Below are 70098 nucleotides of genomic sequence, written 5' to 3'. Positions count from 1 at the left end.
AAGAATTGCATAGATTACCCTGTTAAGGTGTCCTAAATTATACATTGTAAAAAGACACAAACAGAAGACCTTGGTAAAAAATTACATCAAATAGATGCACCTGCTGGTTACATCATTTTTTATGATAAGCTTCGAACACCTAGGGTAGAGACATAATTCTTAATGCTACCAGCTGATCTAACTGTAAGAATAGCAGGGGTCAGCAGAAAAATGACTAGAGACAATTAGCTTACATCAGCAGAAAACTTCAAAGGAAATACCACTGCAAAAGGGTGTAAAAATTGAACTTTCAAATGGGATGATAGATTTGCTGTAAAGGGGCAAAGCGATTCTCAGACTTCAGAGGCAGGTGCTGCAAGTCTACAACTCTTTTCCACTGATGGGTGAGACTAGAACTAGGGGGCATAATCTAAGAATAAGGGGCTGCCCTTTCAAAACTGAGATGAGGAGAAACTTCTTCACTCAGAGGGTAGTAAATCTATGGAATTTGCTACCCCAGAGAGCTGCGGAAGCTGCAACATTAAATAAATTTAAAATGGAGATAGACAGTTTCCTAGCAGATAAGGGAATTAGGGGTTACGGGGAGAGGGCAGGGAAGTGGACGTGAGTCTAGATTCGGATCAGCCATGATCCTATTGAATGGCGGAGCAGGCCCAAGGGGCCGTATGGCCTACTCCTGCTCCTACTTCTTATGTTCTTATGTTCTTTGTATCTCGGGGATCAAGGTACTATACTGTATTTGATTTTGGTTGATATCCTGGAATAAGACTAAGAACTGTAAAAATGTAACAAAGTTAAGATTTGAGAATAAGGATCTCTGATAATAGAATTGTAAGATTTCTGTTTTTGGAACTGTTAATGTTGCGATTGAAGCACCTACTGTAATTACATGTCAGTTCTTTAATAAATCTATATATTTTTAGAATTGTCTCACATAATACTTTTGTATAAAACTCGCGAACTCAATCTCTGTACGCTTGGTGAGGAGTTGCAGAATTCTGAGGGAGTTTTCCGGACCCTCATAATATCCGGAAGGTTACAGTCTAGCTAAACTTATTAAAAGTGCTATCTGGAGGACGGTAACATCTTCAGGTTGTTCCTTTCCTTTAGGGAGAGATAGTCTGGACCTTTAGACCCAATTAAGCGTCTTTAGGATTCGGCTACCTCAAACTTTAGTTGAAAGTGAACGTCTGAGGAATACGCCTGATCCGGGGTAGCCCTAAAGGGGCTATGGCTAGTAATAATCCTTTCAAAGCAACGCCTCAATTCTAAAATTATCATCCTTGTTTTCTAATCCCTCCATGGACTCGCCCACTCCCTATCTCTGTAATCTCCTCCAGCCTCACAACCACCCCCCCAACCCCCGAGATATCTGCGCTCCTCTAATTCTGGCCTCTTGAGCATCCCTGATGTTAATCGCTCCACCATTGGTGCCGTGCCTTCAGCTGCCAAGGCCCTAAGCGCTGGAATTCCCTCCCTAAACCTCTCCACCTCTCTTTTCTCCTTTAAGATGCTCCTTAAAACCTACCTCTTTCTGCCATAATATCTGTGGCTCGGTGTCAAATTTAGTTTGATAACACTCCTGTGAAGCGCCTTGGGATGCTTTGCTATGTTAAAGGTGCTCGATAATGACAAGTTGTTGCTGTTGTTGTCTACCTTGCCCTCTTTCCCCTTCTCTCCAATGGAGATGTGCCTATCTTCTGCTGGTTGGTTGCCCAGAGCAACACGGCTGAGCTGAGGAACCTTCAAGGGGATTGTGGATATTAAACCATCTTCCGCTGATCAGTGGTACCATGCATTGGTATTTCAATTTGCTTGGTTGGCTTTTAACTCCAGCCTTTTCTGGTTGTAAGATATATTGCTAAAACTTCCCTTGAACTTTTTTAAAATTCATTGATGGGATGTGGGCGTCGCTGGCTAGGCCTGCATTTAGTGCCCATCCCTAATTGCCCTTGAGAAGATGGTGGTGAGCCGCCTTCTTGAACTGCTGCAGTCCATATGATGTAGGTACACCCACAATGCTGTTAGGAAGGGAGTTCCAGGATTTTGGCCCAGCGATAGTGAAGGAATGGCGATACAGGTCCAAGTCAGGATGGTGTGTGGCTTGGAGGGGAACTTGTAGGTGGTGATGTTCCCATGCGTCTGCTGCCCTTGTCCTTCTAAGTGGTAGAGGTCGCGGGTTTGGAAGGTGCTGTTGAAGGAGCTTTGGCGAGTTGCTGCAGTGCATCTTGTAGATGGTACACACTGCAGCCACAGTGCGCCGGTGGTGGAGGGAGTGAATGTTGAAGGTGGTGGATGGAGTGCCAATCAAGCGGGCTGCTTTATCCTGAATGGTGTCGAGCTTCTTGAGTGTTGTTGGAGCTGCACTCATCCAGGCAAGTGGAGAGTATTCCATCACACTCCTTACTTGTGCCTTGTAGATGGTGGAAAGGCTTTGGGGAGTCAGGAGGTGAGACACTCGCCGCAGAATTCCCAGCCTCTGGCCTGCTCTTGTAGCCACAGTATTTATATGGCTGGTCCAGTTCAGTTTCTGATCAATGGTAACTCCCAGGATGTTGATAGTGGGGGATTCAGCGATGGTAATGCCATTGAATGTCAAGGGGAGATGGTTAGAGTCTCGCTTGTTGGAGATGGTCATTGCCTGGCACTTGTGTGGTGCGAATGTTACTTGCCACTTGTCAGCCCAAGTCTGAATGTTGTCCAGGTCTTGCTGCATATGGACACGGACTGCGTCAGTATCTGACGAGTCTCGAATGGTGCTGAACAGTGTGCAATCATCAGCGAACGTCCCCACTTCTGACCTTATGATGGAGGGAAGGTCATTGATGAAACAGCTGAAGATGGTTGGGCCTAGGACACTGCCCTGAGGAACTCCTGCAGTGATGTCATGTGATTGAGATGAATGACCTCCAACAACCACAGCCAACTTCCTTTGTGCTAGGTATGATTCCAACCAATGGAGAGTTTTCCCCTTGATTCCCATTGACTTCAGTTTTGCTAGGGCTCCTTGATGCCACACTCGATCAAATGCTGCCTTGATGTCAGGGGCAGTCACTCTCACCTCACCTCTTGAGTTCAGCTCTTTTGTCCATGTTTGGACCAAGGCTGTAATGAGGTCAGGAGCTGAGTGGCCCTGGCGGAACCCAAACTGGGCGTCAGTTAGCAGGTTATTGCTGAGTAAGTGCCGCTTGATAGCACTGTCGACATGTAAATGCACAGGTTTAAGTATCTGATTATTTGGGGCCAGATTTTGCCTTGTAATATACGGAATCTTAAAATAATGATGTATAAATGGTGCTGCTCTGCCTTACACCTCTAAGCCGCCTTCTAAAGTATTGAAGGTTATAAATTTGGCATGTTTCCCTCATTTATAATACAAACCAGCTACAGCTGAATTCTCTGAGATCACACACTGTTTATTTTTAATGTGCGCGAAAGACCCAGAATTTGGGATCTCCAAAGATGTGAAGGATTTAATGATTCACCAGCAATTGTGATTGCCAAAGAGTGCAGTGTTCTTTTTACTTTGTGGGTGTTGCTGTAATTTGATCTTTTTGCAGAAGTGAAACATGCCCTACAGGCACTTAAACTATCCAATCAACTATCAAATCATGTTTTAATTTATAACTCCACCTCTCCCTGTTCTTCTGCGCTCTCAGTAAGGAAGGGAGGCAGGTGAGTCATTCAATTAGGCGTATGTGTTTCACAATAAAATGGATGCAGGAGTCCTGTCTCTGTCTGAGAATGGATGAGATTTATCATTCTTGTGGCCATGGAATTCAAGTTAAGAATTTCCTCACCCAACTCGGAGAGTGACTCAAAGCCAGGCTGTTGCTTGTTGTCTTGAGAAAGGTGTGTGAGTAGCTTTGCGATGAGAGTTAGGTGTGTGTGTGAGAAAGGAAGGAGCAAGGTGTTTAAAAAACAAATAGTGATGCAGCTTCAAGTGTTAGGATTTGGATTTGATTCCATGATTCCTCACATGGAGTTCTTGATCCCAGCTGTGGCATTAGGACAAGATACTGTGTGAAAATGGGCCTTCTCTTTCCCTTTCCTTTCCTCCCACCCCCACAGGCAAGGGGTGAGGAAGGATCCGTGCATTACCCTGGACTACTCTTGCATCTCTCCCAGCAAACCGAGTGATGCTGCCAGAAACCTGCAGGCCTTCAGTTATGTCCTCATAACCAGGAAATTGTGAATGAGGCTGGTGTGCCTGGTGATGCGGGTGTTGGGGCTGATTGTGGTGGGATTCTGAGGACCAAGTTGATCAAGTTTCAAGGGCACCGATGCTGATGGAATAGATGGCAGGTGAAGTAGAGATGACAGAAGCGATCTGTCAATGGTGGGAGAGGTAATGAGGCCAGACTGGATGGAGACTTGTGTAAAGACTTGCAGCATTCTGAATCTGTAGTGGAAATGCAGTTTAGAGAAGCTAAGGGAACATTTCTCAATCAGCTGGGAGCTCTGACTTGACATTTGAAGCTGTCAACTCATCAGCTGATTCAATGGCCACTGACCTCCCGCCTCAGCTTCACTGACGAGGTCTAGGCACAGTGGGAAACTGGTGGGCGACCTGTTAAATTCAAAAAGCTGGGAAATAACCATTGTTAAATGGCTGTAAACAAGCCACTAATGGCTTAAATTGCCTCCCCCGCCGCTGTGTGTCGGGTCTACTCAGCGCTGACAGACCCGACATTTGGTAAAGGCGCATGGCGGTGGGTTCGCAGCGGGGTCCTGACCCGCTGGGGGAAAAAAACACTTTCTCACCCGACCCGCACCCACTGAGCCCCTGCAAAATCCAGCCCAATGTCTTGAATGATTAGTGAATTTGATTGAAGAAGGAGCCACGCCACAAAAATCAAACTCAAACTTCCCTGGTGATCTGTCCAAATTTGAGTGTGATTGTTAAATTCAAACGGAGCTGCTAGGTATTTTTTAATTCAATGAAGCCCCGTTAAATGATTTGGGAATATTTATTGTTCTGGAAGGCTCAAATCAACGAGTATTGTCTGCAGCCTTCATACACAGTCTGTCTGGAACATCCAAAGAGTATTAGTTAAGGTAGATAGCTCCTGTAGTTGATGAGCAAAGGGAAATGATTCACAACACAAGATTAATTACAATTAGTTGTGAACTATTATTTTCTACTATGCAAGGAGTTTACCAATGACGGTAAAAATATTAAATTTTTGCTATTTGTCCACATGTTCATTTGCTGTTCAATACACTAGTTTGGCAGTGAAAACCTAAAACACATCTGTTTTGAGGAGTGCTCAATGCTGACAGCAGATCCCCAAGGTGGAAAATGTTCCAGCACTGAGATTTCATGCTTAGGTGAGCACTAAAAGTAGGTGACTGAGTTAATTCCTGTTGGGAAAAATATCTAGGTCCTGAAATGAGGCTCTGGGATTAGTATCTCAAAGCTTACCCGTAATTATTGCAGAAATAATTCTTTGGAGACACCTCTTACGGAATTATAGCTTTAACAAATCATACTGCTGTGTGACAGCCCTAAAGCATTTTATTTTAAATCAAGTAATAGGTTAGAAAAGAGTAGTAGATTTAAAAATTCTCATCCTTGATTTCAAATCCCTCCTTGGCCTCCAATCCCTCCATGGCCTTGCTCCCCTCTGAAACCTCCTCCAGCCCTACAACCCGCCGAGATATCTGTGCTCCAATGGTGGCCGCGTCTTCAGCTGCCTAGGCTCTAAGCTCTGGAAATCCCTCCCTAAACCTCTCTGCCTCTCTACCTCTCTCTCCTCCTTTAAAACCTACCTCTTTGACCAAGCTTTTCGTCATCCTGTCCTACTACAGTATCTCCTTATATGGCTCGGAGTCACATTTTGTTTGCTAACGCTCCTGTGAAGCACCTTGGGAGATTTTACTACGTTAAAGGAACTACGTAAAGGCAAGTTGTTGTTGTTGTAAATGTCACTGTTTTTACAGAATACAGTGACACAAATTTTAATACTGTGGAGAATCCTGCAATAGTTTTTCATTCAGTTAAAGATGATGAATTTCCTCAGGGCTTCTCTCGCTCCTCCGCCGTAACTTTGGTGGAAAATCTGTTTACGCGGGCAAGCGGGGTTTCTTCCGATCTTCTGCCGAAGTTACAGAGGCGGAACGGGAGAAGCCCTGCTGAAATTCTCGCCCCGGAGTGCTCTAGTGTAGAGAGGCAAATATTTCTGCAGTTTGGCACAGAGTCAAACATTACGTCAGTCTTCTGTGAAAAGCAAAACACGGACTGTACTTCCTCTCCAGCTGCACTGGTCTTGTTCCCTGTCCCTGGATCTTCTGATTTACACTGCCCCTTGCCACTTCGGGTCATTACACACAAACAGAGGCAATTACCTTGATTAGGTCCGCCATTCCATCATACACTAAACACACCATTGTCAATCTGTCAACTTGGCTTTTCTTCATTCTGTAGATACAGTTTGCATAAAATTATTAAGGTCTGTGCTTTTCCCCATCAACCCCGCCTGTCCTGAAAGCACTGACTCACCCTGGCACAGCGTTCCATGGACACCACCGTTCCTGTATCTATAATGATCAGTAATTAAAAGGGTGGATCAAAAATATTTAAAGTGTTTGTAGGGAGGTGTAGAGTTGTGCATTTTGAAGTCTGGGAAATAGTGAGTTGGATTAGGCCATATATATGGTGTATACAACAATGCTATGTAAAGTGACACAGATTATTTTTTTTTGCATTGATATATTTAATTACAAGTTCACACCAATGTAGTTTCACATGCCATTAATTTCCATACCATTGTGTAACTTATAATGGTTGCTGAAGGTAATCTTGTAATGTAAAGTATCGAAGCTATGCTGGAGTGAACGCTCAGGCCACATACCACGAGTTGTTGTGGTACCATGATTGAAACTGTAATAATATTTTCTATTCTCCAAGTTTATTATTGAGCAGTGATGTTTTTCAAAGACCTGTTTGGTACTTTCAGCATGCGCTTTAGTGATTTTCTTTCCTCCGCGAGATCAAACTCTCCAACCACCTGTTCTGTTTAAAAAGGTGCTGCTGGTTTCTGTAACTTGAAGAACCAGCCTTGAATAGGACACTGTTGCATTTATTTACACTTCTCACGCTTTTATTAGATCTGAGGCATTTCATAAGTATGAAAAACAAAGATTGCCAACTCTTCGGCTCTTTTGAAAGGTTCTTCCAGTAACCTGGATTTAATACTTTAATTACCAGACCTTCCTAGTGGCTGATTGGTCTTTGCTTCTCCCCATCAACCCCGCTTGTTCTGAAAGCACTGATTCACCCTGGCACAGAGTTCTATGGATTCACATTGCCCCTCATTACCTCAACCAAATAAACAGTCCATACTTCCTTAGTGAGCCTTGACAATGGGTGCTAACAGGCTATTCAAGGTTCACTAGATTGTTCCCTGGGATGAGAGGGTTGTCCTATGAGGAGATTTTGAGTAGAATGGGCCTATACTCTCTGGAGTTTAGAAGAATGAGAGGTGATCTCATTGAAACATATAAGATTCTGAGGGGGATTGACAGGGTAGAGGCCGAGAGGTTGTTTCTCCTGGCTAGAGTGTTTAGAACTAGGGGTTATAGTCTCAGGATAAGGGGTCTGCCATTTTGGACTGAGATGAGGAGGAATTTCTTCACTTTGATTTGTGAATCTTTGGAATTCTCTACCCCAGAGAGCTGTGGATGTTGAGTATGTTCAACAACAACAATAACGACAACCACGTATATTTATATAGCTCCCTTAATGGAATAAAACGTCCCAAGGCGCTTCACAGGAGTGTTATCAACAAAAAACAAAATTTGACACTGAGCCATATAAGGAGATGTTAGGGCAGATGACCAAAAGCTTGGTCGAAGAGGTAGGTTTTAAGGAGCGTCTTAAAGGAAGAAAGAGAAGTGGAGAGGCGGAGAGATTTAGGGAGGGAATTCCAGAGCTTAGGGCCTAGGCAGCTGAAGGCACGACCGCCAATGGTGGAGCATTTAAAATCAGAGATGTTCAACAGGCCAGAATAGGCGGAGCACAGAAGTCTAGGGGGATTATAAAGCTGGAGGAGATTACAGAGCTATGGAGGGGCGAGGCCTTGGATGGAAAACAAGGATGAAAATTTTGAAACCGAGGCATTGCTTAACTGGGAGCCAATGTAGGTTAGCGAGCACAGGGGAGATGGGTGAGCGGGACTTGATGTGAGCTAGTAGACGGGCGACAGAGTTTTGGATCACCTCAAGTTTATGGAGGCCAGCCAGGAGTGCGGTGGAATAGTCAAATCTAGAGGTGATAAAGGTATGGATGAGGGTTTCAGCAGCAGATAAGTTGAGGTAAAGATGGAGACGGGCGATATTACGAAGGTGGAAATGGGCAGTCTTAGCGAAAGAACGGATATGAGGCAGGAAGCTCAATTTGTGATCAAATATGACACCAAGGCTGCGAACAGACTTGGTCAGCCTTAGACAGTTACCGGGGAGAGAGATCAAATCAGTGGACAGGGAACGGAGTTTGTGGCGTGAACTGAAGACAATGGCTTTGGTCTTCCCGATATTTAATTGGAGGAAATTTCTACTCATGCAGTGCTGGATGTCAGACAAGCAGTCTGATAGTATGGAGACGGTGGGGGGTTCGAGAGCGGTGGTGGAGAGGTAGAGCTGGGTATCATTAGCATACATGTGAAAACTCATGTGTTGCTGGATGATGTCACCAAGGGGCAGCAGGTAGATGAGAAATAGGAGGGAGCCAAGGATAGATCCTTGGGGGACACCAGAGGTGACGGAGCGGGAGCGGGAAGAGAAGCCATTGCAGATGATTCTATGGTTACGGCTGGAAAGAAAGCAATGAAACCAGGAGAGTGCAGTCCCATCCAGCTGGGCGACGGTGGAGGGGCGTTGGGCAGAATTTTGTGGTCAACCATGTCAAAGGCTGCAGACAGGTTCAGAAGGATGAGAAGGGATAGACTACCTTTGTCCAATTAGGATGTCATTTGTGACCTTGGTAAGAGCCGTTTCAGTATTGTGGCAGGGCCGGAAGCCTGATTGGAGGGATTCAAACAAGGAGTTAGTCATAGAGTCATAGAGTTATACAGCACAGAAAGAGGCCCTTCGGCCCATCGTGTCTGCGCCGTCCATCAATCCCTGTCCAGTCTAATCCCATTTTCCAGCATTTGGTCCATAGCCTTGTATGCAGTGGCATTTCAAGTGCTCATCCAAATGCTTCTTGAATGTTGTGAGGGTTCCTGCCTCTACCACCCTTTCAGGCAGTGAGTTCCAGATTCCAACCACCCTCTGGGTGAAAAAGTTCCTCCTCAAATCCCCTCTAAATCTCCTGCCCCTTACCCTGAATCTATGCCCCCTTGTTATTGACCCCCCTACTAAGGGGAAAAGTTCCTCTTTATCTACCCTATCTATGCCCCTCATCATTTTGTACACCTCAATCAGGTCCCCCCTCAGCCTTTGCTCCAAGGAAAACAACCCCAGCCTGTTTAGTCTTTCTTCATAGCTGAGGCGCTCCATCCCAGGTAACATCCTGGTGAATCTTCTCTGCACCCTCTCCAAAGCAATCACATCCTTCCTATAGTGAGGCGACCAGAACTGCACACAGTACTCCAGCTGTGGCCTCACCAGCGTTTTGTACAGTTCCATCATAACCTCCCTGCTCTTATATTCTATGCCTCGGCTAATGAAGGCAAGTATCCCATATGCCTTTTTAACCACCTTATCTACCTGTTCCGCTGCCTTCAGGGATCTATGTACATGTACATCAAGGTCCCTCTGACCCTCTGTACTTTCTAGGGTCCTACCACTCATTGTGTATTCCCTTGCCTTATTTGTCCGTCCAAAATGCATCACCTCGCACTTTTCAGGGTTAAATTCCATTTGCCACTTTTCCGCCCATCTGACCAACCCGTTTATATCGTCCTGTAGCCTGAGGCTTTCCTCCTCGCAATTTACCACCCCACCAATTTTCGTGTCATCCGTGAACTTACTGATCATACCTTTTACATTCTCATCCAAATCATTTATGTAGATCACAAACAGCAAGGGACCCAGCACTGATCCCTGAGGTACCCCACTGGACACAGGCTTCCAGTCACAAAAGCAACCTTCGACCATCACCCTCTGCCTCCTGCCACTCAGCCAGTTTAGGATCCAATGCGCCAAGGCACCCTGGATCCCATGGGCTCTTACCTTCTTGACCAGTCTCCTATGCTGGACTTTGTCAATAGCTTTGCTGAAGTCCATGTAAACCACATCCACAGCATTTCCCTCATCCACACACCTAGTCACCCCCTCGAAAAATTCAATCAGATTTGTCAGACATGATTTACCCTTGACAAAGCCATGCTGACTATCCCCGATTAATCCTTGCCTCTCCAAGTGGAGACTAATTTTGTCCCTCAGAATTTTTTCCAATAATTTCCCTACCACAGATGTTAGGCTCACTGGCCTGTAATTCCCTGGTTTATCCCTGCTACCCTTCTTGTATAATGGTACTACGTTAGCTGTTCTCCAGTTCTCTGGTACATCCCCTGTGGCCAGAGAGGTTCTGAAAATTTGTGTCAGAGCCCCTGCAATCTCCTCCTTTGCCTCATACATCTTGTCCGGGCCTGGGGATTTATCCACTTTTTGGCCTGCTAAAACCGTTAGTACCTCCTCCCTCTCGATGCTAATATGTTCAAGGATGTCACAGTCCCCTTGCCCGATTTCTATGTCTACATCGTCTTTCTCCATAGTGAACACAGATGCAAAAAATTCATTTAAAACCCCGCCTACATCATCTGGCTCTACACACAGATTGCCACTTTGGTCCCTAATGGGCCCTACCCTTTCCCTGGTTATCCTCTTGCCCTTAATATACTTATAAAACATCTTAGGATTTTCCTTTATTTTGCTCGCCAGTGTTATTTCATGGCTCCTCCTCGCCCTCCTAATTTCTTTTTTAAGATACTCCTCTAGGGCTTCCTCCGTCATTAGTCTTTTGTAACTGCCAAAAGCCCCCCTTTTTTTCCTAATGCATTTTTGTATATCCCTTGTCATCCAAGGTTCCCTTTGCTTGTTGGTCCCACCCTTGACCTTTACAGGAACATGTTGGTGTTGTACTCTCTCTATTTCCCTTCTGAAAGTCTCCCACTGTTTTGATGTGGATTTTCCTATAAGTAGCTGCTCCCAGTCCACTTTGGCCAGATCCTGCCTTATCATATTAAAATCGGCCTTCCCCCAATTTAGAACCCTTATTTCCGGGCCGTCTTTGTCTTTTTCCATGACCACCTTAAATCTCACCGAATTATGGTCACTGTCGCCAAAATGCTCTCCTACTGACACTTCCACCACTTGCCCGGCTACATTCCCTAGAATTAGGTCCAGTACCGCCCCCTCTCTTGTAGGACTTTCTACATGTTGGCTCAAAAAGCTCTCCTGGATGCACTTTAAGAATTCTGCACCCTCTAAGCCTTTCACACTCTGACTATCCCAATTAATATTGGGGAAGTTGAAATCCCCCACTATTATTACCCTATTATTTTCGCACTTCTCTGAGATTTGCCTACATATCTGTTCCTCTATCTCCCCCTGACTGTTTGGGGGCCTATAGTACACTCCCAGCAAAGTGCTTGCCCCCTTTTTGTTTTTAAGTTCTACCCATATGGCTTCATTAGAGGAACCCGCTAATATATCATCCCTCCTTACAGCAGTAATTGACTCCTTAATTAATATTGCAACACCCGCTCCCCTTTTACACCCCCCTCTGTCTCGCCTGAAGATTCTATACCCCGGAATATTGAGCTGCCAGTCCTGACCCTCCCTCAACCATGTCTCCGTGATAGCAACAATATCGTACTCCCATGTGTTCAACAACAACTTCAGTTCATCCACCTTGTTTGCAAGACTCCTTGCATTAAAATAAATGCCTTCCAGCCTTGCCATATTCCCTTTTGCCTTCACATATTTGCTCTGCCTTCCCAGCTGACTTGTTTTTTCCTCCGTATTTGGCTGTAAATCACCCCCTACTATAGCTCCACTCTGTATCCCATCCCCCTGCCAAGTCAGTTTAAACACCCCCCAGCAGTGCTAGCAAACCTCCCCGCAAGGATATTGGTCCCCCTCTGGTTCAGGTGTAAACCGTCCGACTTGTACAAGTCCCACCTTTCCCAGAAGCAGACCCAGTGATCCAGGAAACTAAAGCCCTCCCTCCTACACCATCCCTTTAGCCACGCATTCATCTGTTCTATCTTCCTATTCCTATACTCACTAGCACGTGGCACCGGGAGTAATCCAGAGATTACAACCTTTGAGGTCCTGCTCTTTAATCTTCCACCTAGCTCCCTAAATTCTTGCTGCAGGACCTCATCCCTCTTTTTACCTATGTCGTTGGTACCAATGTGGACCACGACCTCTGGCTGTTCACCCTCCCCCTCCAGAATGCCCTGCAGCCGCTCAGTGACATCCTTGACCCTGGCACCAGGGAGGCAACAAACCATCCTGGATTCACGTCTACGGCCACAGAAACGCCTATCTGTTCCCCTTACTATAGAATCCCCTACCACTATTGCTCTCCCACTCTTTTTCCTCCCTTCCTGGGCAGCAGGAGCACCCCCAGTGCCAGGAAGTTGGCTGCTGCTGCCTTCCCCTGGTGAGTCATCCCCCTCAACAGTATCCAAATCGGTATACCTGTTTGAGAGGGGAATGGTTACAGGGGTCTCCTGCACTACCTGCCTGCTTCTATTGCTCCGCCTGGTGGTCACCCATTTCCTTTCTTCCTGTGCAGCCCTTACCTGCGGTGTGACCAACTCACTAAACGTGTTATCCACGTCCCTCTCAGCATCGTGAATGCTCCACAACCCATCCACCCGCAGCTCCAGCGCCTCAATGCAGTCTGCTAGTAGCTGCAGCTGGATGCATTTCCGGCACACGTGGTCATCAGGGGCACCGGCAGTGTCCCTGAATTCCCACATAGAGCAAGAGGAGCATAACACGGGGCTGGGCTCTCCTGGCATGACTTACCCTTTAATTAATTTAAATTAATTCACTATCACCAATTAAAGATATCTCTAAGGCGCTTGTATAGTCTACTAACAGTCCCTGCTACACCAGAAAAGACCCTAGTAACTATAAACTACAGAGTTAAAGTTTAAAAAAGAGAAATACTCACCAACCAATCACTTACCTGCTCCCTGGTGACGTCACACTCTGATTACTTTTTACCTCTCTCCCCGCTGCTGAGTTGGTGTGCCTCACTGCTCCCTGGAACTGGTCGGGCCTCGGTACTCGCGCCGGTTTTTATACCGGGCTCCTCCTCGCCTCACTGCTCCCTGGAACTGGTCGGGCCTCGGTGCTTGCGCCGGTTTTTATACCGGGCTCCTCCTCGCCTCACTGCTCCCTGGAACTGGTCGGGCCTCGGTACTCGCGCCGGTTTTTATACCGGGCTCCTCCTCGCCTCACTGCTCCCTGGAACTGGTCGGGCCTCGGTACTCGCGCCGGTTTTTATACCGGACTCCTCCTCGCCTCACTGCTCCCTGGAACTGGTTGGGCCTCGCTGCTTGCGCCGGTTTTTATACTGGGCTCCTCCTCGCCTCACTGCTCCCTGGAACTGGTCGGGCCTCGGTACTCGCGCCGGTTTTTATACCGGGCTCCTCCTCGCCTCACTGCTCCCTGGAACTGGTCGGGCCTCGGTACTTGCGCCGGTTTTTATACCGGGCTCCTCCTCGCCTCACCGCTCCCTGGAACTGGTCGGGCCTCAGTGCTCACGCCGGTTTTTATACCGGGCTCCTCCTCGCCTCACTGCTCCCTGGAACTGGGAAAGATGAGCACGGATTTGGGAGGCGACAACACATTCAAGAATTTTGGAGCGGAAAGGGAGGTTGGAGATGGGGCGATAGTTTGCAAGGACGGAGGGGTCAAGGGGGTGGTTTTTTTGAGGAGAGGGGTGATGACGGCAGATTGAAGGGAAGGGGGACAATACCAGAGGAGAGAGAATCGTTAACAAAATCCACTAACATGTGAGCCAGGAAGGAAAGTTGGGTTGTCAGCAATTTAGTAGGAATAGGATCGAGCGAGCAGGAGGTCAGTCTCATTGACAAGATGAGCTTTGAAAGGGCAAGAGGGGAGAGAGGAAAGAAATCAGAGAAATATCCAAATTTAGGGTTCGGGCAGGGAAAAAAACAGAGAGGAAAGCCAGGGGAAGAGAGGAATTGAAAGCAGAAGCAGTTGAACAGATGTTGTCAATCTTTTGAGTTCCTCATATTTATTGTTGGAAGTGAGGGAGGAGGAGGCAGGGGAGGGCGGTTCGAGAAGACTGTTAGTGGTGGAGAAGAGAAGCCTGGTGTTTTTGCTGTCCTGGATGATCTTAGAATAGTGGGCAGTTTTAGTGATGCAGAGCAGTACCCGGTAGTGCTTTATATGGTCTAGCCAAATCTGGTGATGGATGATGAGACCAGTTGTCCGCCAAAGACATTCAAGTCTGCTTCCCTTGGACTTAAGGGAGCGGAGAGGAGGGGTATACGAGGGGGAACAACTAGGGTGAGAGAGTGTAATGATTTTAGTGGGGACAAGGGCATCAAAGATGCTGGAGAGGGTGTGATTTAGTAAGTCAGGGCTGGATTCTCCAGGGGGTCAGTGGGCGCGATCAGTGACGGGTTGGGTGGGAAAGTGTTTTTTTCCCCCAGTGGGTCGGGGCCCCGCTGTCAACCCACCGCCACGTGCCTTTACCAAATGTCGGGTCTGTCAGCGCTGAGCAGACCTGACATGCAGTGGCGGGGGAGGCAATTCAGGTCATTATACCCTTGCTAACAGAGAATTAACAACAATTTTGAGCTCACTTTTAGAATTTATCAGCTCACCCATGGGGTCCACGCTACTCGAGGATCACGTCTGTTAAGCTGGGCGGGAGTTGAATGGCCATGGAATCATCTCATTAATTGACAGTTTGAAATGTGCTATAAAAGCTCCCATCTCACAGCTATTCACTTTCCAAGCTCAGAAGCTATTGTTTACTGCATTTGGAAGACAGATTGAGCTTTATGCAGGCTGGAAGTGTTTGGAGCAAACTCTCTATCCAGCGTCACCTCATTGGAACAACCTCTCTCACCACTGACAGATCGCTTCTGTCATCTCAACCTCACCTGCCATCTATTCCATCAGCATGGGTACCGTTTATTTTCTCTCACCGTGGTCCTCAGAATCTGACCATGATCAGCCCCAACACCAGCATCACTAGGCACACCAGCAGCACCAACAACCACATCAACCTTCTCCGCAATCACCTGATGCTGCACAGGACACAGGGCATCAGCACCCGACCACTTTGCTGCCCGGGACTCCAGGGATGGCCTCACCATAGCCAGATTTACTTCACTTGATGCTGTACACCCTGGCTGCCACGTGATGCACCAGGTTGGCACCACCCCACACCAACAACATAAAGCATCCCTACAATGCCCAAGCCATTCCTTTCACCTCAATGCTGTAGAGCACTGACAGCACAAATGTCAAAGTAAATTTACGCATGGTCCCTTTAAGGGAACCGGCTGATGACGCATCATCAAAGGACGTCATCAGACCCACTTCCTTCAATTGGCTGGGAAACTCACTGGGCAGGCTTAACAAGCCCAATCAGGGAAAAGTCACATTGGAGGCCGGGATGGAGCCAGCAACAAGGCCGCAACCCGCCACGGGCCTGCCGAGGTAGGGAGAATAGCGGCCAAAGTGTCTGGCAAACCTTTATTCAGTGTTTGCTGAACTGACAATGGCAACAATGCATTGTGAAAATGTCATTATGTGGACCACATTCATTACATGTCAGCTGTGGCTCAGTGGGTAGCACTCTTGCCTCTGAGTCAGAAGGTTGTGGGTTCAAGTCCCACTCCACGATTTTCAGCACAAAATTCTAGGCTGACACTCTAGTGCAGTGCTGGAGCTGCAGACTTCTGGATGAGTTGTTAAACCATGTCTGTCCTCTCAGGTGGACGTAAAAGATCCCATGGCACTATTTTGAAGAAGAGCAAGGGAGTTTCCCCTGGTACCCTGGCCAATACTTATTTCTCAACCAACGCCTAAAAATAGACTGTCTGGTCATTATAACATTGCTGATTGTGCTATGCGCAAATGAGTGGCTGCGTTTCCTACATTTCAACAATGACTATGCTTTGAAAAAGTACTTAATTGACTGTAAAACAACTTGGAATGTTGTGAGGTGGTGCAAGGCGCTATATAAATGCAAGTTCTTTCTTTCATTTATATTTAATGTCACTGTGCTGAAAATGATGTGTGGCCATCCTCTCTTCCAGGCATAAAGACAGTGGGCTAGAAAATCGTGCCCTCAGCGCCACTCCATAGCACCATTAATCTTTCGCCAGCTGGTGGCGGGCCCCGCAGCTGCCATTTCCGCGCTTACCTTTGTGCTGCCAGTAACTGGCAGCGCCGTGCTGTAAAAAATGGCAGCGTGGTGACGTCAATCGCCGTGCAACGCCGACTTAACGTCACCAGCGCGAACTTTGACCCGAGCGTTTAGCGCTGGGTCCTAAGCACGTTAACCTGGCGTGCAAGCAAGCTGACAGTGGCGATTTCACACCTCTTAAAGGGACACACACATCTTTCAGGTAAGTTTGTATTTAAGGTTTTGGATTTTTAATTTTTTTTTTATTGAAGTAGTGGCTTGCTGCAATAGATGTTAAAAGTTTTTTTAAGTGTGCAGGGAGTGCTGCTGGACGCTTGCAAAGGTTCGGATGGTGAATGAAGGTCTTTGAGATGACAGAAAATGCTGCAAATACTCAGCAGGTCAGGTAACATCCATGGAGAGAGAAACAGAATTCACGTCTCAGATCGAGATGCTGCCTAACCAGTTGAGTATTTCCAGCATTTTATGGCATATTTCAGATTTACCGCATCTGCTTGCAGAGGAAAGAGGAAGACACAGAAGAGGAAGACACAGAAGAGGAGGAAGCAGACTGAAGGATGCATCCCAGACATCCCCTTTGTGGCCAGGAATCATCCACCTGCGGTACCAGTGACCACAACCCCAATTCCCCTTTCAACATTAGTCCCACACCTTACCTTCCCTTCCCCCTGTTACTGACCATCACAGCGTCCTCTTGGCCACGATGCTGAACTAAAAGCCACCACAAAGCAAACTTTCCAATCCAACTCTATACATGTATCCATCCAATATGACATCGAGAAATCAACTCATCACCCGTATGCATGCTCTTAGTGACTGTCTTATGTGTGCCTTTGCCTATACTACTGATGTCACACAGTGCTACCCCAGTGGCTGCAGCATGGCTGGTGGAAGGCTGCTGAATTTCAGTGGGGGACACTGCAAAAGGCCTTGCGGAGTTGGTGGTTGGGCGTGTCAAATCAACCTTCTTCTTCTTGTTCTTCTTCACTCTCCTCTCCCTCTTCTTGGTCACCCACTGGTTGGGCAGGCTGCATTTCTTGGGTGTGTGAAATGGGGAAGGCACAAGGGTCTTCTTCTTATCGTGTCTACACACTGTTCCCTTTGGGGAACAGTATGAAGTAGTGGAAGGATTTCTGGCCGCGTTAAACGCTCCTTCCGTGACCGTAACCATCTTCATACCAGCCATTAGGGTGGCTAGTCCTATGGCGGGAGGGTTTTATGGGCTCCCACAACCCATACAAGGGGGGGGGGGGCCACCCACACCCACGGACGCAAGGATCCCACTGGATGTCAACCCAGAATTTAGAGCCGGAGCTCCGACTCTACTTGCCGGGACTGTCTGGAGTGGGGTTCGAAACCCTACACCTTCTGGCCCAGCGGCGGGGATGCTTACCGCTACGCCAAAGGCCCACTCCTGGCACAAGGGTGGAGTTGTGGTGACAGGAGGGCTGGAAAGTATGAGGTGCATGCCAGAAGGAGGATAACGTACGAGGATACCAGCATCTTGTATCCTTTCAGCCCTGCCGCTGGCCAAGGGCTCAGCCATGCACCTGCCAAGAATGGCCTGCATCATCTCCTCCAAGGAGGTGAGGTGAGGTGAGGCTAGGAATGGGAGATGTGCCTCGTGATTGGTGCAGAATGTTGGTAGGTGAGTGATTGGGGGTGGGGGTCGTGCATTGAGCAGTGTGTGGGGCTAATGGTGCAGGTGGTAGGAGACGGCTTTTGAAGATGCATTTACTGAGTTTGACCAGTGGTCTGAGGTTATGAAGCTTCTTTGGGCACAGGAGCCAGGTGGTGGGGGCAACACTGCTGGCAGTGACGGCCACAGTGATGTAGTCCCGCATCCTTCTTTCTGCAGGGCCTCCTGGCCCCTGTGGATAGAGGACCTGTCTTGCAGTGTTGACGCCTGCACAAAGCTGGCATGCTGCGTGCGAGACCCTGGGTGCCTCTTCCCTGGTTTGCTGAGTCAATTATGTTAGTGCTGAAGCAGTTTTCCCATTTTTGGAGGTTAGGAAGGGAATTCAGCTTTAAGAGCTGAATATTCACATTTGGGACTTCTTTATAACGTTAAATTTTTATTTGAAAGGCAGAAAGAGCAGGAAACTGCAATGTCTCACTGCATTTTAATTTGTATTCGTTCTGAGTACTGACGTGAATCTTGTCATTCATGTGAAAATGACTTATGTAGTAATACTGGGCGGCCTGCTGGTGGCGCTGCCCAGGGAGAGTATAAATACTCGGGCATGGGCCCAGCTTGCTCAGGATATTCTTTAACAGGAACTAGTGAAGGACACAACTAGATCTCCATGTTGAAAAACAGTTGATTAAAGCCTTGTTTAATACTCAGACCAAGTGCCTAGTAGTTTTCTTACGTCAAGTACATTGCCCCTTTCATTTTCAGCCCTGTTCATTGCCCACAATTCCTTGCGAGCTCCACAGCCTCGCTCCCAGAAGTTGTGCGAAGCTCGAACGCCGCTTCCAGACGGGATCTTCGCCTCAGAGGTCTCCACTAACACCACCAGGAGGGTGCTGCACGGAAGTTAAGCGCTGCGCCACCAATCTCCAGCCTCCCCCAGATGAATTTAGCCCCTTTAGCATTGCAGGCATTTTCAGCGGCAACTTTCATGGCGAACACAAATTTCTAGGCCAGTGGCTTTTAAAATGTCCAAGTGATAGTCGTTCAGCACACCACACATCACTGTTCGACACTGTGAACTGGAGGATCACAAAGTTCGATTTCCTCCCTTTCCTCTCCTCTTCCTCTCCACTGAGTTCCTGAGCTGGTTTGCAGTGTGAGAAGAAAATCGAAGAGTCATTTGCGAGCACCCACTGTACACTTGGTAGCAACTGGCAGAAGACTAACATTGGCGGGAGCCCAGTAGAGGCCTTGAGCCCACCATCTCCAGCACAAGAGGGATTTGCCTTGGTCAGACCTGTACAGTGAGGAGGGGAAAACAGAAAAGATAAATATGCCTAATCTAGAAAAGGGAAGACTGAGGGATGACCTGATAGAGGTCTTTAATATTATGAAGGAGTTTGCTAGGGTAGACGTAGAGAGGATGTTTCCACCTGTGGGCGGGAACAGAACTAATCGCCATAAATATAAGAGTGGTGGGAGTAACTATGAATTTCTTATAAAGGCGTCCTTGGTCTTAGATTTGTGGATTTGCGCCGAAAGATTTCTGTGAGTCTTGGATCCGCCTCTTGTTGGTTTTAGTCAGGGCGGTTATGACTAGTGGAAGCCGTTAAACCATTAATCATCCAGCCCTCGTCTGGCATAAGAGATCTAGTTACAGTAACTGTGACTATCTTTCGTGTTCTAAGTCACAGCGAGTCGCTCCTCCACGTGGTCCCGCCGGGCAACAACATAGCAACGTTGGCTAAAGCGACTGTTCAGAGTACACAAAGAAGGGTGATCTGCGTAGATCAATTCCCCGCAGGTAGGGGGCAACAAAGAAAAATGTTTTTAAATTTCCAAATAGGTCATCAAACCGGGATAAGGCCTGGGTTAAACCTGTATGACCAGACCCAAGCCTGCAGGGCTGGAAACAAGACCTCGGCCAACGAGATTGGTACAAGGCAACGACTAAGAGAACAACTAACAAGTGGCCAGCAGTCGACCGAATTGGGTAACCCAGGATTGGTTGCGAGGACCCACCAAACCTGAAGAACCAGGGGCCGCGAAGAGGTTTTCGAGTTGGTGATGACAAAGAGGACATGAAGAAGCACCTCTAAGAAAACTATCTCAGAGGCAATGCTATCTGGCAATTGTCCGATATTATAACATCAGAGCCCCAGATTCTGGATATGGAAACCAATGCATGTACTCCACATGTTATTACGAGAGATAAAATTGTAGATACTGTGTGTATTTAAGAATAATATTAATAAATTTAATTAATTACATAGAATGGGAGATCAGGCGATGTGTTGCTGCTGCAATATGTGGGAGCTGGTGAACACCATTGATGCTCACAGTGATCACATTTGCAGTAAGTGTTGGCTGCTCGAGGAATTCCGGCTCCGTGTTGAAGAGCTGGAGTCTGAGCTTCAAACACTGAGACACATCAGGGAGGGGGAGAGTTACCTGGACTCTGTGTATCACGAGGTAGTCACACCAATTAGATTAATTAATGCAGATGTAGTCCGTGGCCAGGGTCAGGATGGTGTGACTAGAAGTGAGGCAGGTACGGGGATCCAGGAGGTAGTGTTGGAGGAGCCGCAGCCCTTGCACTTGTCCAACAGGTTCGAGGCTCTTACTCCCTGTGGGGACAGGAGCAGGGACTGCAGGGAGGATGAGCAACCTGGCCACAGCACCGTGGAGCAGGGGGCCATTCAAGTGGGGGGAGTTAAAAGAAATGTTGTAGTGGTAGGGGATAGTATCGTCAGGGGGATAGATAGAGTTCTTTGCAGCCGAGAGCGAGAGTCCCGAAGGCTGTGTTGCCCACCCGGTGCCAGGGTTAAGGACATCTCCTCTGGGCTGGAGAGAAACTTGGAGTGGGAGGGGGAGGATCCAGTTGTCGTGGTCCATGTTGGTACCAACGACATAGATAGGACAAGGAAGGAGGTTCTGCTGAGGGAGTTTGAGCAGCTAGGGGCCAAATTAAAAAGCAGAACCACAAGGGTAATAATCTCTGGACTATTACCTGAGCCACGAGCGAATTTGGCTAGGACAAATAAAATTAGAGAGTTAAATGCGTGGCTCAAAGACTGGTGTGGGAGAAATGGGTTTTGCTTCCTGGGACACTGGCACCAGTACTGGGGCAGGAGGGAGCTGTTCTGTTGGGACGGGCTTCACTTGGCCAGTGCTGGGACGAGAGTCCTGGCGGATCATATAACTAGGGCTGTAGAGAGGGCTTTAAACTAACTAGTGGGGGGGGAGGGTCCTAGAGAGCAAATAATAAAAATGACAACAGAGAAGGTCATAGACTTAGGTAGCAGTGGGGAAATTAAAAACCAGAGCGTGTCAGGAAGGGGCAGAAGGTATGGAGTAAAAGGTAAAGTAATAAAAAGGGCAAAAGCAGGAACTAAGTGTCACAAAACATCTTTGAAAGTTCTCTATCTGAATGCACGTAGCATTCGTAACAAAATAGACGAGTTAATGGCACAAATAACTACATATGGGTATGATCTTGTGGCCATTACAGAAACATGGCTGCAGGGTGACAATGCCTGGGAATTAAACATACCAGGTTATTTAACGATCAGGAAGGACAGACAGGAAGGAAGGGGAGGTGGGGTGGCTATGTTAATAAAGGAAGGAATCACTGTAATACAGAGAAATGATATTGGGTCAAAAGATCAGGATAATGAAACAGTTTGGGTGGAGGTAAGGAATAATAAGGGGAAAAAAACACTAGTGGGCGTAGTCTATAGGCCTCCGAACAGTGGCAACTCTGTTGGACAGAGTATCAATCAGGAAATAGTTGAGACTTGTAATAAGGGAACATCTATAATTATGGGGGATTTTAACTATCATATTAATTGGACAAATCAAATTGGGCAGGGCTGCCTTGAGGATGAGTTCATTGAGTGTATTAGGGATGGGTTTCTTGAGCAGTATGTAACTGAACCAACCAGGGGGCAAGCAACCTTAGATCTGGTCCTGTGTAACGAGACGGGATTAATTAAAAATGTCCTAGTAAAGGATCCCCTTGGAATGAGTGACCATAACATGGTTGAATTCCACATTCAATTAGAGGGTGAAAAGGTTGGATCTCAAACAAGCGTGCTAAGCTTGAATAATGGAGACTATGAAGGTATGAGAGCGGAATTGAGTAGAGTGGATTGGGAAAATAGATTAAAGGGTAAGACGATACATGATCAGTGGTGTACATTTAAGGAGTTATTTTACAACTTCCAAAAAATATATATTCCACTGAGAAGAAAAGGGTGTAAAAGAAAAGACAGCCATCCGTGGCTAAGTAAAGAAATTAAGGATAGTATGCGACTAAAAACAAGGGCATATAAGGTAGCCAAATCTAGTGGGAGGATAGAGGATTGGGAAAACTTTAAAAGACAGCAAAAAATAACAAAAAGTTTGATTAAGAAAGGGAAGATAGATTATGAAAGTAAATTAGCAAAAAATATAAAAACAGATAGTAAGAGTTTTTATAGTTATATAAAAAGAAAAAGGGTGGCTAAAGTAAATGCTGGTCCCTTAGAGGATGAGACCGGGAAATTAATGGTGGGAAATATGGAGATGGCAAAAACACTGAATGAATATTTTACATCAGTCTTTACAGTAGAAGACACTAAGAATATCCCAACACTGGACAAACAGGGGGCTAAAGGGGGGGAGGAGCTAAACACGATCAAAATCACTAAGGAAGTGGTACTCGGTAAAATAATGGGGCTCAAGGCGGATAAATCACCTGGACTTGATGGCTTACATCCTAGGGTCTTGAGGGAACTGGCGGTAGGGATTGTGGATGCATTGGTAATAATTTTCCAAAACTCCCTGGACTCGGCAAAGGTCCCGGCAGACAGGAAAACTGCTAATGTAACACCCTTATTTAAAAAGGGCAGTAGACAGAAGGCTGGAAACTATAGACCGGATAGCCTAACATCTGTGGTAGGTAAAATTTTGGAGTCCATTATTAAGGAGACAGGAACAGGACATTTGGATAATCATAATTTAATAGGACAAAGTCAGCATGGTTTTATGAAGGGGAAGTCATGTTTGACAAATTTGCTGGAGTTCTTTGAGGAAGTAACATATAGGGTGGATAAAGGGGAACCAGTGGACGTAGTGTATTTAGACTTCCAAAAGGCATTTGACAAAGTGCCACACAAAAGATTATTGCTTAAGATAAAAAATCACGGGATTGGGGGTAATATTCTGGCATGGATAGAGGATTGGCTATCTAACAGAAGGCAGAGAGTTGGGATAAATGGTTCATTCTCAGACTGGCAATCAGTAACTAGTGGTGTTCCGCAGGGGTCAGTGCTGGGTCCCCAACTCTTTACAATCTATATTAACGATTTGGAGGAGGGGACCGAGTGTAACATATCAAAGTTTGCAGATGATACTAAGATGGGAGGGAAAGTAGTGAGTGAGGACATAAAAAACCTGCAAGGGGACATCGACAGGCTAAGTAAGTGGGCAGAGATTTGGCAGATGGAATACAATACTGGAAAGTGTGAGGTTATGCACTTTGGCAGGAAAAATCGTAGAGCAAGTTATTATCTTAATGGCAAGAAACTGGAAAGTACTGAAGTACAAAGGGATCTGGGGGTCCTGGTGCACGAAACTCAAAAGGTTAGTATGCAGGTGCAGCAAGTGATTAAGAAGGCCAATGGAATGTTGGCTTTCATTGCTAGGGGGATAGAATATAAAAATAGGGAGGTATTGCTTCAGTTGTACAAGGTATTGGTGAGACCGCACCTGGAATACTGCGTACAGTTTTGGTGTCCATACTTAAGAAAGGACATACTTGCTCTCGAGTCAGTACAAAGAAGGTTCACTCGGTTAATCCCGGGGATGTGGGGATGGACATATGAGGAGAGGTTGAGTAGATTGGGACTCTACTCATTGGAGTTCAGAAGAATGAGGCGATCTTATTGAAACATATAAGATTGTGAAGGGGTTGGATCGGGTGGATGTGGGGAAGATGTTCCCGATGATGGGTGAAACTAGAACTAGGGGGCATAGTCTTAGAATAAGGGGCTGCTCTTTCAAAACTGAGATGAGGAGGAACTACTTCACTCAGAGGGTGGTAGGTCCATGGAATATGCTGCCCCAAAAAGCTGTAGAAGCTACATCATTACATAAATTTAAAACAGAAATAGACAGTTTCCTAGAAGTAAAGGGAATTAAAGGTTACGGGGAGCGGGCAGGAATTTGGACATGAGTCTAGGTTCGGATCGGTCATGGCCCTGTGGGTAGTGGAGCGGGCCCAGGGGCCGTGTAGCCTGATCCTGCTCCTATTTCGTGTGTCTAATTCTGTTAGATTCAGGAGATGGTTCTGTGATAGTGGATTGGCGGTTAGGATCAGATCAGCCATGATCTTATTGAATGGCGGAGCAGGCTCGAGGGGCCGATTGGCCTACTCCTGCTCCTATTTCTTATGTTCTTATGTTATGTTCTTAATGATGCATGTTTATAATAATAATAAAGCAACAACACCAGATGATGACAATAGAAAGAACGAAAGACTTGCATTTCTATAACACCTCTCATGACCACCAGGCATCCCAAAGTGCTTTACAGCCAATGAAGTACTTTTTGGAGTGTAATCACTGTTGTAATGTGGGAAACGCAGCAGCCAACTTGCACATAGCAAGCTCCCACAAACAGCAATGTGATAATGATCATATAATCTGTTTGTTATGTTGATTGAGGGATAACTATTGGCCAGGACACCGGGAATAACTCCCCTGCTCTTCTTCGAAATGGTGCCATGGGATCTTCTATGTCCACCCGAGAGCGCAGACGGGGCCTCAGTTTAACGTCTCATCCAAAAGACGCACCTCCGACAGTGCAGCACTCCCTCAGCACTGCACTGGAGTGTCGACCTTGATTTTTGTGCTCAAGTCTCTGGAGTGGGGCTATGAACCCACAACCTTCTGACTCAAAGAGCAAGGGTGGTGCCCACTGAGCCACTGGCTGACATGGCTGGACAGGCCACTAACCATACGACACAATGACTCAGCTGCGCCTCTCCTTTGGTGGTGGAATCCACACTTGGTGAAATTCGGAAGGCTGTCTGTATCACAAAATCAAAGATCTACCAGTCCTCCCGAACACCCGAGTACCCACAGCCTTCCCTTGGCCTGTGATGAATTGCTGGACTTTGCCCCGTGGACAAGCCACGTAAAGACTTGAAAAAGGCACTCCACAATGGAACGATCCATTCCACGAGTGTAGTAAAATAGTCACTAATAAATGCAACAGAAAATTCAGGAGAAACTTCTTTACCCAGAGAATGGTTAGAATGTGGAACTTACTACAAGGTGCAGTTGAGACGACTAGCATGGATGCATTTGAGGGAAAACTACATAAGTACATGAGGGGGAAAGGAATAGAAGGATATGTTAAAGGGGGGCAGTGGATGGGGTGACTGGGAAATGGAGGTCAGAGAGAGATTGGGGGAATGGGAGTCAGAGAAAGTGGGAAAATGGGGGTCAGGGAGACGGTAATCGGGTCAGCGAGAGGGGAGAATGGGGTAAGGAGGAGATAAATGGGGGTCAGAGAGAGGGGGAATGGGGGTCAGGAGGATAAATGGGGGTCAGAGAGAGAGCAGAATGGGGTAAGGAGGAGATAAATGGGGGTCAGAGGGGGAATGGGGGTCAGGAGGAGGGAAATGGGGATCAGAGAGAGGGCAGAATGGGGGTAAGGAGGAGGGAAATGGGGGTCAGAGAGAGGGGGAATGGGGGTCAGGAGGATAAATGGGGGTCAGAGAGGGGGGAATGGGGTTCAGAGAGAGGGGGAATGGGGGTCAGGAGGATAAATGGGGGTCAGAGAGAGGGCGGAATGGGGTCAGGAGGAGGGAAATGGGGGTCAGAGAGGGGGGAATGGGAGTCAGGAGGATAAATGGGGGTCAGAGAGGGGGGAATGGGGTCAGGAGGAGGGAAATGGGGGTCAGAGAGAGGGGGGAATGGGGTCAGGAGGAGGGAAATGGGGATCAGAGAGAGGGGGAATGGGGTCAGGAGGAGGGAAATGGGGATCAGAGAGAGGGGGAATGGGGTCAGGAGGAGGGAAATGGGGATCAGAGAGAGGGGGAATGGGGTCAGGAGGAGGGAAATGGGGGTCAGAGAGAGGGGGGAATGGGGTCAGGAGGAGGGAAATGGGGATCAGAGAGAGGGGGAATGGGGTCAGGAGGAGGGAAATGGGGGTCAGAGAGAGGGGGGAATGGGGGTCAGGTGGAGGGAAATGGGGATCAGAGAGAGGGGGAATGGGGTCAGGAGGAGGGAAATGGGGATCAGAGAGAGGGGGAATGGGGTCAGGAGGAGGGAAATGGGGATCAGAGAGAGGGGGAATGGGGTCAGGAGGAGGGAAATGGGGGTCAGAGAGAGGGGGGAATGGGGTCAGGAGGAGGGAAATGGGGATCAGAGAGAGGGGGAATGGGGTCAGGAGGAGGGAAATGGGGGTCAGAGAGAGGGGGGAATGGGGGTCAGGTGGAGGGAAATGGGGATCAGAGAGAGGGGGAATGGGGTCAGGAGGAGGGAAATGGGGGTCAGAGAGAGGGGGGAATGGGGTCAGGAGGAGGGAAATGGGGGTCAGAGAGAGGGGGGAATGGGGTCAGAAAGAGGGGGAACCCGAGATGGCTGTGGATGGGTATATTCAAGATTGGGATTAATAGATTTTTGGCCACTATGGGAATCAAGGGATATGGGGATAGGGCGGGAAAGTGGAGTTGATGTAAAAGTTCAGCCAAGTTCTCATTGAATGGTGGAGCGCGCTCAAGATACTCCTGCTGCTGCTCCTGGTTCTTATGTTCTTATGAAGAAGGGTTTGAAGAGGCTCATGTGGAGCATAAACCCCGGCATAGATCTGTTAGGCTGAATGGCTTATTTCTGTGTGCTGTAAGTACTTTGTAACTTTGTAAAAATAAATGCATTCAGAGAAGAAAAAGTCATGGGTTAAATTAAGAAAATTATATTAAATTTCAGATGATGATTTCAGGCAGGGGCGGAAATTTACTTCAGAGGCTGGTAAACATATTGAGGAATGTGCGACATCAACCCTGGTAAGGATAAGCATTTCCCTTCTTTCCCTCTCTGTTCTTCCATTGCCCCATAACACAGGACGTTGTACATATTTTAGAACTGGCGGATGTCATTTTAGGCCTTGTGCCAGCGAAAGCCGTTGCTGGGGAAACTGTTCTGCCTGAGTAACTGGATTGGCTTGGCAAGAGCAGGAGGGTTCAGTGCTGGTTTTACGTGCACCCACAATGGTTTTGGAATAGTAGCTCCTCATAGGCTAACTTCTTTCAATGACTACTTCATTTAAATATGTCTCCAAGCTCTCCACCAATCCATAAGCAGCCGTCAAAAATTTCCCAAGAGAAAAGGCCGGCCTTCTTGCTTGAGTTCCTGTGAGCCACACGCCGGGAATTTTTCTTAACAGCCACGTTTGTAGCAGGTTTGTCTGCGCTATGAAATGATTTAATGTCTTCTTTGGTTTTTTAAAAAATTGTTGTAGTACTTCAGGAAATGTGGAAAAGCTATGTTAAATGATTTGTGTGTGTGTTGTTTTTTGTTTAAAACAGTGAATTCTGACTGAACCATGGCAGCCAAAGGCGTGGTAAGTGGATTCTGAATTTCAGCTGTCACAGCCTGTGTGTAGTACTAATGGTCTGCAGTGATTCAGTTATTATTGGCAGGCAGAGCAGTTTGTGCTTTGGCCTCTTTCTGCACTCTGGAAAATGTGCAAAGGATTATGGAATACCACACCTAGTTTTCAGGAAAAAGCTGCAATGTTTCAAATGCAGGAAACTAGTAATAGCTTTTTTTTGTGCTAGTTAATTTAAAAGTTTGCAAAGTAGGTTTCTATGAAGATGCTGCCTCTTTAGCTGCCAAGTGATAATCTTCTGGCAAACACTCCCATGTTAATGAGATGCTGTCGGGATGCAGTATTAACTGGTATTATGTTACACTCTTGCGGGATTAAAGTCCATAAATGTGCCACGTCTGTGACCCTGAGCTGTATACGCTTTTATTAGTTGAGGGTGTAGGCAGGCTGCTGATTTCTGATGTATTTGATAAACTGTCAATTAATAATTGGCAGTTTAACTGTAAGCCTCATTGTAGAAACTACTTTTAGAGCTGATTCTCTAGCAACCAATTTTTCTGTGGATCAAACCACAGTCCCAGTTTTGTTCCAGTTGCCTGGGAGACTGCTATTGGGTCTTCCTGAAATAGTGGAGATCTGAACTGGGAACTGTGCAACCACTGGGTTCCATTTTTTTCCACACTGGTCGAACAGCTGAGTTTCATAACTGGCTGAATTGTCTGTGTTGGGAAGGTGTGTGATCAACTGGGATTTTGTTAGATGTGATTTAAATTGGTTTCTACTGAAGTGTCCAAATTAAAATAGCTTCTACCCTAGAATAGAGAACTTGCATTTTAGATACACCCTAGTTATAACTAGTCAGTCAACAGCCAGCCACAACAATTAACCCCTATTCAAGTACCCACTTATAGCTGATTGCCTGTCCTCCCTCAACGAAAATTGGTCATTATCTTGCTGCTATTTATGGGACCTGGCAGAGTGTAAATCGGCTGCTACTATTTGCCAACAGTAAGCCTCTGACCTAATGCAGAGGGTTAGTAGGGCTTTAGGTAAAGAGAATTCCACCTGACAAGAACCCACCCCTGTGTATTGTTTCCTATCCTCTTTGACCTCTCGTCACAGTTCACCTGACTGTCAGGTTTGCTGTCTCTCAGGAGTGAGCAAAAGAACACCCACGAATTGGGCATATCCTAGCACCACAGTATTGCTGAAAGCCAATTAGACATTTTACTAGCTTTAATAGGTGCTACAAATGTTGGGATCTCCACCACATTTATATAGTGCCTTTCACATTCTTGGGACAGCCAATGAATTACTTTAAGCTCTCTCTTTCTCTCCCCCCCCCCCCCCCCCACCCCAATAGGGGTGGGTTCTTGTCAGTGGATTTCTTTTTGCATAAAGCCCTACTAACCCTCGGCATTTGGTCGGAGACATGCTGTTGTTAGCTAGGCAAGTGTGTGTCCATGTCCAGGAGTCCTATCTGGACATCGTCCATCGGGAGCATTGAGTTTTCAAATAGATTGAGCGGACAAAGAAGCTGATGTTCAACAAGCTTATCATATAACATGTCGTGTCTGGCATTTGGTATTGTTACTTATGTGAATTCTGCTGAGACTGTGAAATCTACCATTTTAACTGCAAAACTTTTTTTTAAATAGCAACTCTTCTATGGGACCACAAAGGTCCACCAGTGTATCATCTACCCTCAGGAGGAAAGACCAGAGTAAATAAAGGGGGGGGAAAAACTGTTTCCACTGGTGGGAGGGTCAGTAACCAGAGACCATAGATGAAAAGAAAAGGGGGTTGTGTGTATGTACAAGCTTTCTAGCCAATGAAGTACTTTTGAAGTGTAATCGCTGTTCTAATATAGGAAAAGATAATTGGCAAAAGAACCAGGGGGGAGACGAGGAAAGGTTTTTTCCATGGAATGAGTAGTTATGTTCTAGAATGTACTGTTTGAAACTGTAGCAGCAGATTTGAGGGTAACTTTCAAAAGGGAATTGGATAAATACTTAAAGGAGGAATTTACAGCAAAGTAAGACTAATTGGATAGCTCTGTCAAAGAGCTGGCATAGGCTGAATGGCCTCCTTCTGTGCTGCACGGTCCTGTGACTCTTTCCAGTGATGTGTTACTGGAGGAAATGACACAGCCACTGTATTATATTAAAGAAAATGGCTACCTAAAAGGAAATGCAACATGTGTTCTAATAAGTCAGTATCTGAATCCATAACCGTGATGCTCCAGTGGTTTACAAATGCTGTCGTGATTGCCAAGTTTGGATTCTTGCTGTTGTACTACCCACACTGAGTCTGTTTTGGCACTGTGCTGCCATGGATGCAATCACTTCCACTGGCCCTTTGCATCACAAGGAAAGCTGACCTGGTGGAGATGTCCTAGATGTGTGCATGGCTGCAGGGTGACTTGCCAGCTTCCTATATGCCTGGTCCACTTTCTACTGATTTTCAGATGAGTAATTGAGCTAACAACCACTTGCATTTTATATAGCGCCTTTTTAAAGTAGTAAAAGTTCCAAGGTGCTTCCGGAGTGGTGTTGACAATATTTGACACCAAGCTGCGTGCAATATTGGGACAGGTGACCAAAAGGTAGGCTTAGGGAGGGAATAATTAAGCTTAGATCCTAGGCAGCCAATGGTGGAGTGTTTTTAAAAAAAAAAAAAAAAAAATCAGCTGTGCAAGAGGCCAGAATTGGGAGAAGTGCAGAGATGTGGAGGATTTAAAATCCTTCATGTACGTCAGCGAGCACAGGTGTGATGGGTGAATGGGACTTGGTGTGAGTTAGGATATGGGCTGCAGAGTTTGGATGACCTCCAGTTACGGAGGGTGACAGGTGGGAGGCTAGCCAGGAGAGTGTTGGAATAGTCAAGTCTGACGGTAACAATGGCTGGATGAGAGATTCAGCAGCAGATGAACTGAAGCTGGGGTGGAGGCGGTTGATGCTACGGAGGTGGAAATAGGCAGTCTGGGGATGGAGTGGATTATGGGTTCAGAAGTGCCTCGCCAAGTCAAATAGAACAGCAAGCTGGCTAACAGTCTAGTTCAGCCTCTCTCTCTCTAGCTAGGGAGAGGGATAGTCGATGGCTAGGGAATGGAATTTGTGGCGGGGACAATGGCTTTGTTTTTCCCAATATTTAATTGGAGGAAATTTCTGCTCGTCCAGTGTCAGTCAAGCAGTGAGACAGTAATAAATGGGGAAGAAGAAGAAAGACTAGCATCTATACAGTGCCGTTCACAACCTTGGGACTTCCAAAGCGCTTTACAGCCAATAAGCACTTTTTGAAGCATGGTCACTGTTGTAATGTAGGGAATGAGCAGTAAATTTGCCCACAGCAAGCTCCCATGCACAGCCATGTAATGCACTGTAACTAACAGACTTTAAACTGAAGGTTGTGTTGGCTGTTGCAATTGGCCAGAAGCAAAAATGTTCTTACTCCATCTTATTGTCAAGATAGGGTTGGCACCATCCAGCATTGTACTACACTTGGTGCTGGCACAGAAACATTGCCATGCCTGTGCCAAAAGTACAAGATCAAGACAGCATGTGACTCTGCTGAAGTATCCTATCCGTGTTTAACCCGAATGTCAGCTGTGGGTCACACTCGTCTGAGTCAGAAGGTTGTGGGCCCAAGTCCCACTCCAGGGACTTGAGCACAAAAATCTAGGCTGACATTGTAGTCTCATCTGAGACGTTAATCCGAGGCCCCATCTGCTCTCTGGTGGATGTAAAAATTCCATGGCACTATTTCAAAAAAGAGCAGGGGAGTTATCCTTGGTGTCCTGGCCAATATTTATCCCTCAATCAACTTAACAGATTATCTGGTCATTATCACATTGCTGTTTGTGGGACCTTGCTGTGTGCAAATTAACTGCTGCATTTCCTACATTACAACAGTGACTCCACTTCAAAAGTACTTCATTGGCTGTAAAGTGCTTTGAGACGTCCGGTGGTGGTGGTGAAAGGCGCTATATAAATGCAAGTCGTCGTCTTTAGTGAGTTGGATTTTCTGGCAGTCTGTCTGAGCCAGTGTCTTGTGATTCAGAGCGGGGTCTGCTGCAGTATCTGAAGATGTGATGGATCACATCATATGACCTTGAATCAGAGGAAAATCCACCCGCTGTCCGCATGGGTGTGGCAGGAACTAACAATGGAGCAGTTTATAAATCACCATGCTTCCTGATCCTGCTGTGGATTTTTACCCCGCCCTGTATGTCACTTTGTACAATATGGGCTGTGTGTGTATATAGTGATATTCCGAGCAAAACGCTGCTCGCTCTCTCTCTCTCTCTCTCTCTCTCTCACACATATCTGCTCGCCCTCTCTCTCTCTCTCTCTCTCTCTCTCTCACATCTGCTCGCCATCAAAACCCTTCCTGCAGTTTGGCCGCTGCCTGCAGTTCAGACCACAAGTCTTTGGTTCTGTTCGAGGCGCCGCTTGTTCCTTGTATCCTAGGGTTACGCCGGTCTGACACTGGCGCAAAAGCTGTTTCTGCGCTCCCCTCCCCCCAAACCCACCCCCGACTGAAACTAACCCTTGATTTGAAACCGACCCATCTGATTGTTCTCCTCGGCTAGAAGCAGACTACAAGCACCGCCCCGCTGTCTGCTCTCACTGGTGCTCGACTCCAGTGGCATTGGGTAAATGCTGTGTTCACGCCGCTGAAGGTGTGGCAGGAGATGATGTCCTGAGTGAGCAGCTGCCTGTAGATTTAAAGGAGAACCACCACTCCTGCTACGGATTCTTGGACAGCTTCCCCCCCCCCGCCCAGCATTCTCCACATACTCGACTTGGAGGGAGGCAGAGAGGAGGATGAGAATATTGATAGTCACTTAGTTAGTAAATTCCCAGATTGTATGTGGTAATCTCGCACCACCTTTAATTTGAGTGCTACTAAATTGCAATCTGAGGCCATTATATCCAACCTAAATGGATTGGCCCCCTTGAATGTGGGGCCGTCTTGTCCAATAGACATGGTTGACTAGTCACGGGTGTGGATACAGCTTGTATTTTATGTAGCACCTTTTTCATAACGTAGTAAAATGCCCCAAGGTGCTTCACCAGTGTTCAAACAAAATGTGACGCCGAGCCACTTAAGGAGATATTGAGGACAGATGCTTGATCAAAGAGACAGGCTTTAAGGAGTAGCTTTAAGGAGTATCTTCAAGGAGGAAAGAGGTTTAGGGAGGCAATTCCAGAGCTTGGCACCAAGGCAGCTGAAGGCATGGCTGCCAAAAGTGATTAAAATCGGCTGCTCAAGAGGCTGGAATCAGTAGAGCGCAGATACCTGACGGCTGTGGGGCTGAAGGAGCGTCTGAGACAGGGAGGGATTTGAAAACCAGGATGAGAATTTTAAAATGCAGCCAGACTCTGTGTGCAAGATGTTTTCTATTAATGGCCAAATCACATGGTACAGGTAAATGTACTTCACATGTGTAAATTTACTTAATCATGCACCACCATTCAGTAACCAAGGAAGTAAAATACTTGCACACTGCTGTTAGTCTTGCCATTTTACCAACAAACACCAGTTTAAAGTTCACATGCGCACACCATGTGAATGAGTATTGGATCACAGGCCCAACAACTGTTTATTTACTAATCCGAAGTTAATTTTGTGACACTTGATTCCCATTAGGCACAGGTGATGTTTTTTATTCATTTATAGGATCTGGGCGTCACTGGTATTTATTGCCCATCCCTAGTTGCCCTTGAGGTGGTGGTGAGCTGCCTTCTTGAACCGCTGCAGTCTGTGGTGATGGTATTCCCACAGTGCTGTTAGGGAGGGAGTTTCAGGATTTTGGCCCAGCAACTATGAAGGATCTGTGATATACTTCTAAGTCCAGATGGTGTGTGTGACTTGTGGTGGTGGTGTTCTTGTGCACCTGCTGCCCTTGTCCTTCTAGGTGGAAGAGGTCACGGGTTTGGGAGGTGCTGCCAAAGAAGCCTTGGCGAGTTGCTGCAGTGCATCTTGTAGATGGTACACACTGCAGCCACAGTACGCCAGTGGTGGAGGGAGTGAATGTTTAAGGTGGTGGATGGGGTGCCAATCAAGTGGGCTGCTTTGTCTTGGATGGTGTCGAGCTTCTTGAGTGTTGTTGGAGCTGCACTCATCCAGGCAAGTGGAGAGTATTCCATCACACTCCTTACTTGTGCCTTGTAGATGGTGGAAAGGCTTTGGGGAGTCAGGAGGTGAGACACTCGCTGCAGAATACCCAACCTCTGACCTGCTCTTGTTGCCACAGTATTTGTGGCTGGTCCAGTTAAGTTTCTGGTTAATGATGACTCCAAGGATGTTGATAGTGTGGGGGGGTTGGGTTGGCAATGGTGATGCCATTGAATGTCAAGGAGTTGGTTAGACTCTCTCATTGGAGATAGTCATTGCCTGGCACTTCTAAGGTGTGAATGTTACCTGCCACTTATCAGCCCAAGCCTGAACATCGTCCAGGTCTTGTTGCATGTGGGCATGGACTGCTTATTATCTGAAGTTGTGAATGACACTGCAGTCATCAGCAAACATCCCCATTTAAGAACATTAGAACATAAGAAATAGGAGCAGGAGTAGGCCAATTGGCCCCTTGAGCCTGCTCCGCCATTCAATAAGATCATGGCTGATCTGATCCTAACCGCCAATCTACTATCACAGAACCATCTTCTGAATCTAACAGAATTAGACACACGAAATAGGAGCAGGATCAGGCTACACGGGCCCGCTCCGCTACCCACAGGGCCATGACCGAGCCGAACCTAGACTCATGTCCAAATTCCTGCCCGCTCCCCGTAACCCTTAATTCCCTTTACTTCTAGGAAACTGTCTTTCTGTTTTAAATTTATGTAACGATGTAGCTTCTACAGTTTTTTGGGGCAGCATATTCCATGGACCTACCACCCTGAGTGAAGTAGTTCCTCCTCATTTCAGTTTTGAAAGAGCAGCCCCTTATTCGAAGACTATGCCCCCTAGTTCTAGTTTCACCCATCATCGGGAACATCTTCCCCGCATCCACCCGATCCAACCCCTTCACAATCTTGTGTTTCAATAAGATCACCTCTCATTCTTCTTAACTCCAATGAGTAGAGTCCCAATCTACTCAACCACTCCTCATATGGCCATCCCCGGGATTAACCGAGTGAACCTTCTTTGTACTGACTCGAGAGCAAGTATGTCCTTTCTTAAGTATGGACACCAAAACTGTACGCAGTATTCCAGGTGCGGTCTCACCAATACCTTGTACAACTGAAGCAATACCTCCCTTTTTTATATTCTATCCCCCTAGCAATGAAAGCCAACATTCCATTGGCCTTCTTAATCACTTGCTGCACCTGCATACTAACCTTTTGAGTTTCGTGCACCAGGACCCCCAGATCCCTTTGTACTTCAGTACTTTCCAGTTTCTTGCCATTAAGATAATAACTTGCTGTACGATTTTTCCTGCCAATGTGCATAACCTCACACTTTCCAGTATTGTATTCCATCTGCCAAATCTCTGCCCACTTAGCCTGTCGATGTCCCCTTGCAGGTTTTTTATGTCCTCACTCACTACTTTCCCTCCCATCTTAGTATCATCTGCAAACTTTGATATGTTACACTCGGTCCCCTCCTCCAAATCGTTAATATAGATTGTAAAGAGTTGGGGACCCAGCACTGACCCCTGCGGAACACCACTAGTTACTGATTGCCAGTCTGAGAATGAACCATTTATCCCAACTCTCTGCCTTCTGTTAGATAGCCAATCCTCTATCCATGCCAGAATATTACCCCCAATCCTGTGATTTTTTTTATCTTAAGCAATAATCTTTTGTGTGGCACCTTGTCAAATGCCTTTTGGAAGTCTAAATACACTACGTCCACTGGTTCCCCTTTATCCACCCTATATGTTACTTCCTCAAAGAACTCCAGCAAATTTGTCAAACATGACTTCCCCTTCATAAAACCATGCTGACTTTGTCCTATTATGATTATCCAAATGTCCTGTTACTGTCTCCTTAATAATGGACTCCAAAATTTTACCTACCACAGATGTTAGGCTAACTGGTCTATAGTTTCCAGCCTTCTGTCTATTGCCCTTTTTAAATAAGGGTGTTACATTAGCAGTTTTCCAGTCTGCCGGGACCTTTGCCGAGTCCAGGGAGTTTTGGAAAATTATTACCAATGCATCCACAATCCCTACCGCCAGTTCCCTTGACCTTGTGTTGGAGGGAAGGTCATTGATGAAGCAGCTGAAGAGTTTGGGCAAGGACACTTCCCTGAGGAACCCTGCAGCGATGTCCTGGGGTTGTGGTGATTGACCTTCAACCACCACAACCATCTTCCCTTGTGCTAGGTATGACTCCAGCCAGTGGACAATGTGTTGGACAATACTGATCAAGGGGAGCCCCTACTTTGACGATTTTCCATTTCCAAGCTACCCTGTGACCGCCTAAGATTGACAAATTTAGCAGCACTTTGTGCCAATTTAGGGACACCTTTGACTGGCCAAACTCATTTCACACTAGACCCTTGCAGACAGAAGACTTGTATTCAATCAATAGGGGCTGGATTTGAATACGGGTCCCATTTCTCCACCCTCCCTATCTCTGCAACCTCCTCCAGCCTTGCAACCCTCCAAGCTCTGCTCAAGTTATGGCCTCTTGCGCATCCCTGATTTTCATCGCTCTGCCATTGGCAGCCATGCCTTCAGCTGCCTAAGCTCTAGAATTGCCTCTCTGTACCTCTTTTTTAAGATGCTCTTTAAAACCTACCTCTTTGACCAAGCTTTGTCACTTGTCTAAATATCTCCTTATGTGGCTCGGTGTCAAATTTTGTTTGATAACACTGAAGTGTTTTACTATGTTCAAGTTATTGTTGCCCCACAAATGAAGGACCCACCTGTCAGGGGCAGATTTACACACTGGCCTAGAGCCCCTGTGCTCAATGGCCCCATGTAAATATGTTTCATTCAATGCACTCCTGGCTGGCCTCCCACATTCCACCCTGCGTAAACTTGAGGTGATCCAAAACTCTGCTGCCTGTGTCCTAACTCTCTCTCTCTCTCTCTCTCTCTCTCTCTCTCCGAGACCCATCTTCCCTGTGCTTGCTGACCTACATTGGCTCCTGGTTAAGCAGCGCTTCGATTTCAAAATTCTCATCCTTCTTTTCAAATCCCTCCATGAACTCGCGCGCGCGCGCGCACCCCCCCCCCCCCCCCCCCCCCCCCCATCTGATCTCCTCCAGCTCCACAACCCACCCCCCCCACCTCCGGCCAAGATATCTGCGCTCCTCTAATTCTGGCCTCTTGAGCATCCCTGATTGTAATTGCTCAACCTTTGGTGGCTGTGCCTTCTGTTGCCTGGGCCCTAAGCTCTGGAATTCCCTGCCTAAACCTCTCTGCCTTGCTACACCTCTTTCCTCCTTTAAGATGCTCCCTTAAAACCCACCTCTTTGACCAAGCTTTTTGTCACCTGCCCTAATTTATCCTTGTGGATCAGTGTCATTTTTTGTCTTAAAATACTCCTGTGCAACACCTTGGGATGTTCTACTGTGTTAAAGTTGCTATACAAATAGTTGTTGTTCATTGTAGTGATTTACTTTATTAATGCAGTTTGGAAACCTTCTACAAGCCTATTTCTTCATGCATTTTACTACACACTTCTGTTTTAATGGATCAGGCCTTCCCCAGCAGTGCTCCAACTGGGATTGGCTAATGCCATGCCAACTAGGGATTGCATCTGGGAGCCTCCTGCTCAGTTACTCAATGGATCAAGTTGCTGAAGTGGTATCTGAGCCCCTTCATGCTTTTAATCTGCATATTGTAACCTGCATCCTTTTGTCTGAAGCCTGCATATTGATGAATTACAAAGACATATAAAGCATTAAAATAATAGACTCTTTATGTACTTAGGGAAGAACCAGTGGCACAATCCATGATTTTCTGGATTTTGATGCCAATCAAGATGCTGAGACGCTTCACAAGGCCATGAAAGGATTTGGTAAGACACCAGAAGTTTTGTTTTATGTTATTACATTGGCTTGTTACTGTGCTGTGAAACTTGTTCAGTCCAAAGGGTCATGCCAGTGTTTATCCTCCACGAGCCTCCTCCCACTTTACTTCATCTCGCCCAGTCCTATTCTGTTCTCCCTCATGTACTTGTATAGCTTCCCCATAAATGCATCTATGCTCTTCGCTTGAACCACTCCAGAGTCGTGAGTTACACCTTCTCATTACTCCTCCGGGTAGGGGTTTCTCCTGAATTCCTTATTGGATTTATTATCTTGTGTTTATGACCCCTAGTTTTGGACACTTTCCACCCCACAAGTGGAAACATCCTCTCTAAGTCTGTCCAATCAAACCCCTTCAGACCTGTCAATGGTCTATGCATTTTTTTCCCCTGTAAATTTTTCTTACATTAACTCTTACCAGGTGCCAAACAAGCACAGAACCACACCCATGTGACTATTCTTCATGCAGGAGCCCACATTGTGTGTGGCAGCAAGTTATTGATAGTGGGGGTGACAACAAATCAAAGTCTCCTCACTCCCTGGTCTAGATGGGCTGAGACCAATTGTAGCCCTGGCTGCTGCCTTGAGGGAAATTGGCTAGTTCGTTCAAGGGCGAGAATTAGACCTGGGTCCTTCCTGCTACATATGGCTCACTGCCCAGCCATTGGAAATTACTATTGCTGGACTTCAAAGATGGGGCAAAAGTGGAATCCATGAAAAGACATTATTGTTCATTGTAAATTTTGTATTTTTATTTGAGACCATAAAAAGCCTGTTTGGGCCCAATTTTTGACCATCCCATCTTTATTTCCATCTTTTCTCTCTCTATAACTGCACTTTTTTTTTTTTTTTTAAATATTTGTTTAACCAAGCAAAGATAAGTTATTGCTTCAGTGGCCCAACCTGAGGTGTATAGTGTCTCAAAGGGAGCCATGCCTTGACTTGCTTATTAAGTTTGTGCAGCTTTTGGTGAACATCGTACTTGTCCAGGTGAGAGATTCGTGCTGGGGCATAGAACACTCCAGCACCTGTTGTCGAGATCAATCATAGACCCAGTGCAGTGTAAAGCTCCTCCTCCTCCTCTTCTGTTTCACTCATTTGCTTTAACCTCAACATCTGAACAAATGCCTATTGCTGCATTAGTGTGGGCTCTTTCACTTCTGATACCAGTCAATCTTGAGCTCATTTGTATTGTGTGGTATACATCTTTGCCCACTCACCCCATCTTGCACATGACTCTTGGTCAAGAGAGGGGGTGTCCATCCCAGAAGTCCAGAGCTGCACTCGACATGATAACTAACTGTTCCACCAGTGATTTACATCCTTATTAACTTGGTATGTAGAGAGGATTTGGGTGGGGTGATGGAAAAAAAGACTGTGGCAAACAAATGTTCCAATTTGGGACCTGTTTCTAATCGGAGAAGATAACTGATGGTCCCCAAAGATGGATTGACTGGTAAATGTTTGTTTAGAAAAACATGAGTTAATCTCTGGAGCCACCTTGCTGGGGTTTGACTGAGATGCTTTGATTTCAGAAGGACATCTTCTCGCTCATGTATTCAGTGCTGCAAAGGGCGACTCCGACACCCCAATATTTACAGAAATGAGCCCTCAATTGGCTGACCAATTTTTTTTTGTAGTCAGCTTTGTCAATGGGAGGCTTAATTTCACAATCCCTTTCCCACCCCAAAAACTGAGTGAGGCCTTGGATGCACTTAAAATTGCAAGTGTTTACATGTTTATATTTTTTTTAAAAAGGAATTGTACAGAACATTTTTGGACTTGAGGAATTAAAAAAAAAAAAAGTAGGAGATAGGGGTCGAAGGTACAGTAGCATAATGGTTGTTACTGGACTAGTAATCTGGAGGCAAGTTCAAACCCCACCATGGTGATATACCTATCAATTCCTCCAATAAAAGGCGAAGAGTTACGAAGGTGACTAAAGGTTTTTATTGACTAAATAACAGAGCCCACTCTCGTGGGTGATCCGATCCAAGCAGGAGGAATACCAGTCAGTCGCTCACCTTTATACCTGGCCTGGTGGGTGGAGCCAAGGCGGAGTCGGCGGTGGTCATCCCAGGTATAGCAGTGTGGCAAGAGGCGACCTCGTACCGTGATACAATAGTGGTCAGTGATAGTTATAACGAACAGTGGTGAACAGTGCTAACTACTAACAGTGATACGATAGTGAACGTGGTTTACCACATTCACCCCTTGTTTAGAATTAAGTCCGGCGGGGTGAAGTGTACTACCAATTCTGGTAGGTCAGTCTGTCCGGAGGCTTCGTAAGCCTCTCCGATCGCCGCAGCGGTGGTGTTGCCTTATCCGGTGCTGGTGCCTTATCCGGTGTTGATGCTGGTGTTTGCGTGGTCGGCGAGGGCTCGTGGGGTTCCGGCATGCCGTCTACCTGGGCTGGGGTTGGGGGGGGTGGTGGCGGTGTTTCCGGATCGGCTGAGGGTGCGAGGTCTCGTAGGGAGACAGTGTCCTCCCGCCCGTCTGGGTACGCCACGTAGGCGTACTGGGGGTTGGCGTGCAGGAGGTTCACCCTCTCGACCAGGGGGTCCGTTTTATGGGCCCTCACGTGTTTCCGCAGCCAGACCGGCCCCGGGGCGGTCAGCCAGGTTGGTAGAGTGGTTCCCGTAGTCGACTTCCTGGGGAAAACGAACATTCGTTCATGGGGGGTGGTGTTAGTGGCCGTGCAAAGTAATGACCGGATGGAGTGCAGCGCTGTCGGGAGGACTTCTTGCCAGCGGGAGGTTGGGAGGCCCTTAGACTTTAAGGCTAAGAGGACGGCCTTCCATACCGTCGCGTTCTCTCTTTCCACCTGACCGTTACCTCTGGGGTTGTAGCTGGTGGTCCTGCTTGCTGCAATACCTCTCTCTAGGAGGAATTGCCGGAGTTCCTCGCTCATGAAGGAGGAGCCCCGGTCGCTGTGTATATAGTTCGGGAACCCGAACAAGGCGAAGAGGGCATTCAGGCACTTGATGACCGTGCTACTGGTCATGTCGGGGCAGGGGAAGGCAAAGGGGAAACGGGAGTACTCATCAACGATGTTGAGGAAGTACACATTACGGTCAGAGGACGGGAGGGGCCCCTTAAAGTCGATGCTCAGGCGCTCGAAGGGGCGGGTGGCCTTGATCAGGCTTGCTCGGTCCGGCCTATAGAAGTGCGGTTTGCACTCCGCACAGGTCTGGCAGTTCCTGGTCATGGTCCTGACCTCCTCGATGGAGTAGGTCAGGTTGCGGGCCTTAATGAAATGGTAGAGTCTGGTGACTCCGGGGTGGCAGAGCTGGTCGTGGAGGGTCTGAAGCCTATCGATATGCGCGCTGGCGCATGTCATTCGTGAAAGGGCATCAGGGGATTCGTTCAGCTTGCCTGGCCGGTACAAGATCTCATAATCGTAGGTGGAGAGCTCGATTCTCCATCTCAAAATCTTGTCATTCTTGATTTTGCCCTTCAGCTTGTTATTAAACATGAAAGCCACCGAACGCTGGTCGGTGAGGAGGGTAAATCGTTTGCCTGCCAGGTAGTGCCTCCAGCGCCGTACTGCCTCCACGATCGCCTGGGCCTCTTTCTCGACCGACGAATGTCGGATCTCGGGGCCCTGTAGGGTCCTTGAGAAGAAGGCCACTGGCCTCCCCTCCTGGTTTAGGGTGGCGGCTAAGGCGAAGTCGGATGCGTCGCTCTCCACCTGGAAGGGGATGGACTCGTCCACTGCGTGCATCGTGGCCTTGGCTATGTCTCCCTTAATGAGGGAGAAGGCCGCGCACGCCTCCTCCGTGAGGGGGAAGGAAGTGGCTTTCAGGAGGGGTCTGGCTTTGTCCGCGTAATTGGGTACCCATTGGGCATAGTAGGCGAAAAGCCCCAGGGTTCTCCTAAGTGCTTTAGGGCAGTGGGGGAGGGGTAGCTCCATGAGGGGGCGCATTCTTTCTGGGTCGGGGCCGATGATTCCGTTCTCCACTACGCAGCCGAGGATGGCAAGGCGTGTGGTGTTAAACACGCATTTCTCCTTATTGTAGGTGAGGTTCAGCCGTTGGGCCGTACGGAGGAATTTCTCCAGATTCGCGTCATGTTCCTGCCGGTCGCGGCCGCAGATAGTGACGTTATCTAGGTAGGGGAATGTAGCCTGCAGTTCGTTCTGGTCAACCATCTGGTCCATCTCCCTTTGGAAGACCGAGACCCCATTAGTGACACCGAAGGGGACCCTAAGGAAGTGGTATAGGCGCCCATTCGCCTCGAAGGCGGTATACTGGCGGTCCTCAGGGTGGATAGGGAGTTGGTGGTAGGCCGACTTCAGGTCGATGGTCGAGAATACTTTATACTGTGCAATCTGATTGACCATGTCAGATATGCGGGGGAGGGGGTATGCGTCCAGCTGGGTATATCTGTTTATGGTCTGGCTGTAGTCGATGACCAGGCGGTTTTTATCGCCGGTCTTTACGACTACGACCTGGGCACGCCAGGGGCTGCTGCTCCCCTCGATAATGCCCTCTTTCAGGAGGCGCCGCACCTCAGAGCTAATGAAGGCTCTGTCCCCGGCGCTATACCGCCTGCTCTTGGTAGCGACGGGTTTGCAGTCAGGGGTAAGGTTAGCAAACAGAGAGGGTGGCGGGACCTTGAGGGTGGAGAGGCTGCAGGTGTTACGCGGTGGGCGGTTTAACGTTTGCTGGTTGTTGACTGTGAGTGGGGGGAGGGGTCCACCGTATGCTAGGGTTACGCTTTGGAGGTGGGATTGGAAGTCCAGCCCTAGTAGGACGGCAGCGCAGAGATGGGGGAGGACGAGGAGTTTAAAGTTTTTATACTCCGTGCCCTTAACCGACAGGGTCACGACACAGTAGCCGCTGATGTCCGTGGCGTGGGACCTCGATGCCATCGAGATTCGGCTGCGCGTTGGTAGGACAGAGAGGGAGTAGTGGCTCACCGTGTCTGGGTGGATGAAGCTCTCCGTGCTTCCGCTGTCGAACAGGCAGGTCGTGGCGTGGCCGTTCACTTTGATGTCCATCATTGACTTGGACAGATGGTGCGGGCGGGCTTGGTCCAGGGTGACGGAAGCTAGTGTGTAGCTGAGCGAGTCGTTGTCATCTGCGGGCGAGGCGGTCGGGCGTGGTGAGTAAAATGGCGTCTCCCACGAGGTAGGGCAAAATGACGGAGAAGATGGCTGCCCCCGTAGCTCACATGAGGCACTATTGGGGTCGGTTGCCTTAATCAAAGATGGCCGCCCCCATGACTCATGTGTGGGGATGCTGGCCTCAGTTGCCCTAAACAAAGATGGCCACCCCCATGACTCATGTGTGGGGATGCTGGCCTCAGTTGCCCTAAACGAAGATGGCCGCCCCCATAGTTCGCATGCGGCACTGCTGGCCTCTGAGGATCCGCTCCTGCAGGCCTTGGAGAAGTGGCCTTTCTTCAGGCAGGTTCTGCATGTGGAGTTCTTGGCTGGGCAGCGCGACCTCGGGTGCTTCTCCTGGCCACAAAAAAAACAGCCGGCGGCCCGATCGCGGATGCCCGATGTCGGGGCCGGTGCCGGGGGTGGCGGGGCCGGTCGGGTCCGGGACGCCGACGCAGAGGTAGGTCCCGGGGGCGGCGCTGGGAAGGGTGCTGTGGTAGGGGTCGGGCCCGAGTCCCAGGGTCGCGAGCAGTACCTGGTGAATGCTTCCTGATCTTGGTGGGCCACTTCCAGGGAGATAGCGAGGGCTTCAGCTTTTTCCATGCTGAGGTCTTTAGCTTCCAGCAGTCTTTGCCGTGAGTACTCGGACCGTAGGCCTTTCAGGAATGCGTCGCGGATATTATCTTCAGTATTTTCGGCTGCCGACACCGATTTAAAGTCACAGTTCCTGGCGAGTGCATATAGCGCCTGTGAGAATTCGGCTACTGATTCTCCTGGCTGTTGCGGCCGTGATCTTAGGTGCCTAGCGTACATGTAGTTTACCGGGGTCCGGTACTTCTGTTTCAGCAGGTTGATGGCGGTCTCGTAGGTAGTCATGTCCTCGATGAGAGTGTATACTCTCGGGCTCAGTTGCGCCTGCAGGACACTTAGTTTGGATGCCTGAGGGACGCTGGATTCTCTCAGGTATGATTCGAAGCAGACCAGCCAGTGTTTAAAGTCTGCGGCTGAGTTTGCTGCTCGTGGGTTCAGGTCCAGGTACGGCGGTCTGAGGGCTCGCAGCCAAGCTGGCTGGTGTGGCTGTGCTCCTGGGAGCTGCGCTGGTGGCTCCTCCGCCGGTTGTGACTCGTTGTCGGACATCATTAAATTTAGTCAATAAAATTGATATACCTATCAATTCCTCCAATAAAAGGCGAAGAGTTACGAAGGTGACTAAAGGTTTTTATTGACTAAATAACAGAGCCCACTCTCGTGGGTGATCCGATCCAAGCAGGAGGAATACCAGTCAGTCGCTCACCTTTATACCTGGCCTGGTGGGTGGAGCCAAGGCGGAGTCGGCGGTGGTCATCCCAGGTATAGCAGTGTGGCAAGAGGCGACCTCGTACCGTGATACAATAGTGGTCAGTGATACAGTTATAACGAACAGTGGTGAACAGTGCTAACTACTAACAGTGATACGATAGTGAACGTGGTTTACCACACATGGCAACTGGGGGATTTTAAATTTGGTTAATGAATAAAAAGCTAGCATCAGTAATGGTGACCATGTACTGGATTGTCGTTAACCCATTGGTTCACTAATGTCCTTTTTTTAGAGCAGGAAATCTGTTCACCTTACCTGGTCTGGCCTATACATGAGTCCAAACACACAGCAATGTGGTTGACTCTTAACTGCCCTCTGAAATGGCAGCTTACCACCACCTTTTCCAGGGCAATTAGGGATGGGCAATAAATGCTGGCCTTGCCAGTGACACCAACATCCCATGAATGAATAAGAGCTTGGGGACACAATAGCATGAAGAGGAATAAGTAATTTCAAGTTTTCAATTTTTTAAATTGTGTCTTTCACTTGTCTGGGGTTAATATAACTACCCTTGGTAAACTGGGTTTTGTTTGTCAGTTACAAGCTGAAAACTCGCAAAACCGATCACCCTTGCATCTAGAAGAGTTAGTCAACATTTCACTTTTTCTTTCACCCCAACCCCCTGACTGTCCTGCTTTGTGCCATTTGATTGAGGATGATCAAGTTTACAAAATCCCACATCAACATTTAACCTGTCAAGATTGAGAATACAGGAACACTGCCTTTGAGCGCTGCTGTCTTGCAATAAATACACTTGCAAATAAATGGTTACAAGATCTTGATTGTTGTTTACAGGAACTGACGAAGATATCATATTGGATCTATTGACGCAGAGAAGTAACGCCCAGCGCCAGCAGATCATCCTTGGCTATAAAACTGTAATTGGCAAAGTAAGTCCTAACCAACCATTGGTTCCCACTTTCCCCAAACTCTCAGTATATACTGAAGCCACCAAAATGAATTTGCCATACTTGGTGCCAATGCACTAAAGTTACCTTTCCGGTTGGTCCATGCTGAGTCAGCTGCTCTCGGGTACGTTGACAGAACCGATGCTACGCTTGGTCTCCGCGCTCCTCAGCTGGGCAAAGGGAAAAACCAATCCATCTGGATTCCCAGTCCTGATCACCGCTGGCTTGCATGTTCATTTCCGGGTATTGGCGAAGGCAGGATTGGGCTTGGCGACTACTCCAATGCTTTCCTGGCCCACCACCCTCTGTGAATTTAGAGTTCATCCAAAACTCTGCTGCCTGTATCCTAACTCGCACCAAGTCCTGTTCCTCATTTCACCCATGTGCTCACTGACCTACATTGGCTCCCAGGCCGGCAACACTGATTTATAAAATCTCCTCATTGTGTTCAAATCCCCATGGCCTCGCCCATCCCTATCTCTAACCTCCTCCAACCCTCAGAATGCTATGTTCCTCCAAATCTGGGCTCTTGTGCATCCCTCCTTCACCCCATCATTGGCCCTAACCTCTGGCATTTTGTCCACAAATCAATCTCGCTCTTGCTCTTTTTCTCTCCTTAAAACCCCCTCCGATGCTGCTTAGAACCTACATGTTTGGTCACCTGTCCTAATGTCTCCTCCTTTGGCTCAGTGCCAATTTTTTTATCTGTAAGAAGTCACACAACATTCACACCTTTGATTGCTGTGATTATCTCTCTGCTGCGGTGTGATAAATGGCAGTTAGAAAGATTACCTGTAATCATCTGGCATTATTCTGACTATATAATCTGTCTATAGGCATCTCTCCACTTCACCTGACGAAGGAGCAGCACTCCAAAAGCTTGTGATTTCAAATAAAACTGTTGGACTATAACCTGGTGTTGTGACTTCTTACATTTGTCCAACACTGGCATCTCCACCAATTTTTTTATCTGATTGCACTGCTGTGAAGCACCTTGGAGCTTTTCAACTACACTAATGGTGCTCTATAAATGGTGGTGGTCGTCTCCACAGCCATAGAAGCATTCCTCAGTATGAATTGGTGCGTAGAGGGAAGACCATTGGCGAGAGAGGGTGAATTTTCCAAAAGTTTGAGCCAGAACCCTGATCCTCGGTATTCGTTCTATAGTACGGGTTGCATGTGCACACATTTCAATTCTCTCAAAGGGCCTAGAATAAATCCTTTTATCTGTTTCATTATTTACTGTAATGCCTCGGGCGGGGGGGGGGGGGGGGTTTATGCAGAACAGAGTCTGAATAATGAACTTGGGAAACATCTGCTGACTTTATCAAAGCTTTCTGCAAATGACAATTGAAGCCTGGCCTTTGACCTGGTAGAATTGGATAAGGAGTGAAGGTCAAATGGAACTGTTAATTCTGAGCAGAGATAAGCAAACGTGTGCTAGTTTAAAATGGCAGATGATTTGAATACAATTTGAGTTTTTGCATAACTTTGCTCTGATCATTGACAAAAAAAATGTGACTGTTAGTCTGAGACACTTGGTGGGAGAAAGGTTTGCAGTGGGAGAAAGCGACTGGTGAATTGAACTGGAACTGACCTCGTAACTTCTGAAGGAAGCATTTTAGTGACTCTTCACTTATAGATGGGATGAAGTGTCCCAAATCACTGGCTCAGCTCTGCCTTGAGTGCCCTGGTTACATTTATTAATCTAAATTGTTTCTTTCTAGTAAGTAACCAACACCTACATAAAACTCTCATGGCTTAATAACCCTAGTGTTTCCTTATCTGTTGAAGGTAAAACAAAATATACTCAGTCCATGGATTGAAATGTCTGTGGAATACACATACTTTACAGTTGTATTGTGGTGCTGCTGCTCTGCAGTGCCTCGTTACTAATTTATTATTTCTTTCCATAGGACCTGGTTGATGATCTGAAGTCTGAGCTGTCTGGAACGTTTGAGTCCCTGATTGTTGCGCTCATGCTTCCTCCAGATCGATATGATGCCAAGGAATTGTACGATGCTGTGAAGGTAACTGGGATTTTACTGGGAATCTACAAAGTGCAGAGAAAATACTTGCTGGCTATCCCTGCAGTCTGTATTTATTGATTTCACAGTCACTATATTTATTGATTTCACAGTCACTATTCTACAAGCTCTTCCTGCATTCTTGCCAAGACTCTGCCCATCTCCTGCTCCAGCTGTCTTTCCCAGGGCCTAAAACTGTGGAACTCCTTCCCTTTCTCCTAAAACCTGCAGGCTTTTTATAACCCAAGCTTGGTGTCGCCTAACCACTGCTTCTTGGCTCCTCCCCCTGCTTTCTCCTGTTTTCCACCTTGATGGTGTTGTGGACATTGGCCCTTCAGCTGGTCTCAATAAGGAAAGGTAGGTCTTAACTCTGCATGATTTCAGTAACTGTTTGACTGTCCTTTTTCCTCTTTATTGATTATTAGAGCTGAAGACCTTATCAAATTCATGTTGTATTTGCAGGAGTGTGCATCAGTATTTCAGGTTTTTATCTTGGCATGGTTGTATTTACTGGGATAATGTTGCGCACTTTGAGGAGGGAGCTGGTTTGTTGATTGGGGGGCAAAGGAAGTAGTTCATATGTAGACAGAGTCCCAACACAAGGTACAGTTGGCAGAATGGCCTTGTTCCAAAGTAGGGGGGGGTGGGTGGGTGGTTGCTGGACAAAGTGCTCAACAGGTGCAGCAAACTACAAGCCTGGGATAAACTGAAATTCCTATAAATCTTGCAACGGCAAGCAGGGTAGAACTGTCTCCTCCATAAAGAAAGCAGATGATCAACTCCCCTGCTGACATCAGTAAGGAGCAGGCAGACGATGTCTCCTCCCTGTACATCTTAGTCTCAAGCTGCTCAATCGGGAATTGGATGTTGTGTATCGGACCTCCTGCCTCACCGCAAGCACGCTCTCGGGACTATGCTCAGGCTGGTATACCAAGTAAGTCCAGAAGATGGCAGCAAGGTCCCATCTTGAGGCAGAATAATCACAGCAGAAAAATTGTGCTCAGAAAATTGACTGCACTGGAGAGAGAGACTTCCTTTTAATCTTCATTCTTTTTGTTAATTCAAACTAATTCAGTTTAATGAGATGAAGCTAAATTCTAGTTGGTTTATGGTGTCTAGGAGAAGAGGGGTTTGTGTTGCTTCCAGACAGAAGCCCAGTGTGGGTGTGTCCATTTACAGGTACATAACTGAAGAGCTGGGCCCTTGAGGTGGTGCAGCAATTAAAGGGTAGGTGGGTGATGATGGAAGGCAGCCTTGGAATAAACCAAGGAGTGTGATCAATACTAGGATGAGGAGTTATCAGGCAGTATAACTCTGGAGTCTGTCTTCTCCTGAAAGTCTTGTAATTATTACAGCCATGTGCTTCCAATAGTTTATTGGATATCAATGAAGAGCAGGAACTCTGGACAATTTCTCCTCCTTAACCCAAGGCAATGGAAACCATTGTAGCAGCTTCCTGTTTCATAGAATTACATAGAATCTACAACATGGAAACAGGCCATTTGGCCCAACTGCTCCACTTGAGCCTCCACCCACCCTGCTTCATCTCGCCCCATCATGTCCTTTGATTCTCTTCTCCCTTGTGTGCCTGTCTAGCTTCCCTTTAAATGCATCTGCCATTTGCCTCCCACTCCATGTGGTAATGAGTTCCACTCTTTGGGTAAAGCAGTTTCCCTAATTCCTTATTGGATTTATTAGTGACTATCTTGTATTTATGAACCCTAGTTTTGGACTCCAGTGAAAACACTTTTTTTTTTTTTTTTTTTTTTCTTTGTCTACCTTACAAACCCCTTCATACATTTAAAGACCTCCACTTCCATTGGGTCCCCTCTCTGCCTTTGCTTTCTAGAGAGAGCGCCCCAGCCTGTTCAACACTCAGTTCTGGTATAAAAAGAAAATACTGCAGATGCTGGAAGTCAAATAAAAACAAAAAATGCTGGAGAAACTCGGTCAGGCAGCATCTGAAGAGAGAAACAGTTAACGTTTCAGGTTGATGACCTTTTTGTCCGAACTGGGGGGGGAAAATAGCAGGAAAAACTCAGTTCTGGTATCATTTCTGCACATCTCCCATGCCTCTGTTTCATCCCATCCTGACGATTGACCACCCCCCCCCCCCACAGACCTCCTTCAGTCTATGGAACACCTGGGAGTGTCAATCTGCTAAGGGGCTCACTTATTTTGTCTTTCTAGCAATGAATAATTACCACTGACTTGTAGTGCATGGAATGGATGATACTCGCTTGGCAGCCGTGTGCCTGCTGAACTGTGAACGCGGCAAGTGAGAAGGGATTCCGACCAGTATCCGAGAGTCTAACTTGGACTTGGTTGCTTTTGGCGATGGTTGGTTTGTTTTTTAAAAACCTGCGCCGCCGCCCCCCCCCCCCCCCCCCCCCCAAAGGCCCTTGAAGGCACGGACTGTTGCTAAGCTACAGTTCCACAGCTGACTGTAACCTGACCGTATTTCGCCCAAGTTGCCTGCAGGAGGTACATTTTATCTTTGGTAGGGATGTCTTTCATCTAAACTCGCAGCTGCAGTGGGCAGGAAGCTTCACTTGCTCGGTCAGGCTGCAAGCCACTATAGAATGATTGGGCACATGGTTTCGGTGGGGTTGGGGAGTTTTTATACTGTGCTGCACAGGTTATCTCAATTCTGTGGGACAGGCTGGATGGACCAGAGGGTCTTTTCCACATGTTTGTAACCCCAAGGACATATACCAGTGTCACAAGGTTTCCAACATGCACTAGATGGAAGGAGGGCCAATATGTGAAGACTTCTCATTGACCAATGTTCCTGTGAAACACTTTGGTAACTTGGAAGCACAGTTATAACTGCAACTATTTGTGTGGCAGCGATGGGACCCATGAACAGCTGGCAGGAGAGTTCTGTCTGTAGAATTTTGCACTTTGCGAGTACAGGAGCGTAAATTCAATTATTAATCGGGGGTCCAAATTCTCTCCCAATAATTAACTGACAGTTATTGGATATATACTTGAAATGGACCGTTTTGCAGGGAGTGGGACAAATTGGGTAGCTCAAATGGCCTCCTGTGCTGTAAGATTCTATGGGATAGATCTTTTTGCAATAGTGTAAAATGGGTGATGGCGAGTTGGCAGCCCATCTTGCATCAACTGAAGTAAAAATTGGGAGATATAAAACAAGCTGCCAACTCCCTATTGCCCATTTTACACTATTACACAAGTTCAGATCATTGGGGTACTTTGTGCAAGACATCAAACTCTCCTGTGACACATGGTAACTGCACATGAGCCTGTGTTAACACTGAACCATGCAGGACACTTGGTGAGTTGGAGTGCTGTTAACAGTGGGACTGAAACCCAACCCCCCTAGATTGAGCAACTCCTGCACTGCTAACATTATGATATGGTGATAAAATGGTGAAATTTGTTGGTAAAAGCATTTATGGAACCAGTTAAAGCAGAGACTTTTTTGCATTACCCCCATGAGTAGTACAGGACCATCCAATGTAAATTCAGATTCATGCGTGTAACTACACTAATGTCATGTCTCAAACTAGAGCATTATTTCCTACACTCACTTCTCATTTTCCTCAACAGGGTGCTGGAACATCGGAGGATGTCCTGGCTGAAATCTTAGCCTCTCGCAATAACACACAAATCCACCAGATTGTGGAAGCTTACAAAGAAGGTACACTGCCACTGACTAACACAATTACTATTGAAAGCTGTGTCGTTGAAGTATAATCCATCATGAAAATGATCACCAACCCAACCCTATCATTTTCTAGCACTTTTGTGTGGGTTGAAGGGAAAACTGGAGTTCAGGAGGAGGGAGATTAAAATGTCTGGCCAGATTCAATATATATTTAAAAAAAAAAAAAAAGTGGAGATTCATTTTTTTGTGCATGTGTTCAAAATGAATGCCACTATCTCTGCCATGTAAGGTAATGAACCACACAGTAATGAGATCCCAGGCTTGATTCCTGCTTCTATTGTGAGCTAGTTGATCTAGGCCAGAAGGCATTAAGGCACAACAATTGGGCTCCAAGTCTCTGGGCTAGTGAGGGCTAATTACCCTGGATTCCTGCTCCTGATGACTACCCAGAGACTCCCTATTTGAAGTTTGAGTTAAATGCAGTCAACTCCTTGTTCTTTCTAGTATCATTTTTAGTAGGACTCCATGCTGCTGAGATGTTGAGGGTCCTGGTTGTGTGGTCACTGTATACCAGACCAATGGTGGCAGTTGTTGGCCAAGCTCCTCATTCTTGGGCAAAAATATTGGTGAAATAAGTACAGCTGAAGGAGGTCATTCTGTCCAGCAAGCTTTTATAAAAAAATTAAAAAAAATCGTGTGGCTGGCATTTGTTGCCCTGAGGATGATAGCTTGCTGGGGCCACTTCAGAAGGCACTTGAGTCAAACCAACAACATTGGTGTGGGACTGGAATCCCATGGGTCAGACCAGGTAAGGCTGACCAGTTTCCTTCCCTAAAGGACACATGAACCAGTTAGGGTCAACCTTCTATAGAAACCTGCAATCACAGCCTCTTGAATTGTCTCCAGGTTTTGCCTCCACTATCTTAACCAGAAAACCATTACAAGTATTCACACATGTGCTTTCTGGGTTCATGCTGAACTTGCCTTTTAACCAGTTTGTATTTATTTCCCCATGTCCTGCAGTCATTGTATAACTTAAAATAGTGTTGAAGATTATCTTTTTTATTCCACTTAATATGTTGTATACCTCAAGGTTCCCACTTGACCTCCTTTCAAGGCTGAGTCTGTATGTACAGCACAGTAACAGACCAACTGGTCTATGTTGGTGTTTATGCTCCACATGAGCCTCCTCCCACCCTACTTCATCTAACCCTATCAGCATATCGGTATTGCTTTCTCCCTCATTTACTTATTTAGGTTTCTAAAACACTTGATTGGCTCCCAGGCCATGTTGTTGTCATCTTGTAGATAAGTCCTTAATCAATTTCATTATTTAGCCAGTTACCAGTGTAGAACTACTGGGCCAGTAGTTACATAGCTTTTTTTTGTCTATCACCTTAAATAGGTGGCAGAGTAGCATATTGTCCAAGTTGGTGGAATCTCTCTGGAATAAGAACTCTCACATCTGAAATGGTTCTTCGCTAGTTCTGTACCCTCAAGATTTTAAATCTGCCTCCTGTTTAATCGGTATTTGATCTTTTCAGACTTTGATTCAAATTTGGAGGATGATCTCACCTCTGACACATCAGGCTACTTTGAACGAGTTCTGGTTTCCCTAGTTCAGGTATTTTTATTTTGCTTTGTACTATATTAAGTATCCATTTATAAAAAATAAAAAAATTAAAAAATCTTGGTGGCTTGTACAGTCTGTTCAGTACTAGACAGTTGGAAGCATCAAGTGTAAATGTTTTACTGAAATATTTCCTATACTTTAGTTCCCCCCTCATTAGAACTTCCTGTTGGACAAGCAGCACCTTGTATAGATTACTTCATGAAAATGAGATGTTTAAGTGAGGCTCTGATTTAATCTGCATATCGGGTGACATTGATAACTACTTTCATTTTATATAGCACCTTTTTTTAACAAAGTAAAACATCCCAAGGCATTTCATGGGCGTGTTCTCAAACAAAATTTTGACACTGAGCCACAAAAGGAGATATTAGAATAAGTGACCAAAAGCCTGGTCAGATGTAGGTTTTAAGGGGCATCTTAAAGGAGTGTAGAGGGTTAGTGAGGGAATTCCAGAGCTTGGGGCCTAGACCGCTGAAGGCACAGCCACCAATGATGGCCGATAAATCAGTGATGCACAAGAGGCCAGAATTGGAGAAGTGCAGAGGTTGGAGGCTATTGGAGATTGGGAGGGGTGAGGCCATGGAGGGATTTGAAAACCAGGATGGAAAAGACTTGTCCTGAATCCCAAGTTTCAACACTGGCAGCTGTAATGAAGCTTGACTGTGGCTCGGCTCTGCTGTCCTGGGAGTTTAAGTTGACTTTTTTGAGAATTTAAAGCCATGGGTTTATTTTGATTCCCTGCTATTATCTTCTCCCTACCAGCACCCTTTGAGATCCATTTTAGCTTGGCACCAACCAGGGATCAAAATTGGGGGGGGGGGGCGCCCCCCTTCCTTGACCGTACACCTTGGTTGTATGCTGAGCAGTGCACTTGGAATCTTTTCTGTTCACACTCAGCTGAGTAAATACAATTTATAGGCTGTATCCTGGATTTCAGCTCTGCTGCAATTCAACCCCATTTTGACCTGGCCTTTAAATTCTGGTTGTCCCCTCCCCACATCAAGGGGGGAGCTCCTGGGCTTCCCTGGGAATTTCCTTTTATGGCTTGAAAGGCCTCAGCAAGAGTCATACCAGCTCTGGCAGGAGTCCTTTTTTTGAGGTCTTCTAAAGTGCATGCGAGTGTGTAGAAGTTTACGTTCACCTTTGCAGTGTTTAAATCCCTGCAGATTATTTTTGTGTATGAATTGTCCTGGACAGGCAAACGCCTGGCCGCACAACAATAAAACATTTGCACAGAATATCAGCAGCAAAACATCATTAGCTGCTCCTCCTCCCTGTGGAACTTTTCCCAAGTGGTGTTCCCTGGAGCTTGGCCCCTTGGTATGCAAAAGTGATAATTGACACTTGCTATTGAAGTAGTTATGGGGAGTATGAGGTAATGTTGTGTTTTGGGGTTTTTTAAATGAGCATTTTCTGTCAATGGTTGCAAGGAATTCCAGTAATTGGACCTTGTGCAGTATGATTGGGATGCTGTGTTGCTTGTCCTTGCATAGGTTATGCAACCGAAGAGCTAACTATGACCCAATTGCAATCTATACTGGAATTTTTTGTCGACTTGTACCTTTCCATCACTTGGTGTGGCAGATTTTCGAAACACTGAGCATATTTTCAGACTGCAGCAATAAATATTTATTTACAAATTAAAATGTACTGACTCACCAACAGTTGGGCTGTTGGAAACCTTGTCTTCCCACCCACCATGCAACATCAGTGTTGATGTGGAATAGGAGCTCTGTCAAGGCATTGATGCCAGGACAGCCAATAACCCCCAGTGCCGCCCCCCCCCTCCAACGGGGGGAGGGTGGGGGGGGATTGCTTGTTAGTATCCCAATACACTTGCTCTGACATTCCCAGCATCACTGGGCTAAATTCATGGGGTATCTCTGTGGCCCAATTGCTTCTGGCTGTATCTTCTCATTCCTGCCAACCACCATTGTATAAAAAAAAAACAAAGTAAGCAAGAGCATTTGTGTCTGATTACATTTTAAATTTTGTTTCCCTATTATTTTAGGGTAACCGAGATGATGCTGAAGCTGATCCTGATCTGGCAGTGGAAGATGCAAAGGTGAGATGTGTGACCATTACTGAGACAGCACCGTCTCCTCCATTCCTGTTGCAATCTATCTTCTCTTACTCATCAATACCACCTCTCTTGTCTTTCTCCTAAAATTCAAATAGGGGGGGTGGTTTTCATCCCCCTCCACTGGCTGGAACATGCCAGTATTGCAACCCATGTAGCCACACCTCGCTTATTGTCTATATCTGGGTCTGTGCTATTTTAGCTGTGGGGGTGCTGCCTTGACATGGGTAGTCCAGATGCCTGCTGGAAAGGGGGAGCAATCTTCCTAGCTCTTGCAAATTGGGGTCCTGTGATGCCAATTGGACCATGATGCAACTTTGGAGTACCAATGGGCCAAGGGTGCATTGAGCAGGCTAACTGGGATCCTTTAGTGACCACTGCAGGCCATTTAAAACTCCTCCTGGCTCCACCCTTTCCTCTGATGGCTGGCCTTCCCCCCCCCCCCCCCCCCCCCTGGGATCGGCCCCACCTGTAACTTGCCTGCACAGGCTGGGGTCCCTGGTAGAATTGGCTGGAAGATCAGCCCCCTCCAACCAGCAAGATACTCCATGTGCAAGCAGCCTGCCAGTGGAATGATGATGGGACCCAACCATGACAATGGGCCAGGCCTCAGACCATCCATCATGTGGGTGTCGGTCACACTCCTCTTTTTTCCCCCCCCCCCCCCCCCCCTCCTGCTGAGTGAAGCAGTTGCATAATATTCAACCCCACGGTGTCATTCTATTCCTTCTCCCTGTTGAAAACCAGACTCTTTGCATTCAGCTCTTGCTTCTCCCTTGGCCTTTTCAACCTTGGTGTCCTGCACTATGGGTCTTTATCTTTTGAGATTGCTCAATAAAATAATAACTGCAGAATGAAGCAAGGGAGCACTTGAGATCCAAGAGTAAACTTTGGAATGCCATTATAATAGCAAAATGCTGGAAATCTGAAATAACAGAAAATGCTGGAAATACTCAGCAGGCCAGGCAGCATCTGTGGAGAAACAAAGTGAACGTTTCAGGTCTGGGACCCTTCATCAGAACTGGAAAAAGCTGGAATGTGATAGATATTAAGCAGGTGCAGAGACAGGGGGGGTGGTTTAGGAGGGGAGGAAGGAGTAGAAAGAACACCCTGTACTTTTGTAAGGGGCAGGAAAGATAAAATGTTGCAAATGGGAATGGCAAAAATCATACTGCATGAAAAATGGGGGCAGGGATAATTATCTGAAATTGTTGAACTCAATGTTGAGTCCGGCAGGCTGCAAAGTGCCCAATCGAAAGATGAGGTGCTGTTCCTCAAGCGATTTACTTGTACTAATTGAAATTTAATATACTGTGTGCACTGCTCACAATGCGGTCTCCTCTACATTGGGGAGACCAAACGCAGATTGGGCGACCGCTTTGCGGAACACCTCCGTTCAGTCCGTAAGGGTGACCCCGAGCTTCCGGTCGCCTGTCACTTTAATTCACCGCTTCACTCCCACTCTGATCTCTCTGTCCTCGGCCTATTACATTGTTCCAATGAAGCGCAGCGTAAGCTTGAGGAACAGCACCTCATCTTTCGATTGGGCACTTTACAGCCTGCCGGACTCAACATTGAGTTCAACAATTTCAGATAATTATCCCTGCCCCCATTTTTCATGCAGTATGATTTTTGCCACTCTTATTTGCAACATTTTATCTTTCCTGCCCCTTACAAAAGTACAGGATGTTCTTTCAATTCCTAACTGCCCCCGTCTCTGCACCTGCTTAATGTTACAGCTCCAGCTTTTTCCAGTTCTGATGAAGGGTCCCAGACCTGAAACATTAACTCTGGCCCAGAAATTTGGGTCGGGGGCTTCCCGCGGGTGCAAGCCCCCGACCTACACTTACCTAGCGCGCCTGTGTGGAATTCCTCTCCGAGGTCTCTCCCAGAGGCCGGTGCGCTATGCTGCCATGTCCCAGGGGCGTAGTTAGTGCGAAGCGTCCCCATGGATCACGTGAGCAACAGGCTGCCAATCGGAGCAGGGAATGCTCCAGTCATAAGTCTTGACGGACCTGTCAACATATAAATGCTGAGGCTGTAAAACTGCACTTTACCTTCAAATAAAATTTTTTTTAAATCACACTTTTTAAATAAATTTATAAATGACATTAAATAACTCTTTTAAACAAAAATTTAAATTTTTAGAAAATTTTATAAAAAAAGGGCTAAAAATAAACTTGCTTTTAAAGTAAAAAAAAACCTGTGGGGGAAAACATGTTTTAATTTTAAATAATTGACCACTTACCTTTGCAAATGAAGTCCTTACAGCTGCTTTTTACATTTCTAAAATGTACAGACTTACCCGCACGTTAAAACCTGGAAAAAAAAAAGGAAGTTCAACGTGCACGCGCAGACTCCAGTGTGCACGCGTTCGACTTCTGAACCCCTTGGTTCAGAGGATCAGAAGTGCCGGTTTCCCGCACATGCGTAGTGCATGCAAGATTCCAGCACTTCCATCGGGTCCATGTGTGAGTACTCTGTCTGTACTCGCGCGTTGGGACCCGAATTTCTGGGCCTCTTTTTTTCTCTCTCTCCACAGATGCTGCCTGGCCTGCTGAGTATTTCCAGCATTTTCTGTTATTTTGGAATGCCATTCCTAGTTATCCACCCTCAATTTTTCATCCATTAAAATTAAGATGGAACATTGTGGATGGGACCTGTGGATTCCTGATGTACACTCCCTGCAAGTGTCTGCACATTCATAGAATTTACAATAATGTTCTTCACTTTAAGATTATAATCACACAATGCCCATGAATTGCAGTGTCTTTCATAATCACAAGTTTAAAATTGTATAAGATAGGAAGTTAAAATGTCCTGTCCTGCAGATTAGTTCCTGTGATCTATAACTGGATGTTCTGACTGGCTGTGGTTGCATTCTGTTTTATAATTATCATTATAGTGATCTGTTGCCTTAATGAGGCCTTGTGTACCATTTCAATGTAGCCTAAACAATTGGTTTCCATTGCAATAATGTGGCCTGACATTTAATGAGGTGTTCAGTTAGTTGGCTAGCCTTGAATTATGGGTCCTGGTATCTTTGAATAATAAAGTTGCAGTCAATATGGTCTGTCTGTCCTTTAATTTGTGAAGACTAGCTTCAAGGTTTTGTGAACTCTTTTTTGCAAAATTTTTTTTAACACTTGTACTAAGTCTTTCACATTTATTAAGCAACAATGTAAATGGTGGTGTGGGAGGGAGGCTCTAGTTTAATTCTACATGATCTGGTGGCTCCAATTGTAGCTGGAATGCTACAAGAAGTTGACCAACAGGCCCCACATCTCCCTATGGGAGAAGAATGCTGGGGGTGGGGAATGTCCCTGATCCACTCTTGCACGATTGGCAGCTGAGGACTGCAGATGCCTAGGATCCGGTTGACTGGCTGCTAATCTTGCTGTAGATCAGACCTGGCCCAGAAACTCTGGGAAAGTAGAGAGGGTCATGTGTTTCCAGGATACACTGCAGGAACCAGACCAAGATTAGGATCAAAGAGCTTGGACCCCCCCACCACCAAGGACCAAGTCAATATGGTCCCAATCTGGACTCCAATTGAAACCACATTGGTCAACAGGGCAAGTCTACCAGGAATGGACACCCCATCAAAATCACAAGGGGAAATAGACCCTTTGGGCACATAAGCACAGCTTTTATACCAGCTATAAGCATGGAGGTACCTGCCCAACTGTCCCTTTGACTCAGCAGACCAAAAAAAAGGGCTGGTTGTCTGCTAGGAGTCTCCAGATCCAGCTACTGAGAAATTTACACCTGGGGAATTTCTGTTTATCCAGTAGATCTCTCCCCATAGGGATATACCTTTTATTAACCAAGTCTAAAGAACTAGGGTCCAGATTTGGGAGTCTCAATTATCCACATGGGTACTGCCTGCCCTTGCTTGGCACAAGAGACCTAAAGAGCTGAGTGGGGAACAAACAGTAATAGTGGACTGAGAATTATGCACACTTACAATGCAAATACACACCCCCATTTTCTAGAGTTTGTAGTGAGTTCAATTGGATGTCCTGCTGAAAGGTAACATCGTGTTTGATTATTTATTGACCAGAGTGGGATGGTAGGTGTGCAGCAACACGTCCAAATTTAACTTGTCATAACCACTGACTTATAACTACTTTACAAAGCTATCTCTCGTATGAATAAAAGTGAGCATTAACTGTTTTGCATGGATGATTATTTTACATTAAAATGTTGTATTTTTGGAAAAAAACAGGCTCTTTATGAGGCTGGTGAAAATGCCTGGGGCACAGATGAAGGAAAGTTCATTGCCATTCTCTGTTCCAGGAGCGTCCCTCACTTGTTGGCAGGTAATGACCGTGTTTCTCCCAAACTTGGAATAGATTGCTATTCTGTAATCTGAGGGCACAAATTGAATGAGGATCACTGATTGGAGTGAGCAGCAGAGCCGTTGGATATTGTAGACAAGTGACTGCGCTAATGTAATTAATTGGGTCAGCCAGTAATTATTGAGGAGCAACACTTTTTTTTTATTAAAGCTCCCAATTTTACTATTCATTTCAAAAATATTGTGCATATTCACAAATGCTATGGTTTGCAAAACTTGTTCTAACTTGAATGTATTTCCAGTAATGCAAATCCAGTTTTGGTAGAAATATTAGTGTACAAAACCAGTATGCCCAACATTTTAATTTTTTCATGATTTATAATCACTAACATTTTATTTCATGCATATAGTATTTGATGAGTACCAGATGATAAATGATATTGACCTTGAAGACAGCATTGGGAGTGAATGTTCTGGCAATCTGCAGTGTGTCCTGTTGGCTATTGGTAAGACACCAACTGTTTCTTTCTGTAGGGTCTCGGGAGTGCCGTGATTGGGAGTTATGGAGTCTGACAGTTAACTGTAGCTGAGTTCTTTATATTTTGAATGGGCTGTATTTTCCGATCGGCGGCTTCCTGTGTGCAGAAGCCTCCGATCTGGGAAAAAATCTACGCACTTGCCAGAGGGCTCCCAGGTCCGGACACTTCTGCTTCTGGGCCTCCAACTCCAAGTTGCGCAGGGCCCATGTATCCCAGAGGCGTATGTGATTCACTTCACATGCCTGAAACCAGCATTTCTGATGTCCCTATGGGTGTGTACACAGCACGTGTACACCTGTAGGTATAGGAATATCTGGCCCAATGGATTTTTGTTTGGCATATTTGAATGAGGATCCGTTTGAAGCATTCAGACAGAATTGGAGATACTTGATTTTAAATGGGGAGCCCACACTCTAGAAAGCAGTAAGCAGCAAAAGACAATTTGCTGCAACAAACCAATCTCTCCTTCCAAGGACCATGTTCCAACTGTGGCTCCGTGGTAGTGTGTGCTCCCCTCGAGTCAGTAGGTTGAGAGTTCAAACTGAGGCCCTGTCTCATTTAAATAATCCCATTGGCGCCTTCAAAAAGAGCAGGGAGATTCTCCCTAGTGTCCTGCCCAATATTTAACAACTATAAAAAATGAGAGATTCTAGTCAATATGGGACCTTGCTGTGAATAATTTGACTGCTGCATTTCCTACATTACAACAGTGACTACATGTCAAAAGTAATTGATGTCCTGAGGTTGCAAAAAGCACTATATAAATGCAATTTTGTTCTCTCCCATTTTAATTTTCTGAGGAATGAAGTATTCTTTACCTCACACTGGAGTTTTGCTTCATTCACTTTATCTGCTGTACTGTTTACTTTCTTGGCCATTAGTGTTTCTTCTTGCAACTCTTTTTTTTCCCCTATTCCCTTTAATTCTTTTTTTTGCTTTGTTATTCCTTCCTGATTCCTATTTTGTGGTGTCTATCTGTCTCAATTTCTTGGTTTTTAGCTCTGCCTCATCTCCCTTCTGTGTGGCTCACACTGTTTCTTGGTACTCCATGATGTCTATCTCTTAGCTTTTGCTAAAATTCAGATTATGCTGAAAAGTAAAGCTGCGCACACTTTTTCCCCACTTGGTTTTCTTTTTTTAAATTGGGTGGGGGAGACCTGTTTTACATTGTTCTCTGGTTAAAATTTCCCCCAATGGGTGAGACTTCTGATGTATCAGACCAGGTATATTGAGATTCAGCCTATTTAATTATAGGTTACAAGTTATTTTGCAGAAATTATATCCTTTATCCCAAACTAGATCCTGTAACATTTGAATCTTAGTACTGCTTAAATTGTATTTAGATGGCAAGGGTTGGCATGAATCTTTACATTTTGAGGAGACAATATTTTGACATTTCAATGATTTGTTGTTGCAAGTATTTCAAATCCTTTTTTTTCCCTCAGTCAAATGTGTGAAGAATACACCAGCCTATTTTGCAGCGAAGCTTTATCATGCTGTGAAGGTATGCCATTTTTACCTGCTACTTTTTTGGCAGCATATTTGTTTGTCAAACAATTGGTTTCCCCCTCAAACTCTAGCATCTTGCTGTTGAAGCTTGCAATCTGATGGGTAGTCCCTCCTGTCTTTCTCCACTGCAAACCTTTTATGGCTCTCTATCAATTTAGCCACAATTTATTTCTCCTCGGGATACTGCTTTCTGGAAATTTGGGTCTGACCACGCACCAAGTCTCCATCACCCCTGTGCTCGCTGACCTACATTGGCTCCCAGTCTGGCAATGCCTTGATTCTGAAATTGTCATCCTTGATTTTCAAATCCCTCCCCGCACCCCATCTCTAACCTCCTCCCGGATCTCTAGCCTCTTGTGCATCTCTAATTTTCATCGCTCCACCATTGGTGGATTCTGTGTCTCTCAACTCTCCTTAAAACCTGCTTCTTTGACCAAGCTTTTGGTCACCTGCCCTGGTGTTTCTTTTGGCTTGGTTTTTTGAGGGTGGGGGTGGGAACGGTGTTGCCAGCCCCAAACCAGGTGGCCCTGCTGATCTTTATGACCAAGCCTCAATTAAATAAATATTCCTGGAGTTGAGCCTGAATCTGGGTGGTGGGTGGAAATGGGAATTTGGTGGCAGGAGGCCACAGCTGGGATCCATGGGAACGGTCCCTGGCAGTCAGTGGGGAAATGGGGTCTGGAGGTGTATGTGGGAAGGGTGAGAGAAGTCAGTCGGCAGGGAATGTGTTCTACCATGATCAGCAGGAGACCCAAGGATTCCTTGCAGAGTCTGGGGGAGCACTCCTGCTTCTGGCCCATGAGGAGTTCTGACAATTTAAGTTACCCTGGCCAGTTGGCCCCTCCCCCTGTGGTTCTGTTTGGCTCCACACAGTGCAGGACACCCCCTGACTCTTCGTGTCACGTTGCGACATCATTAGGCCGTGATTTTGAATTTAAAGTAAGCCCCCACCTGCCTGCAGCAGGAACCTCCGTTGACCTGCAAGTTGGCGAAGATGAAATGGTGTCTAGCGGGACCAGAGCAACCTCTGGTCGATAAGTTACTCTGACCTAATGCACAATTCTTGCTGGCAAAGTGGGTTAAAATCCAAGCCTTTATCTAAAGTTTGAATCATCAGAAACATCTAAATTTCTGAAATAATCTAAATTTCAGAGATTATGGGGTCCTTGTACAAGAACCAGTTGGCATGCAAGTACAGCAAGCAATTGGGATGGCAAATGGCATGTTAGCCTTTATTGCAAGGGGTTTGGAGTACAATAGTAAGGAAGTCTTGCAACAATTGTATAGGGCTTGGGTGAGACCACACCTGAAATACTATGCACCGTTTCGGTCTCCTTATCGGAGATAGGACCTACATGCCTTGGGGGGGGGGGGCGGTACAATGAAGGTTTGATTCCTGGATGAGGGGGCTGTCCTGTGATGAGAGCTTGTGTAGAATGGGCCTATACTCACTTGAGTTTAGAAGAATGAGATGATTTCATTGAAACATACAAGATTCTGAGGGGGATTGACCGGGTAGATGCTGAGGTTGTTCCCCTGGCTGGAGTGTCTAGAACTAGGGGGTATAGTCTCAAGATAAGGGGTTGTCCATTTAAGACAGACATTTCTTCTCTTGGAGGGCTGTGAATCTTTGGAATTCTCTACCCCCAAGGATTGTGAATGTTGAATATATTCAAAGCTGAGATCGATTAGATTTTTGGACTCTAGGGGAATTGAGGGATGTGGAGTTAATGTGGAAGATCGGCCATGATTTTTGAATAGCAGAGCAGGCTCAAGGGGCCAAATGGCCTACTCCTGCTCCTAATGTGTTCTGAAGTTGTGTTTTTTTTTTAACCAGGGTGCTGGCACAGATGACCACACTCTGATCAGAATTATGGTCTCTCGATCTGAAATTGACATGGTGCAGATCAAAGAATTTTATGAAGCGAAGTACGATGTGACCCTCCATTCTTCAATTGAGGTATGTCTTTGATTTAACATTTCCTCTTGTGGTCGTGGGGGCAGGGCATGGTGAAGAGGTTGTCTGTTGCTTCAATGAGGTAGTCTTTACTTTCTGAACAAATGTAACTTTGAGAAGAAAGCTGGCCCTTGCACTATTTGTAGAACAGATGTTTTGTACAGGGTTGTAATGGCTAGTGTGGGGAACCTCGTATGGTGCAGTGGGGGCACTCTTCTGAAATTGGAGGGGCGGGGTTAAAGCACATTGGGCCATATATTCTAATCCCTACTGCTATGTACGCACCCGTAGGGACATCGGAAATGCTGGTTTCAGGCATACACAGTGCATGTGCTGAAAACCGGCATTTCCGATCTGGCAAGAATGCTCTTGACAGATTGGACGCCTGCCTTGGAGAAGGGCCTCTGCGGGGGGGGAGAGTTCCGCTTTCTGCAGAACCTCCGCCTGCTGAAAACCCTTAGAAATCTTACGCCTGGTAAAAGCAGGTGTAAGGCCTGCTTTTACCAAGACAAGAAGTGAAGTTTTAAAATTTTTTCACTCTTCCAAAAGGAAGTTTATTTTTAGCCCTGAACTTTTTATTGTAATTTCAACTAATTTTAAAAAGGTGATTTTTTATTTAAAAAAAAAATTATTTAATGTTTTTGGGGTGATCTCTAGTCATATTTGACAGGTCTCTGTTTAGTGTAATGAAGGGAGATTCTCTTCTATTGGCTCCCCATGGCCCACGTGATCCCAGGGATGCTTGTGAATTACCTGCACCTCTGGGATACGTGGGTCCTGCGCACTGAGTTTGGAGAGGTCCAGGATTGGAAGCGTAGGTGCCTCTGGAGCCCTCGGGTAAGTTTGTAGATTTTTCCCGATTGGAGGCCTCTGCCCACAGGAGGCCTCCGATTGGAAATATGGCCCATTGTTGCGCTTTACTCTGACCCAAGAGTTCTGAATGCTGTGACGTGTGTGGTAGCAAGGTATTCTGTTTCCTAGAACCGGCATCCATCACCTTAAAGTCTATAATAAATTAAAATACCAAAACCTAAAGGGGCACTAACTTCATGGAAATGTTCTTGACCTGCCTTTTATTTTTCATTTGGGAGGCAGAAGAATCAAAAATATGATTCCATCATTTGTGATCGTGTACAAATGTTAGGACGATGTGTTTGTGTGACTTGCTTTACTTTGGCTGAAATATCTCTAAGATGACACCTCCCTTCAAAAGTTGTTTGTTAAAAAAGGGAAATTTATATTTCATGTGACTATTTCTCAGACTTTGTTAATTGCATCAATGCAGGCTGCACAGTACAAGAGTCCAATCATTCGCACAAAATATTCGCAACCCAATTATGCTTGTCGGCTGCTGTGCCAATTACACTTTGTTCTAATTCTGTCAAATAAGGAATTACTTCATTGCCACATGTTTGTTCACTTGGGTTGAACTCTGCCTGGGGAGGCAAACCAGACAAATACTGGATTTTCGCATGTATTGATACTAGCTGTTGTAGACAAAGCACAAATCTTGACGGTGGATGTAACTTTAATATAATTGTCTTATCAGTTTTTTTTTCTAACTACTTTAAAAATGACAACATATATATCCCAGCTCATTGGCCTGGGATGAATTTTTTAAAGTTTGCTTCGCTGGTATGAAGACTGCCTCGCCGAGATGGTTTCACACCCCTGCCAGAATTCAGTGTGACTGATCAGACACTTTTTTTATACTTGCTGTCTGCATTGATGCAAAGTCAAGATCCTTTGCATTGACAGTTGATAGAAATAATTTTTAATTTTTTGTTGTTGTCTCCAGCAGTGTCTTGGTGGTGGTTAATATTGTGCGTAACTGCCAGTTGGATTAATGTGCATACACTAAAGATATAACTGGTCAATTATGAACAATGTATTGTGTGTGCAAAATAAGCTCCTGGAAATGTGAAGATTTGTTGAATTGAACTATAAGTCACAGGAGAAATGATCTGTGTCCTTGGTGTTGTACCCATGAGTGTGGCGGAGTCTGTTGTATCCTCCACTCTCCTGGCTGCAGAAGCAAGGGAATCGAACCGAGTGGAGAGGAAGGAGCTTACTTGAGTACTTTCTTAACAATTGATGTTCATTATTTCTACCTACAGGGAGATACAGGTGGAGATTATAAAGACACTTTAATAAAGCTTTGTGCTGGCAATGATTGAAGGTTTCCTCGCAGACCTGGGAATGGACCACAAGACACATGTTTTGTATTTTTATTAGTCACTTTCTATATAGCTTAAATACTGATCAACAATCCTGCTGCTTTACATTATTACTGTTTGCAATAAATAGATTATGACAGACTAACAACTGCAATACTCTAAAATTGAGGATGCACTCAAACACCTGTTAAATTTAGAAAATGCTTAAACAAACCATATAAATTTGTTCAGAGTGTCTCCCACCCTCATGATCTCATTTTTTGGTGGAATTTTACTTTGCCTAATTCATTGTCCCAACTAACTGGTATTCAACTTCATGACACCAACCAGAATTGAAAAGGATAGACATTCTGTGACATGATGACTTATTTGAGTCTAATGAAATCAAATTTGTGATGTGTCTCCAAACTGTTCTGCTCTGATTTATTGCACATTCCATTTAAACAATACAGGCAGAAAAGTCCATGAATTTCTTTTGATTCAGCATTGAGCCATGATTCAACCTACTCATGCTGTGTTCTATAATTAACCTTTTCATGTACACTACCCTTATTTAAAATTGAATAGGATATAGATTAATAACTCGTGTATAAACCTCCCAAATGCTAAGTTGTATGATCAAAGTGCAAAACAAATTATGCTGATAGAGGTTCTAAACCATTCCCCCTTGGCTTCCACACAATGTTGTTGCCTTATTTGTTTCCAAATATCTAGATGGACTCAACCCACAGTGCTGTTATGAAGTCTTTTTATATCTTCCTCCAAACTATGACTATGTAATGAGTCAGCCCTTTAAGAAAGCCCAAACCCTAACCTTTATTTAACTTTTCTTTACAAAGGATCCCAATATAGATTTCCCCCAAGAGACTGCACATGGAACAACTTCATTGCCCAATTTATGTGGAAAGCCAAGGAACCTCAAACTCTGCTGAACTGTCACTGCTTTCTAGAGGTGGCGGAGGCAATTGTAACCTAACCCACCAAACAGGAACTGACTGCATTGGGCACATCACTGGTTTTCCACCCCACCCAGTTTTCTGTCCATTGAAGCCAACGGGTGAGGTCTAGAGCTGGCATTCTACCCAATCTTTCCTGCCCAGCGAGTTGGTTTAAAATTACACCCTGGCAGTCTCATTCCTTAACTTGTACACTAGAGAGAAACCTACTAAAGTAGACTTTATATTGTTGCATGCACAATAACCAACTTGAAATATTTATTATACCATAGACAGGAGTGTTGTACTTTTTTGTCAATGAGCCCTGGCCGCAAAGCTGGATACCCTCTGTCACAATGCAGAATGTCATGATTGACCAATCTGAAAAGCCTAGTAGTGGGATTAACAATGGTAATGGGAGATGCAAACTGTGGGCATGACACAAACAGGAAAGATTTCAAAGGATAGCAAAAGCAAGTTATGCATATTTAACAAATTGTTTGAGTACACTCAAAGCTGAGACCCACTTTGGGTGTTTGATGCTTGTTGAAACCACTCCTGATTTCATGCTCCTAGTTTGTTATCCATTTGATCTTGTTCATAATGTATGTATATTGTACAATGTCAGAAGTTGGTTATTCCTTGGATCTATAATCTATATACTAATTCATCCCATGTAATGTTGCTCCCAGAGAAAAATAAAACAAATCTTCCACCCTGGAATTATTGCTCTTGTTCTTCTATGTTCTCTAATTCATCCTGTGTTAGCATCTCCAACTTAGTGTCTTTGCTCTTTCTCTCTATGCCTTTCAGAGTTATTTTCAGTGTGTTGTTCAACTCTGCCTATCTTTGTCTTCTACTTCCCTGTGCCTCATGTCTCTTCTAGATGTCTCCCAATCTCTCTCTCTGCAGCTCTCCCACATTCTGTGACTGGTGGTCTCTGTTTATGTGCCTTGCCTTTTTTTCTTGGCAGTCTAGAGTATGTAATGCAGCAGGATGGTTAGTGGGTGGCAGGGTCAGGACTGTTTCTCCAAGAGCTGTTGGTAAAGGTGTGGATGAGAGAAAGTGGGGACCTGGGGATTGAAACTCAAAGGCTGAGGGGCCCAAGTTTGGCACGTGGGTAACAGCAGATGGAGCCCCATGAAATAACGAGGGCTGGGGTTTGTAAGAAAGTTGGGCTTCGCAATTGACAAACTTTTTACAAAGGAAAGGCACTACATCAAGTCTCATTCTTCCTAGACTTCTCGTATAGGGCTAGGGAAGAATGATGCTTGACTCGGCTCCTGGACTGTCTTGCATTTAACCAAGACTTGATCATGAATTTAATTTACTAACTCTTGGATAGGTTACCCTCAAGGTGTTGAGTGAGTGAATGATCTCTTGTCAAATCATCAAAGAAGCAGCCAAGACTGCAAGTCATGCACGAAACACTTGGTTACAAATTACAACTTGAGCATTCATGTACCAAACTTTTAATAAATGTGCATAAGTGTTAAGTTATTTAGCAGTTGAACAGCAAACTTGTTAATGGACAATTATTTAACAATGAGTAACAGGCAATTCAGTGTATTTCTGTGTAAATCAGCACTAACTGAGCATTAACTATAGCAGTGACCAGGGTCTGAGTTTCTAAATTGGAGAGATTACTTTGAGTAATTTCTTAGATAGCTGAGTCATTTCTTGGATAGCTGAAAAATTATTTAACAGCTTTGAGCAGCTAGTCTATCAAATAGGACCGTGTGATTAACAATGTTCACAGCTTACACGACCTTGTCTTTGAGCTCTGTGGTTGAGTCAATCTCCTTTCCTGGAACACTGGCATTAGCTTCCAAAGTGAATTGATGACCCTCCTTTCAGCAGTGGGGATCTGTTCCACTTGGATCGTCCTGTAAAAATTCGCAATAATTTAGAGTTCTGAAGATCAATTTTTTTGATTAAAGAATCCCTGGGCGATGTGCTTTTAAATTTCCAGGGATAAAAATGGCTGTCACCACATGGCTGAAGACACAGGACAATGCTTTGTTTACAAAGCAATTGAATGCTATTAGCATGTTTGTATATTGAGTGGATACATCTAAACTGCAGAAGAGACTTTTGTACCTTGAATGGGAAATGTTTAACAATTGAATGGGTTTTAAATCACCCAGCACTGGACAATAGGGCTGTTGCTTGCTTTTGTTTCAGCCCAGGGAGCTCCAGAAGACACACTAACCCAGTCTAACCACTGAGTTAGCCAATCACAGCTTTCTCTTGTGTATTGGACCCTTTGGGTGGGGAATTTTGCACACAGCCCTTGAACGGCAGGGGCCTCACCAGGTATAAAGATAGATGCTGAGAAGCTATCTGGCTCTTAATTCGCTGGACCACAGGTGAGCAGGGTGTTCTGACTCCTCAACAAGGCAACCTAGCAGGAGTTTGGGGTGGTGATTTAAGGGAATTGCTAAGATTGCTTAAATAACATTGTAGCCATTGTATCCCTTGTTTTTTGCCGTCTGCAACCCCGTTATATAGTTTTACTGTGTTCGTGTGCCATAGTTTATTCTTTGGATTGTAGTTTATTTAGGTAATAAAACTGGATATTTTTCTCATCCAAATCACTTGTTCCATTTTAAAATCATTTAATTATAAGTTTCCCCCACTCAGAACTAAAGGAGGGGTAGCGATTCAGAACCGCTGTTTTAAAATTGGTTTTATTGGAATTGGTCTGAGTGCAGGCAAAGGCTGCAAGACCAGGAAAATTACTTTAAACCAGTTTAAAGAAGCCCCCAACCCTTACAGTCCGTACTGACTGAACTCTACTTATGCACAAGTGATAATGGCCTGGGTTTTCCGGGGTCTGTGGCCGTAAGTGCCTTGCAAGTTCTGCGTTTACGCACCAGCTGTGCTGCATCTTGACAGATCCTCTGCATCCCCTGGAAATGGACATTCGCTGGTGGCGAGGTTGCCCAGCGAATGCCCATAAAACTCTTCAGCCTGGTAAAAGCAGGCGTTGGGCTGTTTACCAGCATAAGGGTGAAAATTTTTTTTTTTTAATGTTAACATTCAAAAACCTGAAGTTTTGGCCCCTTAAATGGTCAAATTTATTTTTCAAAAAATTTAATTTGTTTAAAATGTTTAATGAAATTGTATTAATTTTAAACATGTAATTTTTTTAATTTCCAGGTTGTGTACATGTATTTTTTGGGTTATTCATGCTTATGGGGATTACATATGCAAATGGTATCCCCATAAGGGTAATGGGAATCCTGTTTCTGATTGGGGCAGCTCACATGATCCGGGGGGCGCTTGTGAACCGCCTGGGATGTGTGGGCCTCTGCTCAGGCCTACACACGAGGCCCAGGAGCGCGAATCTCCGTGGATCCAGGTAGGTGTGTAGATTTATTGTGGTTCAGGGGCATCCCGCCTGCTGGAAGCCTCCGACTGCAAATTCAGGCCTGATAACTGAGCTGGCTTCACGCTCGTCTTACTCTGACCTCTGGCTCTCAAAGTTAAGCGACACTTTTCTTTGCCTGAAACTGGTTGTTACAGCCTCAAGCTAACTCGATGTTTTACTGAGGGACCGCTCCCTCCGTGACACCCTAGTCCACTCCTCAATCACCCCCAACAGCCCTTCACCTGGCACCTTCCTGTGCAAGCACAGGAGATGCAACACATGCCCTTTTACCTCCTTCCCTTCCCACTGTCCAGGGCCTCAAACGCCCCTTCCAGGTGAAACCGCAATTTACTTGTACTACTTGCAATCTAGTATACTATATTCGCTGCTCACTATGCAGTCTCCTCTACATTGGGGAGACCAAACCCAGATTGGGCGACCGCTTTGCGGAACACCTCCGTTCACTCCGTAAGGATGACCGAGCTTCCAGTCGCCTGTCACTTTAATTCTCCACTTCGCTCCCACTCTGATCTCTCTCTCTCTCTCTCTCTCCTCGGCCTATTACATTGTTCCAATGAAGCTCGAGGAACAGCACCTCATCTTTCGATTAGGCACTTTACAGCCTTCCGGACTCAATATCGAGTTCAACAATTTCAGATGATAATCCGTGCCCCCATTTTTCATGCAGTATGATTTTTTGTCATTCCCATTTGCAACATTTTCACAGTATGTTCTTTCAATTCCTTCCTCCCCTCCTAAACGCTTCCCCCTTTCCTCCCCCCCCCCCCCGAGTCTCTGCACCTGCTTAATATCTGTTACATTTCCAGCTTTTTCCAGTTCTGATGAAGGGTCCCAGAGCTGAAACGTTAACTCTTGTTTCTCTCTCCACGGATGCTGCCTGACCTGCTGAGTCTTTCCAGCATTTTCTGTTATTTCGATGTTTTACTCCTTTGTC

The 70098-nt window shown here is 46.0% G+C and overlaps 1 protein-coding gene across 2 annotated transcripts; it reads left to right on the top strand.

Moving 5' to 3' along the window:
• Positions 1–27045: 27045 nt before the first annotated feature.
• On the top strand, positions 27046–66493 carry LOC147098526 (annexin A5-like). Of its 2 annotated transcripts, none has more exons than XM_085970322.1 (13): positions 27046–27069; positions 27592–27626; positions 37507–37594; positions 44867–44961; positions 46896–47009; positions 50583–50673; positions 52185–52264; positions 54285–54338; positions 58582–58675; positions 59064–59159; positions 60638–60696; positions 62539–62661; positions 64776–66493. In XM_085970322.1, the coding sequence occupies exons 2-13, from the start codon at positions 27609–27611 to the stop codon at positions 64833–64835; spliced, it is 972 nt and encodes a 323-aa protein (XP_085826448.1). In that variant the 5' UTR covers positions 27046–27069; positions 27592–27608; the 3' UTR covers positions 64836–66493. The 2 variants fall into 2 exon arrangements, with proteins under 2 accessions (XP_085826448.1, XP_085826447.1); XM_085970321.1 differs by lacking the exon at positions 27046–27069 and adding an exon at positions 27382–27464.
• The last annotated feature ends 3605 nt before the right edge of the window (positions 66494–70098 follow it).

The sequence above is a fragment of the Somniosus microcephalus genome, chromosome 29, assembly GCF_052327205.1.
Source record: "Somniosus microcephalus isolate GS21.2 chromosome 29, FLI_Smic_1.0, whole genome shotgun sequence".
Classification (NCBI taxonomy): Eukaryota; Metazoa; Chordata; class Chondrichthyes; order Squaliformes; family Somniosidae; genus Somniosus; species Somniosus microcephalus.
This window is presented reverse-complemented; position numbering and strand designations above follow the sequence as displayed.

What these genes read in the sequence shown, in the direction of transcription:
- LOC147098526 (XM_085970322.1), top strand. An exon ending in GTGTGTCCTGTTGGCTATTG is followed by an intron (nt 59,160 to 60,637) that starts GTAAGACACCAA and finishes TTTTTCCCTCAG; the next exon opens with TCAAATGTGTGAAGAATACA. An exon ending in AGCTTTATCATGCTGTGAAG is followed by an intron (nt 60,697 to 62,538) that starts GTATGCCATTTT and finishes TTTTTTAACCAG; the next exon opens with GGTGCTGGCACAGATGACCA.